Source organism: Vicia villosa, unplaced genomic scaffold (assembly GCF_029867415.1).
Source record: "Vicia villosa cultivar HV-30 ecotype Madison, WI unplaced genomic scaffold, Vvil1.0 ctg.001306F_1_1, whole genome shotgun sequence".
In the NCBI taxonomy this organism is placed as follows: Eukaryota; Viridiplantae; Streptophyta; class Magnoliopsida; order Fabales; family Fabaceae; genus Vicia; species Vicia villosa.
This window is the reverse complement of record NW_026705568.1, coordinates 224,048-296,136: the sequence shown is the minus strand read 5'-3', so window position 1 is coordinate 296,136 and position 72,089 is coordinate 224,048. Positions and strand designations below refer to the sequence as shown.

The 72,089-nt window shown below is 33.2% G+C and overlaps 1 protein-coding gene and 1 long non-coding RNA gene across 2 annotated transcripts; both read left to right on the top strand.

Annotated features, from left to right (window-relative positions):
• The first annotated feature begins 38,530 nt into the window (after positions 1–38,530).
• LOC131634492 (uncharacterized) lies at positions 38,531–39,236 on the top strand. Its single transcript, XR_009293553.1, has 2 exons — positions 38,531–38,899; positions 39,039–39,236. It is a non-coding gene; the product is annotated as an uncharacterized LOC131634492 (long non-coding RNA).
• Positions 39,237–53,655: 14,419 nt separating this feature from the next.
• Positions 53,656–58,713, top strand: LOC131634491 ((R,S)-reticuline 7-O-methyltransferase-like). The gene is made up of 3 exons (XM_058905160.1): positions 53,656–54,100; positions 57,289–58,053; positions 58,139–58,713. The coding sequence occupies exons 1-3, from the start codon at positions 54,053–54,055 to the stop codon at positions 58,436–58,438; spliced, it is 1,113 nt and encodes a 370-aa protein (XP_058761143.1). The 5' UTR covers positions 53,656–54,052; the 3' UTR covers positions 58,439–58,713.
• Positions 58,714–72,089: the final 13,376 nt, after the last annotated feature.

Sequence of the window (72,089 nt, the reverse complement as noted above, 5' to 3'; positions counted from 1 at the left end):
GTATCGGTGCTCCCTCACGAATTCAACCAGGAAACTGAAGTTGAAGATTGCGAGGAAGCTGATGCAGAAGAGATGGCAAGACACATACCTGTGTGTTATTATGTGCTAAACAATGGAGCTGTCGAAGAACATAATGCTTTCTTCGAGAGGCCTGACGAAGGTATGAGGAATCATCTAAAACCACTTTACATAAGGGCTAAGATTGAAAATGTTGGCATTAACAAAGTCCTAGTAGATGGGGGGCAGCAGTAAATCTAATGCCCCAAGACATGCTGAAAAGGATAGGTATGTTCGATACTGATATAGGCCACATAACATGGTTCTGTCCAACTACGAAGGGAAAATAGGTCAGACTTTGGGAGTTGTTCAAGTGAATCTAACTATGGGTTCAGTTACCAGGCCAACTATGTTCATGGTGATACCAGCAAAAGCAAATTATAATCTTTTGCTAGGTAGAGAATGGATCCACGGAGTTGCTGTAGTGCCTTCAACTATGCATCAGAGATTAACCATCTGGAGAGAGGATGGTATAGTTGAAAACATCGAAGGTGATCAAAGTTACTATATGGCTGAAGTTAATCAAGTCAATAAATCTAGTTTCGACAGAAACTTGGCTAACATAGGGCCATGCCATGCTGCGGAAGAAATATACTCCCCAAATAAGAATGCTTTATACTATCTATCCTTACACCCAAATGGATTCCAATGGAATAGAGAAATAATGGATGGCCCAGAAGATACGGCACCAATGGAGAATTTCCCAACAATACGGCCTACGGGCTGGGACGATGACGCTGATCATGTCTGAGTCATCTTTCTTCGAAAGGATTTCGGCTTACATAGCCGAGAACAAAAGAAAAGCGGCTCTCGAAGCCAAATTATCAAACATGATTGTCGATGCAACTCAAAGAGAGGCGGAGGCGACAGGCCCTGGGATACATTTTATCCCGCAACCTCCTGACGACACAGTTCAAGGTGAAAAAGCCTCGGGCGAAGAGCTAAATCAAAGGTTGGACGTGATATATGATGAAGAACCCTTGAGATTCGAGAAAGACCCATTGGCATCAAATATAAAGATGTTAGCCCAAGACCCACTCGAAGAAGTAAATCTTGGAGACGAAAATCATAAGAGGATAACATACATCAGTGCAAAGTTGGAGTCGGCCTTGAAATCAAAAGTAATTGCGTTACTAAAAGAGAACAAAGATTGCTTTGCTTGGGACTATGATGAGATTCCTAGTTTAGGGAGAGATTTGGTCGAACTAAAGCTGCCTATAAAGGAAGGGAAGAAACCCATTAAGCAAACTCCTAGGAGGTTCGCACCAAAATTCTCTCGAAGATCAAAGCAGAAGTTGAAAGACTTCTCCGTTGCAAGTTCATCAGAACTACAAGGTATGTCGAATGGATTGCTAATATTGTACCTGTTATTAAAAAGAACGGTTCATTAAGAGTATGCATAGATTTTCGTGATCTAAATGCAACAACCCCCAAGGATGAATATCCCATGCCTGTGGCAGAAATGCTAGTAGACTCAGCCGCAGGCTTCGAATACCTAAGTATGTTGGATGGATATTCTGGATACAACCAGATCTTCATTGCAGAAGAAGATGTGTCCATAACAGCCTTTCATTGCCCAGGGGCAATAGGCACCTACGAATGGGTCGTAATGCCTTTTGGTTTGAAAAACGCTGGAGCAACCTATCAAAGAGCCATGAATTCTATATTCCATGATTTTATAGAAACATTCATGCAAGTATACATAGATGACATTGTTATAAAATTTGTTTCAGGTTTCAGTCATCTTGACCATCTAAGCCAATCATTCGAGAGAATGAGAAAACATGGTTTAAAGATGAACCCCCTTAAATGTGCTTTCTTTGTGCAGGCTGGGGATTTCCTGGGCTTTGTAATCCACAAAAAGGGAATAGAAATCAATCAGAATAAAACAAAGGCTATCATGGAAACAAAGCCTCCATCCACGAAGAAAGAACTGCAGTCTTTATTGGGAAAGATAAACTTCTTGAGAAGATTTATCTCTAACTTGAGTGGACGCACGCAAGCTTTTTCCCCCTTACTTCGACTGAAGCAAGGACGGTTCGAATGGCATGCTGAACATCAAGAAGCTTTTGAGAAAATCAAGAAATACTTGATGCATCCACCAATATTGTCTCCCCTAAATGGGAAGAAGCACATGCGCGTATATATCTCAGCTTCAGATAACACAATAGGTAGCATGTTAGCTCAAGAAGATGACAATGGCATCGAAAGAGCCATCTATTACTTAAGTAGAGTACTCAATGATGCAGAGACTAGGTATAGTGCAATAGAAAAACTCTGCCTTTGCTTATATTTCTTTTGTATTAAACTCAAATATTATATAAAGCCAGTTGACGTTTACGTTTCATCTCATTTTGATGTCATTAAACATATGCTATCTAAACCAATATTGCATAGTCGAATTGGCAAATGGGCGTTGGCCCTTACTGAGTACTCTCTAATCTTTCAACCTCTTAAGGCAATGAAAGGACAAGTTGTATCAGATTTCATTGTTGATCATGCAGTGGTTGAAAACCCTCAACAATATGTGGAGTTGAAGCCTTGGAAGTTATACTTCGATGGTTCAACACATAAAGAGGGAAGTGGCGTTGGGATACTAATAATTTCTCCTGGTGGAATTCAAACAAAGCTCAAGTACAAGATTGAAGGCCCCTTATGCTCTAACAACGAAGCTGAGTATGAAGCACTGATTGCTGGACTTGAAGCTTTGTTAGAATTGGGGGCAACCAGAGTCGAAATTAAAGGAGACTCAGAATTAGTGATTAAGCAGCTGACGAAGGAATATAAATGTATCAAAGAGAATTTGATCATGTATTTCGTCATAGCGAATAGACTGCTTAAAAAATTCGAGTATGTGGAGTTAAAGCACGTCTCAAGGATAAATAATCGGGAAGCAAATGACTTGGCACAACTAGCCTCAGGGTACAAAGTATCAAAAGAAAAATTAGAAGAATTAATCGAAGTAAGAGGCAAAGCAATGGCCACAAAGCTATCTCCAAGTGATCTGAAGGACTCACAATTAGGCTTCTCTAACAAAGAGGAATTTGAAGTTCTTAATATAGACTCCTTAGCAGATACAGACTGGAGGAGTCCAATTGTAAACTACTTGAGAGATCCTTCAACAGATACAGATAGAAAGATAAAGTATAGAGCTTTGTCATACTTCTTGATGGGAAATGAATTGTTTAAGAAAACTCCTGAAGGTGTTTTACTAAAGTGCCTGGGCGAAGCTGAAGCATACTTGGCTCTCTCGAACGTACACAGTGGGGCATGTGGTGCTCACCAAGAGGGGCACAAAATGAAATGGCTTTTGTTCCGTTATGGAATGTATTGGCCCACTATGTTAAAAGATTGCATAGAGTTTGCAAAAGGGTGTCAAGAATGTCAAGAACACGCAAGTATTCAACATGCACCTGCAAACGAATTAAGTTTGATAATAAAACCATGGCCTTTCAGAGGTTGGGCATTAGATTTAATTGGTGAAATTCGTCCCACATCTTCCAAAGGTCAAAGATATATTTTAGTAGGAATAGACTACTTCACAAAATGGGTCGAAGCGATACCATTGGCAAATGTGGATCACGAGGCCGTGATTGAGTTTATCCAAAGACACATTATATACAGATTTGGAATCCCATAAAGTATAACCACTGATCAAGGATCAGTGTTTACTGGACGAAAGATGCAAGAGTTCGCCAAAGAAGTGGGGTTCAAGTTGTTTACCTCTACACCTTATTATGCCCAAGCAAATGGACAAGTCGAAGCAGCTAATAAGGTAATAATTGGTCTCATAAAGAAACATGTAGGGAAAAAACCTAAGAATTGGCATAAAACTTTGGACCAAGCACTTTGGGCTTGTCGAACGTCACCAAAAGAAGCTACAAACACTACACATTTCCAGTTGACGTTCGGACATGACGCAGTACTCCCAGTTGAGATATACTTGCAATCAGTCCAGATCCAAAGACAAGCAGAAATTCCCCCAAAGATGTATTGGGAAATGATGATGAACGAACTAGTTGATCTGGACGAAGACAGGATTCGAGCGTTGGAAATGATAAAAAGATAAAAGGAAAGGGTGTCAAGAGCATACAACAAAAAGTTGAAAGGTAAAACATTTATTAATAATGACTTAGTTTGGAAAGTTATTTTGCCTATAGATCGAAAGAACCAAGCTTTAGGCAAATGGTCCCCACACTGGGAAGGACCTTTTTGGATCTTAAAAGTGTTCTCAAATAACGCTTATGAGATAGAAGAGTTGGCAGAAGATCGTAGGATTTTGAGAGTAAATGGGAAGTACCTGAAAAGATACAAGCCGCTCATGCATGAAGTAAAAATTGCAAAAACCTGGACATTAAAGGTGTGCGCTGTAGGCCAAAATGGTAAACAAGCACCAAAATGGCTTCGTATCTAAGAGAGGTATCCATAAACTAAAAGACAGAATAAGGTCAAAATATACTCCATTATAATTGAAAGAGTACATTAGATAGAGAAGATTATGCATGCATGCATAACCAAAGTTACAAAATAGAGGCACACTAGAAATTGTCAAAGAAGCATTCAAAAGTGTAGACAATAAAACTAAAGCCTACAACGCCTCCAACAAATCCTCGAACAATGCACCCCTTAGTCAATCCTCTGCTCCAAGCCTTCCAAGGATAGCACAGGCAAGCTCTCTGCTTCGAAAAGATCTAGAGATCCTTCCATGCGCATCCTTCTTACTAGGCCCAGTTTAATAAACATATAGGACAGCAACCTTCCATAAGGAAGGCATGTTGCTATGCCTTGACGAGAGGCAGCAATAGAAACAGCTTCGACAAGTTGTTTGAAGATCATTAAGTGGAAGTTGATTTTTCGTCCTCAGAGGGCACAGAGTATGAACTCCAGATCTTCCACCATTATGCTTTCTTAATCCTGGTTTCGTGGGTGAAAGTTACCCACTAAAAGCTGATGCAAAATCCTGATGATTTTGGCACTAAAAGGATCATTAGCCATGAGGGCCCTCAAGACATCAGAGGTAGTTATGCTGATAGTGTTATCATCAAACACTTCTCCGAAGTTATCGCATCTTAACAGTTCAGAGATAGTCGAGGGAGTGATGGTGATACGGGCTCTCTGAACCTGAGACACAATGGTGGTTCTTCCTTCTGGATCTATGCGGAGAGACGCAAACATCCAAAAGTCTGCTAACATGTTTGGATAAACGGATCCCTCCAGGATTCCCTGGTAAACCCGTAGTTGTTGGTTGGCAAAGAGTGCGTCAACATTGATTTCGTGATCATCAAACTCTTCCACAGAAAGTTTGAATTCCTTCTTGATAGAAGACCTGATAGTATTGTAAGTCAAAGGTGTCATTGTGAACAAGGGGGTACAAAAAGAAATTCTTCAAACTCTGTATTCAAAGAAGCGCAAGAAGAGGAGAGAAAACTCTGAGGAAAATATGGAAAGAGGATGAAGAAATGAGCATAATTCTAAGGCTTATATAGGGGACGTTGGCCATAAAAGAGTGGTTACTCTTTAAACTTTGATTAGACTGCGTTTGGTATCCCCAAGAGAAGTTATGGCCTCCGCCGTTTCCCACCTTGGAAGTTGGAGTGTAATCATTTTAGAAACTGATACACGCACGTCTCAAATAGACGTTTTGAAAAAGTGATGTCATCATTTAATGATGGTTGCAGCTAGAGAAGTGGAAACGTCAAATCTAGGCTTGAGAGGATGCGAAGAGCAATCATGTCACGTGGATACACTATTTAAGTCATTATGATAGTGGGAAATAAATTTTGACAATTTGAGGAATTGTTAAAATGCTACTTGTGACAATCACATAATATAATGTATGGAGAATTGGAAGATAAATTGCATATATATTCCTTGGATAGTTTGATTACAAAATAGAGACTAAGTACGAAACGCAAAAAATGGTACAAGTTTCAAATTATTTAATCAAAGTCCTTAGGAAGATTATTTTTCATCTTGGAATATTGGGATTCCCATAGAGACAGACAGCGTTCGATTAATGCCTGTTGTTTCTTCAACTCTTTGATTTCTGGCACTAATTTTTGTGCCGTTTCGAGGTGTCGAATCCCTAATTGTGCCACTTCAATCAATTCTTTCTGTTGGGATTGTTTGATTGTTTCCTGGCGAGACCTGGCATTCTTTATCTTCTCTTCGAGGCGTTTGATTTCCTGTTCCCAGGATGCGATATCCGCCTCACATGTCTCGTATTCCTCTTGGTTTTCGTACGCTCAAGCTCAAGGGCGTTAGCCTTGTTTGTTGCGTCACTGGCAGCTTTCCACGTAGAACCGTGAGAGGTCACTTTTTCTTTGAGTTGTTCGTCAACATTTCGCCTGCGAAGAATATCAGATTGAAGTTGATCGATCAGAGGACTCAGCGAAACAACCACTTGTGAAACTTCCTCTGAAACCAAGAGTAAATCCACCTTCTTCAAAAGATTGTTTAAACTAAAACAGCTGGTGGAATCCTGGCTCAGGACTTCGATGAGGTTGGTTTCGAAGAACTTTTCCTTTATTTGACGAAGGAGGTTAGGAATATCATCCTTCTTACCACTCTCCGCCAATACATTAGAAGAAGTTTCAAGCCTGATGGGCGAAACGTTATCAACACTCATCATAGTCTTGAGGAAGCTTACAGGGTCATTATTCTTAAGTTGCTCTAGTTCAGCAGGAGTAAGCACTGTAGGGATCTGCTTCGATGAAGCCACAGGAGTGATGATAGTCCCAAAAGTCGAAGTTTCATTATTACCAGGTGTAGGCAAATTAGAAGTTTCATCCGTAGCCTCATGTTCAGAGATAGTGTCTTCGCTTCCAGCTGACTGTTCGACTATATTGTCACTGTTGGAACATTGAGGATTTTCTCCCATGTTTTCATCTTGATGAGTAGGTGGAGAATCGTCATTCGAATGACTTTCTTCAGCATGCACAATTGGAACAATAGTTGCAGGAGGTTGGGCGTATTCGACAACCGGAGAAAGCACAGGAGATTTGTTAGTCTTTACATTTTTGTCTATTTAATTCTTATATCGAAGACCAAATAATCAACCAATATGAACCAATTCATCATAAATAACAACCTTTTTGACTATGTCCTAGGATCAATCTAGTCGATCCTGCGAGTAACCAAAGTATATTTTATAGTTTGGAAGACTAGCGGTTGTTTACCGGAAATCACCGTAAACAATCGCACATTTAAAAAAGTCAGTTCTCCCACCGTATTACAATTATGAATTCAATTAAATTAATAAATCAGAATTTATGGGGTGTTACAGTTACACTGGGTTAAAAGGGAAAAATTGCAAAACTTCAGAAATTCATAACTTTCGCCTCGGGTATCGGAATTGCGCAAAGTTTACATTGTTAGAAAGCTAGTTAGATGAACTATCTAATAAAATTGGTCCCAAAACCAGAATGTTTGATTTAATAATATTGGAACCCCTCTTAGTGAGCCTTGTCGGGTGAAGTTTTATGTTACTATTTCCCCCGAGAGCAATTTCGTTCCGTATAGGGAACCGAATGCTTGCTTAGTTGTGTGAGACTTGTTTATATTGTGTTTCAACATGTTATGTTATATATGATCATGGATGTTCTATTTCTCAATATGTGGAATATTGATGGATGCATTATGTTAAGTGATGTATTATGATCATATTATGCTTTCCATTATTCCGGTTGAACATTTGGAGGTTGTGTGCATGTGTGGCTAATGTATATGTATGTTGATATATATTGTTATGTTGATACAGGTATATAGTGCATTATGTTTTATGCTATATTTATATACCTTGTTTTCTGATTGTATTGTGTGTGAGGTACTGACAGGGCAAACCTGGCATGACATCCAGTATAGGCGAATCCTGTGTACTAGTGAGAGTATTGACAGGGAAAACCTGGCATGGTCATCCAGTTTAGGTGAATCATGTGTACGTCAGAGGAGCACTGACAGGGAAAACCTGGCATGACACCAATTTAGGCAAATCCTGTGTACTAGTTAGAGTACTGACAGGGCAAACCAGGCATGTCCCCCAGTTTAGGCGAATCCTGTGTGCTACTTATTGTATGCTTGAATCGGAGCAAGCCTAGCTACTAAGCATACACCTGAGCTACCATTGTGATGTCCTGGCGAGGGTCCGAAAGGGCGTATCCGTGCTGGCGTTATAAAAGCATTCGCGTGCTTGGTATGGTGGGGTTGCGATGCCACTTAGGCAATATCGTAGCGGATTAACTCACCTCTAGTGGTGCCACGTAGGCAATGCCACTAGGCTTTCGCCCGATGGGCCCATGTAGTCTTGATGGCGTATTTGCCACTGTGGTGATCACATCTGCGTATGGTGATTGACGGGGCCGTGACGCCATATAGGCAATGTCACTGCGGTAACTCGTCATAGATAGATTTCCATGTAGGACTTATTTGATTCACTTGCGGTGTGCGAGTGCAAGTCTCTTGACATTAGGCATGGGAGATAATTCATCGAGGGTGTGATCATATAACCGACATAGAGGCATTAACGTGCTCTTAGATTCCTCGTATACGGGTACGGGTCTGCATACTTGTGTGTTGTTTGTATGCTTGTTGCTATCTCATTGGTTAGTTACAAGACTACTAATGGTGATATTATCCTTGTTGTGTATTTTTACCAAGCCGTGAGGAAAACCCCGGATCCACGGCGGATCCGTTTTCTTGCATGCACCTTGTAGAACCGAGTGAACCCGTAAGATAGGGGGACTCATTGAGATTTAGTGATCTCACCCCAATGCTCTTATTATTTTTCAGGAACATGTTAGGAGTAGAAGAATTGCTAGATGGTTTGTATTGAAGACGGTGGACGAGCAGAAGGCAGGATGACCTCACTAGATCTTATTTTTCCGCTGTGTATCTTTTTTGACAAGCTAACTGTATACATGTTTTGTTGAAGAATGCAATTGTATCCGAGTTTAATTCTTGCCATTTTTTGCTTGCTTATGTATGTTTCTTGTACCATTTTAGCATCACTACATATTATTCTAGACGTATATGTACGGGGTGTTACAGTTGGTATCAGAGCAGGTTGATTCTTGTCCCTGCCATGAAACATAACTAGTAATTCTTATCTCCCTCAAAAGTGTGTGTTGCCAGCCTAATTTCTACTATCATAGTATTTAGTCATTGAGCCTGATCACCTCAGTGATTGCATACGTGATGAATAGGATCACGGTGGAGCCACCACAAGGATGCATAAGATTCGAAGCAAGTCGAGCTGAAGTGGTCGAAGTCGGTTAGGTTAGGAGAATGTTGGGGTTATCTGGCGTAAGAGGAGAATTTCTCACGGAACAGCTAACAACCCAACCATCGTGACAAGGTCTGAGACGATTACAAGTTCCAAGATTTCGATGGGACAGAGTGAACTTCCTCTGGATCCCGACAACAGTGAAGGAAATCCATGAAGCACCTGAGTGGGAATGGAGTAAGGGAATTGTGTGATAGAATTGAGCTTGGAGTCGTTAGGAATTTGTTACTCGATCATGGTGCCAGTAGCAGACATGGATAGGGAAATTGTTGGTTGGGATACTTTTGGGAATTTGGATAGGGATAATAGATCTTTCTAATCACTCTGGCCTGGGGGGTACTTGGATGGACAAGGTATTACGCTCTGACTCGTTCCGGTGTATCTTAAGATGTGTGTAGTTATATATTGAAGGACTGTAGAACGGGTAGGAGTGGTGATCTCCATTTGGGAAATATGGGATACCTAATTTAATGGAAGGAACTACTGCATCTCCTTTCTATTCTGACGTGCGTGAATCCTAGAACTACGCTAGGCAGCAGCTGATTGGATGGAAATGTAGAGTGCAATTATCCAAAATCCCTTCTATTTGCGATTTATCTAATCCTGAGTGAAGCCGTATAACTATGTTAGGTGTTGGGTACTTAGATGAATTGAACTAGTGGTTGTCGACAATATCAGCGGACTGACCGCAATAAGCGATTATTTTTGTGACCATGATATTCCTATTTGGTGGGAGTTATCTTAGGGAATCTCTTGTGTGTGTTCTGTGTGACTGCGTACACACCTGACATGGGAACTCGAACTGGATCCTTAACAAGTCAGATCTAACTTGTTGCATTTAGAGGGAGTAAATCTTAAACATGTGACGCTTTTAGGTTTTAGTATCCTAAGGGGTGTGATTGGAAGACCTTGAGGAGCGAGGACCTCAGTGGGAATCTGTCCTGTTATTGTCGGTCGTGACTATAGGATACGGGTGGAGATCGTTATGCGCTTTTGGGTAGGTTATTTGAGATCATGGCCTCGGATTTGGACCACCATGTTAGTACTACCAGACATATATAATGGCGCAGTATCGCTATCGTGCACGAGACGCATGTGCTGTTTTTCTCGACAGATGTGGGACAGTGTTGAACTGGAACTCAAGGTAGGATTCTAATTTGTATTCGTGAGACGTGAAATAAGGATCCATATGTCACGCTCCATGATTGAGGATTATGCGAGCGGGTAACAATGAGATGGATTAAATTCAAATGCTACGCTTATGAGGAGACCTTGGGTGATCGAGATCGCGTGATAATTTTAGATTTTGCAATCGTGGATTCTCCTTGTCCGTTGGAGTTAGCGAACCTTTGTGCGTAAGTGTCCAATGTATGTGCAATCATCATGTTCCGATCAACATTGTGTGACTATTCTTTAACATGGGTGATCTGTGTTAGAATAGATGAAGTACATCTTGAGTTAGCCTGATGTGAGGTACAACTAGAGAAGTATCTATAGATCCTCAGAAATGGAATAGTTGTCAGAGTAATTGTAGGAGTTGTACGATGTGAGAATCAGTAAATTAAGACGGAATCCTATTTGGTGAATATTCGACTTGAGACGTTCTGGAAGCGAAGTGTATGACAAGGTGACAAAGGTCATGTTCTACGGAGAATTTGCCAAGGATGATAACATATTTAGTGACCTGATTTTTGGAACTACTCGACCTCGAATAATAGTGTTGGTGAGTGTGTTTAAGGTTTTGGCACGTATCGTAATTGGACGAATGCTGAGAAGGAACCGTTGCTATTAAGAATTGGGCATGGTATAGTACTGGAATTAATTGGATTATGGATGTAGCGTGATTCAGAGGATTTCAAGAAGTGTGTGAACAGTTGAGATTAGAGTAATGCAACGAATATGAGAAAAACTCGATAAGCCTGTAGTAAGTGTGAATGGAATACTTGTACGATAGTGTTTGAATAGAGGAATATTCCTAAGAGGAACTCGAAAAGGCAATGATGTGTTCGTCTCAGTCTCTCAAGGATCCACCATAATCTTGAGAGATATCATTGATGAACCGATATATAAGAGACATCGTGATTGATGTGTAATCAGATGTTCCCAAGTCAACGGTTGAATTTGCGAGTATCGTGACCATTGGAAAGATGAAGTCAAGTAAAGGATGTTACTTGACGTACACTCATTGTGGCCATGTATTATGCACTTATGAGCATGCATGAAGATTTAGATAATGGTTCCAGGTTATTGTTAGAGTCCACCCTTTGTCGATAGAACTTTGTGTGAAGTTATTGGATATCAAGACTATCGTTGCAGAATTTCACACCTGCGGGTCGCAATGGCAGATACTTTGTCTAAGACTGAAAGAATGATGGAAGTAAGAGTTTTGTTATACGAAGACAGTAGACTTGGAGCAAGTCAATTTTAGTATCTGGGAATCAGCTCATGACCGAGGGATTTAACAAGCATTTGCATGACACCTTATGGATTCGTTTGGAAGTGAATCTAAAATGTCGTCATTAGAAAGAGACGACGTTGCAGGAATGTATGGACTTGAGATAATGAATGAAGCTAAGGGAAGGAAGTGGAAAGTTTGTGGCTTAAGTTGAGTAGGGTTGGGCTTAGCAGACATTTCAGATGAGAATTGTCCAACTAGAATAGATTTCTTGAAATGTTGAAGTTATGAAGACTCCGTGCGAAGAAGTAAGGTTGTGAACCTTGGAAGGATCCTTCTGAAGTATGTTGATGCGGAGTATCAGAAGAGATATGTTGTGTGTGGACTATGGTCCAAGTCAAGAGTATTTGGACATAGGTGTATATATGAGTTGTGTTTCTTGGATAGAACGACTTTCAATGGAAGTCGTAAGGTTTATCCAAGGAAGGAACGTAAGGAACATTCATCCCCTCATTGGAAGAAGATGTGAGAAGCTTGTTTCCTAGTTATTTGAAAGAATTCGAGGGTGAATTCTATTTAAGGGGGGGAGAATGTAATATCCCATATTTCCTAAGCATGTATATTTATATACTAAGAAGGATTAAAGAAAGGATTATTAGTGATATTAAGGATTTGGTTGGAATTGAACCAAATGGCATCTTGGTAAATACCATTTAGTTGGAGGGCAAATTGGTCCAAAGAAAAAGTATATCATTAAAAGGGTTTGTTTGGCTTAAAGGATCAGAATTGGAAAGAAGAGGAGAGAGCTTAGAAGCATGGGAGAGAAGAGAAAGACTCATGTTCATCATCTTTATCCTCCTTTTTCGCAACTATGGCACAACCCTCACTAATCAGGTAATAACTCTTCACTCGTAACTCCGATTGAGCTGACTTTGGTCTTGTTGAAAAGCTTACGAATTTCTCTACAATTTGCATATATGGATAGCCTCTTGCATGTTCTTTATCATGGAGAAAAACATGTTTGAACATGGAGCATTATTGCTGGAAGTGGATTAGGGTGTGCTACGGATTTGGTGATGATGGAAGAGGAGCTATGGCCATGATGGGAGTTCTAATGCAGCAAGTTTGCCTTCTAATCTCCATTTAAGTCAGGTGAGTTCCATTAGATAGGACTTGGGTAGGAAATTGAGAATGATTTTATGCTTGAAATTAGATTGTGGTTGAATCCTTGCATGTGGGACTAATTGTTAGAAATTGGGAGTTATATTATGAGATAGATTCTTTGCATGCTTGATCTAATTGATGGAATTATGTTTTATAATGAGTTTGTATGTATTGGATCATTGCTATGTGTTAGAATTTAGCCTAGAATGATATTGAGATGTAAGAGGTGTTTGGATTGGAGTTGGTTTAGAGTTAGAACCTTCAAAATGCAGAAAAATTACTTCTGCTACAGTGAAATCGGTTATGGGTTTTTGTGTAACCGGTTACACCGTTGAAAATGCATTTCTGGGCTATTTTTCGTGCTCGTAACCGGTTACGCATTTGGCGTAACCCGTTACACTGGGTTAAAAGGGAAAAATTGCAAAACTTCGGAAATTCATAACTTTCGCCTCGGGTATCGGAATTGCGCAAAGTTTATATCGTTGGAAAGCTAGTTAGATGAACTATCTAATAAAATTGGTACCTAAATCCGAATGTTTGATTTAATAATATTGGAACCCCTCTTAGTGAGCCTTGTCAGGTGAAGTTTTATGTGACTATTTCTCCCGAGAGCAATTTCGTTCCGTTTAGGGAACCGAATGCTTTCTTAGTCATGTGAGACTTGTTTATATAGTGTTTCAACATGTTATGTTATATATGATCATGGATGTACTATTTCTCAATATGTGGAATATTGATGGATGCATTATGTTAAGTGATGTATTATGATCATATTATGCTTTCCATTGTTCCGGTTGAACATTTGGAGATTGTGTGCCTGTGTGGCTAATGTATATGTATGTTGATATATATTGTTATGTTGATACATGTATATAGTGCATTATGTTTTATGCTATATTTATATACCTTTTTTTCTGATTGTATTGTGTGTGAGGTACTAACAGGGCAAACCTGGCATGACATGTAGTATAGGCGAATCCTGTGTACTAGTGAAAGTATTGACAGGGCAAACCTGGCATGGTCACCCAGTTTAGGCGAATCATGTGTACTTCAGAGGAGCACTGACAGGGCAAACCTGGCATGAAACCAGTTTAGGCAAATCATGTGTACTAATTAGAGTACTAACAAGGCAAACCTGGCATGTCCCCCAGTTTAGGCGAATCCTGTGTGCTACTCATTGTATGCTTGAATCGGAGTAGCCCTAGCTACTAGGCATACACCTGAGCTACCATTGCGATGTCCTGGCGAGGGTCCGAAAGGGCGTTTCCGTGCTGGCATTATGAAAGCATCATCGTGCTTGGTATGGTGGGGTTGCGATGCCACTTAGGCAACATCGTAGCGGATTAACTCACCTCTAGTGGTGCCACGTAGGCAATGCCACTAGGCTTTAGCCCGATGGACCCATGAAGTCTTGATGGCATATTTGCCACTGTGGTGATCACATCTGCGTATGGTGATTGACGGGGCCGTGACACCATATAGGCAATGTCACTGCGGTAACTCGTCATAGATAGATTTCCATGTAGGACTTATCTGATTCACTTGCGGTGTGCGTGTGCAATCCTCTTATTATTTTTCAGGAACAGGTTAGAAGTAGAAGAATTGCTAGATGGTTTGTATTGAAGACGGTGGACGAGCAGAAGGCGGGATGACCTCACCAGATCTTATTTTTCCGCTGTGTATCTTTTTTGACAAGCTAATTGTATACATGATTTGTTGAAGAATGCAATTGTATAAGAGTTTAATTCTTGCCATTTTTTTTGCTTACTTATGTATGTGTCTTGTACCATTTTAGCATCACTACATATTATTCTAGGTGTATATGTACGGGGTGTTACAATTATAAATTTGGGCAACAATGATTTGCAATTCGTAACAGCCCATAATAAAAGAATAATAACTTTGGGCAACATTGATTTGCAATTCGTAACAGCTCATGAATTCATAAGCGTAACCGCCCGTCAATAGGTAGGAAGATTGGAAACTGTAACCGCCCATCATCAGGAGAAAGATTGAAAAGTTAAGAATATGAATAATTTCCAATTCGTCACATGAATGTGGGAAGAGTAACAATCTGCCTTCTATTATGTTGTTAACTCAAGTATAAATAAACAATTTATAATATTGTTTTATTTAATTTTTTTTAATATTTGGGGGATTGTTATAATTATTTAAAAAATAATTATAATAAAAATGAAAGAAGCAACTAAATTTTAAAACATATTTAATTAAAATCAATTAGAAATTATTTTAATTTATTCTTCATTTACAAATAATAATTAAAATATTTTAATCCATATTTTAAATGTCATAATTGCTTATTATTTGTTTCCATGTGATTAATATTTTAAGTTGATGAGAATGACAGACAAAAGATCATAATATTTTCAAACTTAAATCGTGTGGTTTCATAAAAGTAACGAATAAATTAAAATATAAAACATTGTTGTACAATATTCTAAAATGTTGGATAAGTATATTGAATCCATTTAAATTCTTATAAACCAAGGTTAATATATTATGAAACGTTCCATTTAATTAAATGAGTTTTTTTATGGATGGTGGGAAATAGGAATGTGGGGTCCAAATAAAAAATTGGAATGAATGATAGAAATTGAAATACAAGTGGTATGGTTTTGGAATCCAACGTGGATGAGTGTATGAATAGTAGAATTAGTTTTCTTATAAATTTGGGCAACAATGATTTGCAATTCGTAACAGCCCATAGTCCATGAATAAGAGAATAATAACTTTGGGCAACAATGATTTGCAATTCGTAACGGCTCATGAATTCATAAGCGTAACTGCCCATCAATGGGTAGGATGATTGGAAACTGTAACCGTCCATCATCTCGAGGAAGATTGAAAAGTGAAGAATATGAATAATTTACAATTCGTAACATGAATGTGGGAAGAGTAACAATATGCCATCTATTATGTTGTTAACCCAAGTATAAATAAATAATTTATATTATTGTTTTATTTAATTTTTTTAATATTCGGGGGATTGTTGTAATTATTTAAAAAATAATAGTAATAACAATAAATGAAGCAACTAAATTTTAAAACATATTTTATTAAAATCAATTAGAAATTATTTTAATTTAAGCTTCATTTACAAATAATAATTAAAATATTTTAATCCATATTTTTAAATGTCATAATTAATTATTATTTGTTTCCACGTGATTAATATTTTGAGTTGATGATAATGACAAATAAAAGGCCATAATATTTTCAAATATAAATCGTGTGGTTTCATAAAAGTAATGAATAAATTAAAATACTTTGGAATATTTTTATTGAAAATTTTAATGACAATCAAGAGTGGTGAATGAGTTGATTTGCTTTTAATATTAATTTAATTCAACGAAACATTGTTGTACAATATTCTAAAATGTTGGATAAGTATATTGAATCCATTTAAATTCCTATAAACCAAAGTTAATATATTATGAAACGTTTCATTTAATTAAATGAGTTTTTTATGGATGATGGGAAATAGGAAGGTGGGGACCAAATAAGAAATTTGAATAAATGATAGAAATTGAAATATAGGTGGCATGGTTTTGGAATCCAACCTGGATGAATGTATGAATAGTTGAATTAGTTTTCTTATAAATTTGGGCAACAATAATTTGCAATTCGTTACAGCCCATAACCCATGAATAAGAGAATAATAACTTTGGGCAACAATGATTTGCAATTCGTAACAGCTCATGAATTCATAAGCGTAACTGCCCACCAATGGGTAGGAAGATTGGAAACTGTAACCGCTCATCATCTGGAGGAAGATTGAAAAGTGAAGAATATGAATAATTTGCAATTCGTAACATGAATGTGGGAAGAGTAACAATCTGCCATCTATTATGTTGTTAACCCAAATATAAATAAATAATTTATATTATTGTTTTATTTAATTTTTTTAATATTTGGGGGATTGCTGTAATTATTTAAAAAATAATAGTAATAACAATAAAAGAAGCAACTAAATTTTAAAACATATTTTATTAACATCAATTAGAAATTATTTCAATTTAACCTTCATTTACAAATAATAATTAAAATATTTTAATCCATATTTTTAAATGTCATAATTAATTATTATTTGTTTCCATGTGATTAATATTTTAAGTTGATGATAATGACAAATAAAAGGCCATAATATTTTCAAATATAAATCGTGTGGTTCCATAAAAGTAATGAATAAATTAAAACACTTTGGAATATTTTTATTTAATGACAATCAAGAGTGGTGAATGAGTTGATTTGCTTTTAATATTAATTTAATTCAACGAAATATTGTTGTACAATATTCTAAAATGTTGGATAAGTATATTGAATCCATTTAAATTCTTATAAACCAAAGTTAATATATTATGAAACGTTTCATTTAATTAAATGAGTTTTTTATGGATGATGGGAAATAGGAAGGTGGGGATCAAATAAGAAATTGGAATAAATGATAGAAATTGAAATACAGGTGGTATGGTTTTGGAATCCAACGTGGATGAATGTATGAATAGTAGAATTAATTTTCTTATAAATTTGGGCAACAATAATTTGCAATTCGTAACAGCCCATAACCCATGAATAAGAGAATAATAACTATGGGCAACAATGATTTGCAATTCGTAACAGCTCATGAATTCATAAGCGTAACTGCCCACCAATGGGTAGGAAGATTGGAAACTGTAACTGAAGGATAGAAAAACACTTAGAAATGGGGGGTTTGAATAAGTGTAGCTTTAAAACTAGTAAGATAAAAACAATTTGCACAATGATTTTTATCCAGGTTCGTTGTTAACTAAACTACTCCAGTCCACCCCCTTGGAGTGATTTACCTCACCTGAGGATTTAATCCACTAATCACACTTGATTACAATGGTTTTCCACTTAGCCAACTGCTAAGTCTTCTAGAGTATCCTGATCACAACCTAATCACTCTAGGAACAAACTGCTTAGACAACTTCTAAGACTTGCTAGAGTATACTGATCAACAACCTGATCACTCTAGAACTTACAAATTAATGTAAACAAATTCTTTTAAGAGTTACAATGCTTCTTATAAAGCTATTATCACAACTGTGATTTTCTCTTAAGTTTAAGCTTAAATCTCACTAAGATATTATAACAGCAATGTAGTGAGCTTGATGATGAAGTTTGAGAGCTTTTGATTTGAACAGCGTTTGTGCAAGATTGGTTCAGAGATTGTAATTCGTTAACCTTTGCTTCTCATCAGAACTTCATATTTATAGGCGTTTGAGAAGATGACCGTTGGGAGCATTTAATGCTTTGCGTATTCCGTACAGCATTGCATTTAATGTTTCACTCTTTTGTCAACTACCTCGAGCCTTGTTTCCGCTGTGTCTACTGACGTTGCCTTTAATAGCTTCTAACTTTCCTTTTGTCAGTCAGCGTAGCCTGCCAGTCTAGTACTTGCTTCTGATCTGATGTTTGTGTAAACAACGTTTGAATGTCATCAGAGTCAAACAGCTTGGTGCAGAGCATCTTCTTGTCTTCTGACCTTGAAGAGCTTCTGAGCGTGATACCATGAGAACTTCAGTGCTTTTGCTTCTGATCTCAAGTTCTTCTGATGCTTCCATAGACCCATGTCCTGATTCTGCTTGACAATCTTCTGATGTCTTGCCAGACCATGTTTTGATATTGCATGCTGAACCTTCTGAGTCAGTTGCTTCTTGCGCTGATTTTGTGCATACTCTTTATATAATTCCTGAAATGGAAATTGCATAGTATTAGAGTACCACATTATCTCATACAAAATTCATATGCTTGTTATCATCAAAACTAAGAATATTGATCAGAACAAATCTTGTTCTAACAATCTCCCCCTTTTGATGATGACAAAAACATACATAAATGATATGAATTTGCGATCAGAATATCAGACGGCTAAAGACAATTACACAGCTATAGCACAAGCATATAGACAATGTGTGAATATGTCTCCTCCTGAGATTAACAATCTCCCCCTGAGATAAATAATCTCCCCCTGAAATAAATACTAGAAGAATTTTTATAAATAAAATACTTCCCTGAGTATTTCAGTAGAGACTTTCACATATGCTTAGATCTTCAGAACATTCGCAGCTTCTGATTCTTGCTTCCATAGGACAGCTTCAGAACTTGAATTTCCTAGATCTTCAGAATATTCATAGCTTCTGATTCTTGCTTCCATTGGACAGCTTCAGAGCTTGAATTTCTTCTTGAGTCATTGCATGCTAGATTGTATCAGAACATTGTTGAATGTACCAGAGCATTATCAGAGCATCTCTACATCCTGAAATGTTACAGAACAAACTAAACGACAAAAGTCAGCATGAATGAATCAGAACAGAGAATATGTTTCAGAACATATAATTATGTATCAGAGCACACAAACATAAGATGTTTCAGAGCATATTTTGTAACTAAAACATGCATCAGAACATATAAAGAATAAGAATGAAAGTATATTCTATCATCAGAATATCAGAACATTCTTTCTTCTTGCTTTTGATTCTTGAAGCTTTATAGCACTCAGCTTGCTTCAATTTCCATGAGCTTGATTCTTTATAGAATTGCTTTTCCTCATCATGTTGTGTTGAGCTTTAAAAGAGGATCTTTAATTCCTGCAAGACAACACTCAAAAATATAGAACTTTGCAAGTTCTGTTAGAAATGTGGAGCCTTTCTCCCAGCAAATGATAAAATAAATCAGATCATTTATCACATTTTTCTCCCCCTTTTTGTCATAACATCAAAAACATAAAAGATTCAGATGAAAAACAAGACAAACACATTGAAGAAAAAGGATAATTTTCATTAAGCACGGAGAAAAGGTTCAGAAGTACAAGAGGAAGGGCAAGGGAAGATGCAAAGAAAAACAAAACAGATGCAGCAAAACAAAAGAAAACAATCAAAGACTCAATGACTAAGATGACCCTAGCTTTGACATGATCTTGGCCAACATATCATGAATCCCATTGTTGCTCTCATTCTGCCTTTCCATGAAAGCACGAAACTCAGCGTTGATAGATCTTTGCTCATCCTGGTTCTTCTGAATGACTTCCAAAGTCCTTGCAAGACGAGAAGGTTCATCAGAAGAAGCTTCACAACTTCTTTCTAGAGGGATGGCATTCTGATCCGTAGCTTCCAAAGTCAGATCATTTGCAGGATTTTCCTCAACAGGAATTGTTTCAGCAACATGATCTTCAGCATCAGCTTCTTCCATAGAAGCATCTCCATATTCTGCAGCAGGAACCTCAGAATCTCCATTCTCAAGTGCCTGAAGAATGGCAGCAAGATTCCTAGGAGCAGAAGGACCTTCAACTTCTGGTGGGTCAACAACTTCTGGAATGACCAAGCTTGGGTCTTTCTCATAAGGGTTTTCCCTCAGAAATTCAAAGAGAGTCCTGAAGTCTCCGAGCAGAACAGGATATTGAGGTCTCCAGACCACAATCTCTCTGCAAGGGTTAGCTTCCATTGCAGCAGCAATTCTTGCTTCTTCCAGCTCATCCACAAATCTCTTCTCCTCAACAGCACGCATGCTTGTCCAAAAATAGTGAACACGTGTTCATTTTCTGGAAAGACTGGTGACAGCTGTTTTGCTTTAAAAGAGCTTCTGAATCAACTTAGATAATGAAGCGTTAGTAATAACAGAATCAGAACTTCTAATTGATTAGTATCAAAACTTCTTATAGCTGCCTAGTCCTAACACATTTCAGAAGATATTCATACAAAGATCTTCTCATCTCTTCATTCTGGGCATAAGACCATACTGATATTCTTCAAAATGTACTTAAACCTATCTTCAGCAAGGGGTTTTGTAAAGATATCAGCCCATTGATGGTCTGTATCCACAAAGTTCAAAGAAAGAACACCCTTCTAAACATAGTCCCTCATAAAATGATGTTTAATCTCAATATGTTTAGCTTTGGAATGTAAGATAGGATTCTTAGATAAACATATAGTAGAAGTATTATCACAGAAAATAGGAATGTTACTCTCATATATCTGATAATCTTCTAGCTGACTCTTCATCCATAGCATTTGTGTGCTACATCCAGCAGCAGCAGCAACATATTCTGCTTCTGTAGTTGAGAGAGCTATGGTAGCTTGCTTCTTGCTGTACCAGGAGATCAAATGACTTCCAAGGAATTGACAACTTCCAGAAGTACTCTTTCTTTCAATTCTATCTCCAGCATAGTCAGCATCACAGAATCCTACTAAGTTGTATTCTTTAGATCTTCTGTAGACTAAACCAACGTTAGTAGTACCTTTCAGATACCTCAGAATTCTCTTAACAGCAGTTAAGTGAGATTCTCTAGGATCTGATTGGAATCTAGCACACAAACAAACACTAAATAGAATTTCAGGTCTAGAAGCAGTTAAGTATAGAAGAGATCCAATCATACCTCTGTATAACTTCTGATCTACCTTCTTACTTACCTCATCCTTACCTAGAACACATGTTGGATGCATAGGAGTTTTGGCTTCTTTGCTTTCAGAAAGATTAAACTTCTTCAGAAGTTCTTTCACATACTTCGTTTGATGAACATAGGTTCCATCAGAAGTTTGATTGATTTGAATCCCAAGGAAATACTTGAGTTCACCCATCATACTCATTTCGAATTCAGCATGCATAGACTTAGCAAACTCCTTTCCAAGTGAAGCATTAGATGTTCCAAAGATAATATCATCAACATAAATTTGACAAATTAAAATATCCTTCTTATATGTTTTACAGAAAAGAGTTGTGTCCACTTGACCTCTAGTGAAACCATTATCCAGAAGGAAAGAACTTAATCTTTCATACCAAGCTCTGGGAGCTTGCTTCAATCCATACAATGATTTCTTAAGTTTGAAAACGTATTCTGGAGACTTAGAGTCTTCAAAACCAGGAGGTTGATGGACATAAACTTCTTCATCTATATAACCATTTAAGAAGGCACTCTTAACATCCATCTGATACAGAGTGATGTTATGTTGAGTGGCAAAAGAAATCAATAAGCGAATAGATTCTAACCTGGCCACTGGTGCAAAGGTTTCTGTATAGTCAATCCCTTCTTGCTGACTATATTCCTGAGCCACCAGTCTGGCTTTGTTTCTTACCACTTCTCCCTTTTCGCTAAGCTTGTTTCTGAACACCCACTTTGTACCAATGATGTTGAATCCTTTTGGTCTAGGAACCAAATCCCATAAGTCATTCCTTGTAAACTGATTTAGTTCTTCTTGCATAGCAATTATCCAGTCTGGATCTTCTAGAGCTTGATTAACAGAAGTTGGCTCGATCAAAGACACAAGACCTAATTGACATTCTGCATTGTTCTTAAGGAATGCTCTTGTTCTGATGGGATCATCTTTCTTTCCAAGGATCACATCTTCTGAGTGAGCAGAGGTGAGTCTAGAAGATCTTCTGACTGTTGGCTCTTCAGAAATTCTGAGATTCTATAAAGATGCAGCAACTTGATCTTCTGATTCTTTGCTTCTTAGACTTTCAGCTTCTGGAGCTTTGCTTCTTGGTTCTACAGCTTCTGATATGTCAATATCTATATCTGCAAAATTCTCAAACTGCTTTGGTTTTTCAAGACCAAGCTTATCATCAAACCTGATATTGATTGATTCTTCTACAACCAATGTTTCAGTATTGTATACTCTGTAGCCTTTAGAGCGTTCAGAATATCCAAGAAGAAAACATTTTTGTGCCTTAGAATCAAACTTACCAAGATGATCTTTAGTATTCAGAATAAAACACACACATCCAAAAGGATGAAAATATGAAATGTTGGGCTTTCTGTTCTTCCACAATTCATAAGGAGTCTTATTTAGAATAGGTCTTATAGAGATTCTATTCTAAATATAACATGCAGTGTTTATTGCTTCTGCCCAGAAGTGCTTAGCCATATTGGTCTCATTGATCGTGGTTCTGGCCATTTCTTGCAGAGTCCTATTCTTTCGCTCTACAACTCCATTTTGCTGTGGAGTTCTAGGGCAAGAGAAATCATGGGCAATACCATTTTCTTTGAAGAACTCCTCAAAGAATCTGTTCTCAAATTCGCCACCATGATCACTTCTGACCTTTATGATTTTGCACTCCTTCTCAAATTGGATCTGAGTGCAGAATTCAAAGAACACTGAATGAGACTCATCCTTGTGTTTTAAGAACTTTACCCATGTCCAGCGGCTATAATCATTTACGATGACTAATCCATATTTCTTCCCTCTGACAAATGCTGTTTTGACTGGTCCAAACAGATCAATGTGCAGAAGTTCTAATGACCTTGAGGAAGAGACAACATTCTTAGATTTGAATGCAGGTTTGGAGAACTTGCCCTTCTGACATGCTTCACAAAGAGCATCTGATTTATATTTCAGATTTGGGAGTCCTCTGACCAGATTTAGTTTGTTAATCTGAGAAATCTTTCTCAAACTAGCATGTCTTAATCTTCTGTGACAGACCCATTGCTCTTCAGAAATAGACATAAGGCAAGTCACCTTCTGCTTCTCAAGATCTGAAAGATCAATCTTATAGATGTTGTTCTTTCTCTTGCCTGTAAATAGGATTGAGCCATCCTTCTGACTTACAGCCTTGCAGGACTTTTGATTGAAGATTATATCATAACCATTGTCACTTAATTGACTTATGGACAATAAGTTATGCGTTAATCCTTCTACAAGAAGTACATTAGTTATGAAAGGAGAGTTACCAATACTTATGGTTCCAGAGCCAATAATTTTGCCCTTCTGATCTCCTCCAAACTTGACTTCTCCACCAGATTTAAGCACTAGGTCTTGGAACATAGACCTTCTTCCCGTCATGTATTGCGAGCACCCAGAGTCCAGGTACCATGATATTTTGTGCTTTGTCCTCTTTGCAGCTAAGGATATTTGCAACAGAAATTATCTTCTCCTTAGGTACCCACAATTTCTTGGGTCCTTTCTTGTTAGTCTTTCTCAAGTTCTGATTGAACTTGGCTTTAGCATAATAGTTAACAGGAGGAACAACATGATATTCTTTAGGTTTGACAGCATGATATTTCTTAGGTTGTGTCACATGCTTCTTGGTGTGTACAGTGTTAAAACTTTGTGCATGTGAAGTGAGCCTAATATCATGTGCATGGCCATATTTGAACTGATCATACAATGGCTTGTATGTGATTTTCAAATCATCAACAGGTTCAAATTTATGTGAGGTATCACCCTCATAGCCAAAACCAAACCTTTTGTTTCCAGATACACCATATATCATAGAAGCAAGATGACTTCTGCCAATACTTCTAGATAGGAACTTTCTGAAGCTCGAGTCATATTCTTTCAGAATATGATTGAGACTAGGAATGGATTTTTCTGATTCAGAAGGAGATCCATTATCTTTGGATAAATTTAAAACTTTTTCCTTCAGTTCAGAATTTTCCACTTCCAGCTTCTTAGTTTCAAATTCAAATTGCTTTTTCAGCTTTTTGTATTTGATACTAAGATGGGCCTTGAGTTCCAGAAGTTCAGTCAAACTAGAAACTAACTCATCTCTAGATAGTTCAGAAAATACCTCTTCAGAATCTGATTCTGATGTAGATTCTGATCCATCATCCACAGTGGCCATCAGTGCAAAGTTGGCTTGCTCTCCTTCAGAGTCTGGTTCTGATTCTGATTCAGAATCATCCCATGTTTCCATAAGACCTTTCTTCTTATGAAACTTCTTCTTGGGATTCTCCTTCTGAAGTTTTGGACATTCATTCTTGAAGTGTCCAGGCTCATTGCACTCATAGCAGACGACCTTCTTCTTGTCAGCTCTTCTGCCACCAGAAGATTCTCCTCGTTTAAATTTCTTTGAACTTCTGAAGCTTTTGAACTTCCTTTGTTTGCTCTTCCAGAGTTGGTTTACCCTTCTGGAGATCATGGACAGTTCATCTTCTTCTTCTGATTCTGATTCTTCAGAATCTACTTCTTCAGCCTGAAAAGCGTTAGTGCATTTTTTAAGATTAGATTTTAATGCAATAGACTTACCTTTCTTCTGAGGCTCATTTGCGTCCAACTCAATTTCATGGCTTCTCAAGGCACTGATTAGCTCTTCCAAAGAGACTTCATTCAGATTCTTTGCAATCTTGAATGCAGTCACCATTGGGCCCCATCTTCTGGGCAAGCTTCTGATGATTTTCTATACATGATTAGCCTTGGTGTAGCCTTTGTCCAGAACTCTCAATCCAGCAGTTAGCGTTTGAAATCTTGAGATCATCTTCTCAATATCTTCATCGTCCTCCATCTTGAAGGCTTCATATTTCTGGATTAGAGCAAGAGCTTTGGTCTCCTTGACTTGAGCATTTCCTCCATGGGTCATTTTCAATGACTCATATATATCATGGGCAGTTTCCCTGTTAGATATCTTCTCATACTCAGCATGAGAGATAGCATTCAGCAAAACAGTCCTACATTTATGATGATTTTTGAAAAGCTTCTTTTGATCATCATTCATTTCTTGTCTTGTAAGCCTTACGCCAGTAGCATTCACTGGATGTTTGTAACCATCCACCAGAAGATCCCATAAGTCACAATCTAGACCAAGGAAGTAACTTTCCAGTTTATCTTTCCAGTATTCAAAGTTTTCACCATCAAATACTGGTGGTCTAGTATAACCATTGTTACCATTTCCATTGTATTGCTCAGCAGAGCCAGATGTAGATGTAAGTGTGTTTGTTGGAATTTCACCAGCCATCTCTTACTGAAGCATTTTTCTCTTCCTGAATCTTTTCTAAACACGGTTAAGTGCTTGCACCTTAGAACCGGCGCTCTGATGCCAATTGAAGGATAGAAAAACACTTAGAAAGGAGGGGTTTGAATAAGTGTAGCTTTAAAACTAGTAAGATAAAAACAATTTGCACAATGATTTTTATCCTGGTTCGTTGTTAACTAAACTACTCCAGTCCACCCCCTTGGAGTAATTTACCTCACCTGAGGATTTAATCCACTAATCACACTTGATTACAATGGTTTTCCACTTAGCCAACTGCTAAGTCCTCTAGAGTATCCTGATCACAACCTGATCACTCTAGGAACAAACTGCTTAGACAACTTCTAAGACTTACTAGAGTATACTGATCAACAACCTGATCACTCTAGAACTTACAAATTAATGTAAACAAATTCTTTTAAGAGTTACAATGCTTCTTATAAAGCTATTATCACAACTGTGATTTTCTCTTAGGTTTAAGCTTAAATCTCACTAAGATATTACAACAGCAATGTAGTGAGCTTGATGATGAAGTTTTAGAGCTTTTGATTTGAACAGCGTTTGTGCAAGATTGGTTCAGAGATTGTAATTCGTTAACCTTTGCTTCTCATCAGAACTTCATATTTATAGGCGTTTGAGAAGATGACCGTTGGGAGCATTTAATGCTTTGCGTATTCCGTACAGCATTGCATTTAATGTTTCACTCTTTTGTCAACTACCTCGAGCCTTGTTTCCGCTGTGTCTACTGACGTTGCCTTTAATAGCTTCTAACGTTCCTTTTGTCAGTCAGCGTAGCCTGCCAGTCTAGTACTTGCTTCTGATCTGATGTTTGTGTAAACAACGTTTGAATGTCATCAGAGTCAAACAGCTTGGTGCAGAGCATCTTCTTGTCTTCTGACCTTGAAGAGCTTCTGAGCGTGATACCATGAGAACTTCAGTGCTTCTGCTTCTGATCTCAAGTTCTTCTGATGCTTCCATAGACCCATGTTCTGAATCTGCTTGACCATCTTCTAATGTCTTGCCAGACCATGTTCTGATATTGCATGTTGAACCTTATGAGTCAGTTGCTTCTTGCGCTGATTTTGTGCATACTCTTTATATAATTCCTGAAATGGAAATTGCATAGTATTAGAGTACCACATTATCTCATACAAAATTCATATACTTGTTATCATCAAAACTAAGAATATTGATCAAAACAAATCTTGTTCTAACAGTAACCGCCCATCATCTGGAGGAAGATTGAAAAGTGAAGAATGTGAATAATTTTCAATTCGTAACATGAATGTGGGAAGAGTAACAATCTGCCATCTATTATGTTGTTAACCCAAGCATAAATAAATAATTTATATTATTGTTTTATTTAATTTTAATAATATTCGGGGGATTGTTGTAATTATTTAAAAAATAATAGTAATAAAAATAAAAGAAGCAACTAAATTTTACAACATATTTTATTAACATCAACTAGAAATTACTTTAATTTAACCTTCATTTACAAATAATAATTAAAATATTTTAATCGATATTTTTAAATGTCATAATTAATTATTATTTGTTTCCATGTGATTAATATTTTAAGTTGATGATAATGACAAATAAAAGGCCATAATATTTTCAAATATAAATCGTGTGGTTCCATAAAAGTAATGAATAAATTAAAATACTTTGGAATTTTTTATTGAAAATTTTAATGACAATCAAGAGTGGTGAATGAGTTGATTTGCTTTTAATATTAATTTAATTCAACAAAACATCGTTGTACAATATTCTAAAATGTTGGATAAGTATATTGAATCCATTTAAATTCTTATAAACCAAAGTTAATATATTATGAAACGTTTCATTTAATTAAATGAGTTTTTTGAGGATGATGGGAAATAGGAAGGTGGGGACCAAATAAGAAATTGGAATAAATGATAGAAATTGAAATACAGGTGGCATAATTTTGGAATCCAACGTGGATGAATGTATGAATAGTAGAATAAGTTTTCTTATAAATTTGAGCAACAATAATTTGCAATTCGTAACAGCCCATAACCCATGAATAAGAGAATAATAACTTTGGGCAACATTGATTTGCAATTCGTAACAGCTCATGAATTCATAAGCGTAACTGCCCACCAATGGGTAGGAAGATTGGAAACTATAACCGCCCATCATATTGAAAAGTGAAGAATATGAATAATTTGCAATTCGTAACATGAATGTGGGAAGAGTAACAATCTGCCATCTATTATGTTGTTAACCCAAATATAAATAAATAATTTATATTATTGTTTTATTTAATTTTTTTAATATTTGGGGGATTGTTGTAATTATTTAAAAAATAATAGTAATAAAAATAAAAGAAGCAACTAAATTTTACAACATATTTTATTAACATCAACTAGAAATTACTTTAATTTAACCTTCATTTACAAATAATAATTAAAATATTTTAATCCATATTTTTAAATGTCATAATTAATTATTATTTGTTTCCATGTGATTAATATTTTAAGTTGATGATAATGACAAATAAAAGGCCATAATATTTTCAAATATAAATCATGTGGTTCCATAAAAGTAATGAATAAATTAAAATACTTTGGAATATTTCTATTGAAAATTTTAATGACAATCAAGAGTGGTGAATGAGTTGATTTGCTTTTAATATTAATTTAATTCAACGAAACATTGTTGTACAATATTCTAAAATGTTGGATAAGTATATTGAATCCATTTAAATTCTTATAAACCAAAGGTAATATATTATGAAACGTTTCATTTAATTAAACGAGTTTTTTGAGGATGATGGGAAATAGGAAGGTGGGGACCAAATAAGAAATTGGAATAAATGATAGAAACTGAAGTACAGGTGGCATGATTTTGGAATCCAACGTAGATGAATGTATGAATAGTAGAATAAGTTTTCTTATAAATTTGGGCAACAATAATTTACAATTCGTAACAACCCATAACCCATGAATAAGAGAATAATAACTTTGGGCAACAATGATTTGCAATTCGTAACAGTTCATGAATTCATAAGCGTAACTGCCCACCAATGGGTAGGAAGATTGGAAACTATAACTGCCCATCAGATTGAAAAGTGAAGAATATGAATAATTTGCATTTCGTAACATGAATGTGGGAAGAGTAACAATCTGCCATCTATTATGTTTTTAACCCAAATATAAATAAATAATTTATATTATTGTTTTATTTAATTTTTTTAATATTTGGGGGATTATTGTAATTATTTAAAAAATAATAGTAATAAAAATAAAAGAAGCAACTAAATTTTACAACATATTTTATTAACATCAACTAGAAATTACTTTAATTTAACCTTCATTTACAAATAATAATTAAAATATTTTAATCCATATTTTTAAATGTCATAATTAATTATTATTTGTTTCCATGTGATTAATATTTTAAGTTGATGATAATGACAAATAAAAGGCCATAATATTTTCAAATATAAATCGTGTGGTTCCATAAAAGTAATGAATAAATTAAAATACTTTGGAATATTTTTATTGAAAATTTTAATGACAATCAAGAGTGGTGAATGAGTTGATTTGCTTTTAATATTAATTAAATTCAACGAAACATTGTTGTACAATATTCTAAAATGTTGGATAAGTATATTGAATCCATTTACATTCTTATAAACCAAAGGTAATATATTATGAAACGTTTCATTTAATTAAATGAGTTTTTTGAGGATGATGGGAAATAGGAAGGTGGAGACCAAATAAGAAATTGGAATAAATGATAGAAATTGAAATACAGGTGGCATGATTTTGGAATCCAATGTGGATGAATGTATGAATAGTAGAATAAGTTTTCTTATAAATTTGGGCAACAATAATTTGCAATTCGTAACAGCCCATAACCCATAAATAAGAGAGTAATAACTTTGGGCAACAATGATTTGCAATTCGTAACAGCTCATGAATTCATAAGCGTAACTGCCCACCAATGGGTAGGAAGATTGGAAACTATAACCGACCATCATCTGGAGGAAGATTGAAAAGTGAAGAATATGAATAATTTTCAATTCGTAACATGAATGTGGGAAGAGTAACAATCTGCCATCTATTATGTTGTTAACCCAAATATAAATAAATAATTTATATTATTGTTTTATTTAATTTTTTTAATATTTGGGGGATTGTTGTAATTATTTAAAAAATAATAGTAATAACAATAAAAGAAGCAACTAAATTTTACAACATATTTTATTAACATCAACTAGAAATTATTTTAATTTGACCTTCATTTACAAATAATAATTAAAATATTTTAATCCATATTTTTAAATGTCATAATTAATTATTATTTGTTTCCATGTGATTAATATTTTAAGTTGATGATAATGACAAATAAAAGGCCATAATATTTTCAAATATAAATCGTGTGGTTCCATAAAAGTAATGAATAAATTAAAATACTTTGGAATAATTTTATTAAAAATTTTAATGACAATCAAGAGTGATGAATGAGTTGATTTGCTTTTAATATTAATTTAATTCAACGAAACATTGTACAATATTCTAAAATGTTGGATAAGTATATTGAATCCATTTAAATTCTTATAAACCAAAGTTAATATATTATGAAACGTTTCATTTAATTAAATGATTTTTTTTATGGATGATGGGAAATAGGAAGGTGGGGACCAAATAAGAAATTGGAATAGATGATAGAAATTGAAATACAGGTGACATGGTTTTGGAATCCAACGTGGATGAATGTATGAATAGTAGAATTAGTTTTCTTATAAATTTGGGCAACAATAATTTGCAATTCGTAACAGCCCATAACTGATGAATAAGAGAATAATAACTTTGGGCAACAATGATTTGCAATTCGTAACAGCTCATGCAGGGCCGGCCCTGTGGGGTGCAAAGAGTGCTACCGCACAGGGCCTCCGATATTTTAGGACCTCAATTTTCAAAAATGGGCTTAATATAAATTTAAATATATATAATATATACCTTTAATTTCATTTGTTATTATAAGTTGTTGTCCAGTATAGCGGTAACTACATAGATTTTGGAGTTGCTGATCCTTTGTTCAAATCTTAAGTTTTCATTTTATTTATATTTTTCTGTTTCTTTACAAAAAAACGCTACACCATAGTTTTTAAAACATAGTACAGTTTTTAAGTTTTGATATTGCAATTAATTTACTTAACTTTTTCTCTTTATTAATGTATTAAAGTAAATCTTATCTCTGTTATAAAAAAAAAAGAGTAAATCTTATCTCTTAGCCTACAACATAAATAAAATGAGTTTTATTTTATTTAAAATTTATTGGTATAATTAACTTAATCAATTTTTTCTTTTATTATTATATTTTATAGATGTGTGAAAAATTTTAAAATGTAAATTTGAAAATACTTATATTTTATATTATTCGGAATCGACATATTAATAAATTTGGAAATTGGAATAATAGCTCTGAGACTTAAAAATTTGTAATTTCACAATTAAATAAAACATTTCGTTATTAATATTGGAGAAATTATTTAAAGAATTATTTTCTTTCATTAAATAATATAAACTTTTTTATAAACCGAAGATGGTAAGAGTAGAAAAATACGAAAAATCAAAACTTCGATGAGTCAAATTTCTATAAAATATTTCTATATCATTTTTATCTATTTATCTTTATATATTTAATTTTATATACAATTTATACAAAATATGATTTTTTTTAATTTGTCGTGATTTATCTATAAAAGGGTTAATTTTAAAATAGAACGGGGCCTCTAAATTGTTTGGGCCGGCCCTGAGCTCATGAATTCATAAGCGTAACTGCCCACCAATGGGTAGGAAGATTGGAAACTGTAACCGACCATCATCTGGAGGAAGATTGAAAAGTGAAGAATATGAATAATTTTCAATTCGTAACATGAATGTGGGAAGAGTAACAATCTGCCATCTATTATGTTGTTAACCCAAATATAAATAAATAATTTATATTATTGTTTTATTTAATTTTTTTAATATTTGGGGGATTGTTGTAATTATTTAAAAAATAATAGTAATAACAATAAAAGAAGCAAGTAAATTTTACAACATATTTTATTAACATCAACTAGAAATTATTTTAATTTGACCTTCATTTACAAATAATAATTAAAATATTTTAATCCATATTTTTAAATGTCATAATTAATTATTATTTGTTTCCATGTGATTAATATTTTAAGTTGATGATAATGACAAATAAAAGGCCATAATATTTTCAAATATAAATCGTGTGGTTCCATAAAAGTAATGAATAAATTAAAATACTTTGGAATAATTTTATTAAAAATTTTAATGACAATCAAGAGTGATGAATGAGTTGATTTGCTTTTAATATTAATTTAATTCAACGAAACATTGTTGTACAATATTCTAAAATGTTGGATAAGTATATTGAATCCATTTAAATTCTTATAAACCAAAGTTAATATATTATGAAACGTTTCATTTAATTAAATGAGTTTTTTTATGGATGATGGGAAATAGGAAGGTGGGGACCAAATAAGAAATTGAAATAAATGATAGAAATTGAAATACAGGTGGCATGGTTTTGGAATCCAACGTGGATGAATGTATGAATAGTAGAATTAGTTTTCTTATAAATTTGGGCAACAATAATTTGCAATTCGTAACAGCCCATAACTGGTGAATAAGAGAATAATAACTTTGGGCAACAATGATTTGCAATTCGTAACAGCTCATGCAGGGCCGGCCCTTTGGGGTGCAAAGAGTGCTACCGCACAGGGCCTCCGATATTTTAGGGCCTCAATTTTCAAAAATGGGCTTAATATAAATTTAAATATATATAATATATACCTTTAATTCCATTTGTTATTATAAGTTGTTGTCCAGTATAGCGGTAACTACATAGATTTTGGAGTTGCTGATCCTTTGTTCAAATCTTAAGTTTTCATTTTATTTATATTTTTCTGTTTCTTTACAAAAAAAACGCTACACCATAGTTTTTAAAACATAGTACAGTTTTTAAGTTTTGATATTGCAATTAATTTACTTAACTTTTTCTCTTTATTAATGTATTAAAGTAAATCTTATCTCTGTTATAAAAAAAAAAAGAGTAAATCTTATCTCTTAGCCTACAACATAAATAAAATGAGTTTTATTTTATTTAAAATTTATTGGTATAATTAACTTAATCAATTTTTTCTTTTATTATTATATTTTATAGATGTGTGAAAAATTTTAAAATGTAAATTTGAAAATACTTATATTTTATATTATTCGGAATCGACATATTAATAAATTTGGAAATTGGAATAATAGCTCTGAGACTTAAAAATTTGTAATTTCACAATTAAATAAAACATTTCGTTATTAATATTGGAGAAATTATTTAAAGAATTATTTTCTTTCATTAAATAATATAAACTTTTTTATAAACCGAAGATGGTAAGAGTAGAAAAATACGAAAAATCAAAACTTCGATGAGTCAAATTTCTATAAAATATTTCTATATCATTTTTATCTATTTATCTTTATATATTTAATTTTATATACAATTTATACAAAATATGATTTTTTTTAATTTGTCGTGATTTATCTATTAAAGGGTTAATTTTAAAATAGAACGGGACCTCTAAATTGTTTGGGCCGGCCCTGAGTTCATGAATTCATAAGCGTAACTGCCCACCAATGGGTAGGAAGATTGGAAACTGTAACCGCCCATCATCTGGAGGAAGATTGAAAAGTGAAGAATATGAATAATTTGCAATTTGTAACATGAATGTGGGAAGAGTAACAATCTGCCATCTATTATGTTGTTAACCCAAATATAAATAAATAATTTATATTATTGTTTTATTTAATTTTTTTAATATTTGGGGGATTGTTGTAATTATTTAAAAAATAATAGTAATAACAATAAAAGAAGCAACTAAATTTTACAACATATTTTATTAACATCAACTAGAAATTATTTTAATTTGACCTTCATTTACAAATAATAATTAAAATATTTTAATCCATATTTTTAAATGTCATAATTAATTATTATTTGTTTCCATGTGATTAATATTTTAAGTTGATGATAATGACAAATAAAAGGCCATAATATTTTCAAATATAAATCGTGTGGTTCCATAAAAGTAATGAATAAATTAAAATACTTTGGAATATTTTTATTGAAAATTTTAATGACAATCAAGAGTGATGAATGAGTTGATTTGCTTTTAATATTAATTTAATTCAACGAAACATTGTTGTACAATATTCTAAAATGTTGGATAAGTATATTGAATCCATTTAAATTCTTATAAACCAAAGTTAATATATTATGAAACGTTTCATTTAATTAAATGAGTTTTTTTATGGATGATGGGAAATAGGAAGGTGGGGACCAAATAAGAAATTGGAATAAATGATAGAAATTGAAATACAGGTGGCATGGTTTTGGAATCCAACGTGGATGAATGTATGAATAGTAGAATTAGTTTTCTTATAAATTTGGGCAACAATAATTTGCAATTCGTAACAGTCCATAACTGATGAATAAGAGAATAATAACTTTGGGCAACAATGATTTGCAATTCGTAACAGCTCATGCAGGGCCGGCCCTTTGGGGTGCGAAGAGTGCTACCGCACAGGGCCTCCGATATTTTAGGGCCTCAATTTTCAAAAATGGGCTTAATATAAATTTAAATATATATAATATATACCTTTAATTCCATTTGTTATTATAAGTTGTTGTCCAGTATAGCGGTAACTACATAGATTTTGGAGTTGCTGATCCTTTGTTCGAATCTTAAGTTTTCATTTTATTTATATTTTTCTGTTTCTTTACAAAAAAAACGCTACACCATAGTTTTAAAACATAGTACAGTTTTTAAGTTTTGATATTGCAATTAATTTACTTAACTTTTTCTCTTTATTAATGTATTAAAGTAAATCTTATCTTTGTTATAAAAAAAAAAAAAGAGTAAATCTTATCTCTCAGCCTACAACATAAATTAAATGAGTTTTATTTTATTTAAAATTTATTGGTATAATTAACTTAATCAATTTTTTCTTTTATTATTATATTTTATAGATGTGTGAAAAATTTTAAAATGTAAATTTGAAAATACTTATATTTTATATTATTCGGAATCGACATATTAATAAATTTGGAATAATAGCTCTGAGACTTAAAAATTTGTAATTTCACAATTAAATAAAACATTTCGTTATTAATATTGGAGAAATTATTTAAAGAATTATTTTCTTTCATTAAATAATATAAACTTTTTTATAAACCGGAGATGGTAAGAGTAGAAAAATACGAAAAATCAAAACTTCGATGAGTCAAATTTCTATAAAATATTTCTATATCATTTTTATCTATTTATCTTTATATATTTAATTTTATATACAATTTAAACAAAATACTATGATTTTTTTTTAATTTGTCGTGATTTATCTATTAAAGAGTTAATTTTAAAATAGAACGGGGCCTCTAAATTGTTTGGGCCGGCCCTGAGCTCATGAATTCATAAGCGTAACTGCCCACCAATGGGTAGGAAGATTGGAAACTGTAACCGCCCATCATCTGGAGGAAGATTGAAAAGTGAAGAATATGAATAATTTGCAATTCGTAACATGAATGTGGGAAGAGTAACAATGTGCCATCTATTATGTTGTTAACCCAAATATAAATAAATAATTTATATTATTGTTTTATTTAATTTTTTTAATATTTGGGGGATTGTTGTAATTATTTAAAAAATAATAGTAATAACAATAAAAGAAGCAACTAAATTTTAAAACATATTTTATTAACATCAACTAGAAATTATTTTAATTTAACCTTCATTTACAAATAATAATTAAAATATTTTAATCCATATTTTTTAATGTCATAATTAATTATTATTTGTTTCCATGTTATTAATATTTTAAGTTGATGATAATGACAAATAAAAGGCCATAATATTTTCAAATATAAATAGTGTGGTTTCATAAAAGTAATGAATAAATTAAAATACTTTGGAATATTTTTATTGAAAATTTTAATGACAATCAAGAGTGGTGAATGAGTTGATTTGCTTTTAATAATAATGTAATTCAACGAAACATTGTTGTACAATATTCTAAAATGTTGGATAAGTATATTGAATCCATTTAAATTCTTATAAACCAAATTTAATATATTTTGAAACATTCCATTTAATTAAATGTGTTTTTTTATGGATGATGGGAAATAGTAATGAGAAATAGGAAGGTGTGTCCAAATAAGAAATTGAAACGAATGAGAAAAATTGAACCTTATTTAATTACTAAATTGATTAAATATAATTATTGATGTTGTGTGATTTATATTACTTTAGAGTGAGGCGTCTCATTTTATGAAGGTTTTGTGTAAATTAATTATACTTTAATTATGACAAAATAAAAAATATTAAATTTAATTATAATTTATCGATGGCAAATATTTTATGAGATTTTCTTTAAGATTTAAATATATTTTTGATCCTATAAGTTAGCGAGTTTTTATTTTTTTTTGTCTGAGTTCCTATATTTTACTTTTGCGTTTGTTTTAGTCCTAAAGTCGAAATTTGTAGAAAATTTCGCAGGAAACCTGCAGATTTTTCTGAGGATTTTAGCTTTAGTGACTAAACCTTAAACAAAAAGTAACATATAAAGACTAAAAAAAAAAACAAAAAATAAGATATAAGAACTCAAAAAAAAAATAATTTATAAAGATAAAAATAAAAAACTCACTGACCAGAAACTTTCTATTTTCTATTTGATTATTAACTGCGATAAATTTTAAATTTTATACGATAGTAGTGCTCTTGCACATCTTTTCAAAACAATTCTAACTTTAGGTGAATCATTGAATTATATATGGTGTGTGATTAAGTATGAATATATATATTTCTTCTTTAATTGTTGTTGATGACAATGAATCTTAGGTGATATCTTCGTTATCTTAGTAGATATTATATGTTATGTTACACGTCGTCTAAAGTACCAGACTGTTCTCGAGCTATCCAAGAACTGCTAATATTTTATTTTCCTTTTCCAAAAAGAAGACTATGATATTTCTGTCATATGTTTTGCTGAGTACTACTATATCCTAGAAACCAACCAAGTGGGCTAATTTGTTTGTCAACTATATATAATGAAATTAAAGAAATACTCTGTAGTTTTAAAATGAATTTTTTTATTTCAAAATAATTATTTTTTTATTTTTTAATATAGAAACGATTGCTATTTTATTAATTATCTATAATTATATTTTTTAATCTGTTGAGTGAAAAAACTTAAACGAAATTTATTTTAAAATAGAGTAATCAGTACGGACTTGACCATTATATATCTCTATATGTGGAGTAGCGATCCTCTCCATTTCTCAAAAGAAATGGAGAATATAATTACCAAAATATTGATGCATAAATGTATATACTTTTGAAATGTGTGACATAATTTATATAATTTAACTTATCTACTATCTATCTATTAATAAGAAATTGACCAAACTGTCAAAATTACCCTTCCCACTAAAAAACATTACAATACAAATTGGACAAAATAGTAACTAACAAAATCACCATACCACTTTTCTATTGTCCAATGAAAATCAACTTTTTTGCCAAGTGTCAATTGCATGTTTATGATTCAACTTTTTCTCCCAAACACACATCTTCTCTCTCTTACTTAAAATTTCAAATTTATTTTACATTTCATTTTCCCACACTTTCTTACTTTCATTTTAATTTTTCTTAATTTATTTATTATCACAAAAAATATTAATAATCTATTTTTAAATTTTAATCTTACTAAAAATTTCAAATTTCTTTCACATTTCATTTTTCCATACTTTCTTACTTTCATTTTAATTTTTCTACATTTATCTATTATCACAAAAAATATTAATAATCGATCATTTAATTATTATCCCTAAAAATATTTATTTATTTCACGGGTCACTATCAACTCAATATTTAATTTTTTTAATCGATCATTACACATTTTCTCTATCTTAATTAAAATTTAAAATTTCTCTCACATTTTTTTTTCACACTTTCTTACTTTCATTTTAATTTTTTTCTCTATTTATTTATTATCTCACGGGTCACTATCAACATAATGTCTATTTTATTTAATCAATCATTGTCTTTATTTGAGAGATAATATCTTTATTTTTTTTACTTTTTTCTCCATCTCACGAGTTTTTATTATTATTTAATACAATTAAATTTCCATGATTATTATTTATTTTATATTTGTTTTTAAATATATTTTATATCGCATCAAATAATTTTTTTATTTTACGGGTCATTATCAACATAGTAGCTATTTTATTTTAATCAACAATTACTATTAATTGAGAGATAATTTTTATTTTTAAATGTTAATATCTCATTTGTATTATCTCCATCTTATAGTATTTTTTTATATGATCATTTTTCATTTATAATTAAACCATTCATTTTTAATTTATACGCATCTAATTAAATTTTATACAATATTAAATAAATTTACCCGTGCGGAAGCACGGGTATCTTACTAGTATCTAATGAAAACATTAATAATGGTATTCTTCGTTTCTTTTGAAAAATGAAGAGGATCTAAACCCTGTATGTGGCGAGTTAAGATCCTCTCCATTTTTCTCTCTCTCCATTTACTCTTTTATTATATTTTTATGTATAAATAACACGCATATCGAAGATATGTGACATATATTTAATGATTATTTAATTTTATACACTTAAAACTATAGTAATGAAATTTTCCATTTTTTTTAAGAAATGGAGAGGATCCATACCCGAATGTGGCTCCCATCTTACTCAGTAATTTCAATCTCTAGGTGATCAGATAATACAGAAACTCATAATCTATCTCATGCTAGTAAAATTTTATTACCATCCGAGAAAAAGAGGCAGCACATTCCATCAAATCGAGAAATATATTCTGTTTAAAGATAGATAGATACTTATCCTGTACGCAAAAACAAGTTGACAACGCATGCTTGCGTGGATCCTAGGAAACTTTCAACTTCACAATGCAACTCAATTACAGCTGTCTCCTGCTTGTCTCGGATTCAAACCATCACACTTTTGTGCCATTTCGTGCAGTATTGGTATTATTACACGTGCCTCCAAAACTGGAAAAACTATCAATATTATAATGTGTGTCAAAATATATACTAGTATACGAAAACTCTTGGTACTTTCTGTGCTTCAATCAACCGCACAGAGGATATGTATTGTTCGCTGCCATGCTTGTTCTAAAACATGATAGCTTGCCAAGGTAAGAAAAATTAATTAACTTCACTTTTATTATTGAAATTGCACTTCATATACATATATCAGTTTTGAAAAATGAAATATGATATTTTGTATAAATTTTTTCTGATGATTTTTTTCATGTTTTAATTTTATTGTAATAGTGCTCAAGCTATTGTTGAATTAAGACACGAAGGAGCAGAGAGGAGTCTAATTTCCTCAACTAACAAATAGGTAAACATGAATTAAACTTAATTTCTTCAGTACTTGTTAGTGACAGTCAATTAGTTATTTCTTAGCTCTTCCTAGTTCTTCCTCTGTAATCATTTTCTCGGCCAAAAAAGTGTTAATTTGTCCTTCTAGTTCATCGTCTTATTTTATTTTCTTTACCACGTTTATTTATTTTAAAACACGTTAATAGATGTACTTTAAAACATGAAATAGTGGGTAAAAATTGAGAGCAAAAATATTAAACCCGTTTCTAATTTATTAATCATTAAATTAATGACAAATTTCCTTCACTTACTAGGAATGGGATTTTTGCTGTATCATCGCTGTGTGATAAGAAAGATGTATCAATTTGTTTTTTTAAGTGAAGGGAAGGGACCTAGCTAGGTTGTTTGTTTGAATAGTTTTTAAAGTAAAAACTCATTCGATAAAGATAAAATATAGTGCTTTGATTTGGTTTCGCACATATATATATATATATATATATATATATATATATATATATATATATATATATATATATATATATATATATATATATATATATATATACATATACATATATATATATACATATATATATATATATATATATACATATATATATATATATATATATATATATATATACATATATATATATATATATATATATATATATATATATATATATATATATATATATATATATATATATATATGGAAGAAAAAAATAGTTGGATGATGAAACTATATTTAGTATATCTATGGAAGAAAAAAATAGTTGGACTGCAGAGATCAATCAGCTTGTTTTTTAAGCACTGATGTATTTTTTTATTTTTTATTTTAAAATAAATATTGTTTTTTTTCTTCATATAAATTAAGAATTATACTAGTAAAATTATTAAAAGACTAACCAAGCACTTGAGTTCGAGTGGTAAAAAAGGTCCTGCTAAAGACGTAATCCCAAGAATATTGGGTTCTCTTTTTCCTAGAAACCAGAGTGCGAAAGTAAAAAAAAAAATTATTAAAAGACTATGCATTTTTATTAAATTAACATTGTTAATATTGTTTGGGTGTGAAACGATGTAGTGCTGAGATTCCGATACAGTGGAAATAGCTTCCAATATATATGACAAGGCGGAGAGAATTTGTAAAGTTAGACCTTCCTATTTTCTTTTCACTCGATCCTTCATATTTTTCAAAGTCCTTTCCTCCCTTTCCATCCAAACTCGCAAACAAAGCCTCAAAATCTTAAACTTTTAAGATTCAACAATCATTGGCTTGATCATAATGATTTACTTGAGGTAGTTAGGAATAGTTGGTAGAATTCCATCTCTTTTAGATGGAAAGTGTTTCACCCTGGTCATAAGGCCCAATTGGTTGTGATCTAGACCAATAAATAATCTTTCAAAATTAGTAACAAAGAAGCTTATGGACTGCCAAATAAGGTGATCATAGAGTGCCAACTTCATCATAGTGATATCAGGCTGATGATCTCCCCTTTTTAAGGTTGTAATCCACAAAAAATGTTCTAGAATCACAAAGTATAAGATGGATTTGTCTTATATGGACGCTTGACTAGAACAGACCATTGAAGCAGGACTGTCATATCCCATAACAAATTATCTTTTAACATTTGTTTCAACCCATCCCAAAAGGTTTTAGGTTCTCAAATCCTAGAACAAAACAAAGAGTCAAGTAAGATGTCACATAAAGGTACACACATTTTTAAATACCTCTCAATTTTGAATGTCAGTAACTTAGGCGTTATAGTGTGTGACCCTTACTATCTGACTGAAGCATCAAAGCACATTAAACACCATAGTTCATTATCAGATACGAGTTCACGCCCCTCCTTCTACTTATCCAGTGTACTAGAATTTCCTCCGATAGAGACCCTTGGTGGTGTCGTAATAGAAATAATGATGTACTTAGTTGCTTCAACTTACAATGTCATTCTTATTATAAGTCTTAGTGTGACCACCTTTATGACTAGAGTTAGTTTATGTGTATCCCTTATGTAGTATGATTAGGCATCCTTTAAGGTGATTATTTTATATTAGAAACCCCTTTCATGATAGAATTTCCACATAAGAGATCTTATTTAAGTGTATTGTCTCTCTCGATTCATATGGGGTCTTTCAAGCATTTTGCCTTAGTTTCTTGGAGTCAACTTATATTTTTGTTACATATAAGGTGATAACTAGTTTAAGATAAAATATTTGCATGGTTTTGTTGGTTATTGGTCCTTCTTATAGAATTTTCTATAGTGTTTAAGGTGTATTTCTTTTATCTTTAGGGGTCACAAATAGAACTAGAGTCTATTGGACTGTGATTCGACACTTTGCAACTTAGTCCATCTAAAAAAAAATAAATGATTTTATTTGATAGATAAAAACATTTTTTAATTTTGGAAGTGGTATCTTGGCAAATCTTTTAACTATGTTGTTTCTCACTATAGTGAAAAATCAAAATTACCTCTAAAATTCAGAAATTTGCTTTCATACGCACTTCATTTACACACAATTCATTCATTTTGAGTCAGACCTTAAATCTATGACAAAACATAGTTCAAAAATGCATCTCTGTATACCTTACGAAAGTGTATTTTAGGAATCTAGTGAACTAGGAACAAATGCAGAAATGAAACATATGTTAAAACAGAGATAAATTAACATCAATAATTGTTATGACATGCATAAATAATGAAATATTACATAGATAATCACTAACGTAAATCGAACAATACATTTCATCATCAAGTAGGATGTTTTAATATCTTCATAATATCTTTGGTCGATCTCGCAATCTTCACATCCAGCTCGATCAGACCTTTTGTTTTGTAACAGTGAAATGTACTTCACATAACCCTAAATCTTCATATGTCTTCAGCTCAAATTTGTTGAACTCAATCCTTTCTTTGTTGTCAATAGAGAGTGAACAGTGCTCAATTTTCACAATTGTTCAATTGTATGAGTATTGTAGGAGATCCTTCAGTATGGATTTCAAATCTATAAGAGAGGTGTATTATTTGACCCTAAATTCAAATGAGACCTTCGTGCCGTTGAAGTAGACAAATGCGACATGTCAATATAAGTTCATTTTGGTGTGATGTAATTTTGTTATAAAGATGAGATGAGAGACTCATATTTAAATAGTTTTTAGATCAATATGGACCTTAAAAATCCAATCTTGACTCAAGAGATGTTTTGGAGATGTATTTCTGGATACTCTATATTTTGTTTAGTGAAATTTATGAAAATATGGTGAATATGGAAATACATTTTCGAATAAATCCCTGTTCTTTTTTTTTTTTTTGTTAACATTTGGGATGTGTCCAAAAATGTATTTTCAGATTCACCCTGAATTGTTCACACATAACCTGTTTTAGAAACATAACCTGTCATAGAAAACAAAAAATGGAGAAAATTTTGGGAGATTCACCCTGAATTGTTCACACATAACCTGTTTTAGAAACATAACCTGTCATAGAAAACAAAAAATGGAGAAAATTTTGGGAAACTGAAACATATACTGAAATCTATGAAAATGTATATATTATACATTTGACATGATTGATATTAATCCAATATTACATACAAAACATGTCTAACTACACAAATACATCATTGAATAAAAACTAAGATAAATTGAAACACGTGTCACCATCTAAATCTATATCTATGGGTTATTTCGTTTTTGACTTTTGTTTATTTGATTCTCTTTCAATTTCGCTCAACTCAATTTCGCCACCATCTAAATGTATAGGGCATCTCAATTTCAAATTAATTTGAACAAAATACTGTGACAAAACATATTTTTTTTAGCTCAAACACCATATTAATGTGAGCAATGAAGAATGAAATACATGAACTTTATCTTAAATTCTTGATTTTTTGCTCCTTTTGATGTGACGAAGCACAAGAATGAATTTTTGGAGTGCAAAACTTGATTGAGAATGAAAAGATGTTTTTTTTAAGGATTTTTAGAGAAAATTGTATTTGATCATTAAGAAGAAGAACATGCATGGTCATGTTTTATTAAATTTTCTTCTTGATATTTTCGGAAATGCACTTTCTCAATTGTGATAGACATGCAAATGTGACATTTTTTTTAAATTTCTGATTCACAAATCTGAAAGTATACGTCCAAATTTGTTAATGAATTATTAATTAGCACAATTCTTAATACTCGAGTCCAGAGATATATTTCTGGGAAAAATGGAATGAGTCTCAGTTAGGATGTGTTTGGATGTAAAATTGCGTGTTCAAAAATGCACTTTTAAATTATAAGAGATATTTTTAAATTTTAGTAGACATTTCTCCACCATTTAGGATGAAAGAAGCAATTTTAAGACTCTTTTAGTAGCAAGCCCATGCCAACTCAAAACTGTTGTTCCAAATGGATTCTTGTATGGGCATAAGAAATGGGCTAGGTCTGATAGATTTTTTGGGCTTAGCCCGTCCATTCTATATGTTGTATAATATGTACTCTTCTTTTTATTGCAAACCATATTCTTCTTTCTTTGAGAAAAAAGAAAAAACAACATAATTACTACATATTCTAATATAGATTCAAAATATATTATTCGAGTTTTACCTATTTAACTTTATGATACTCGGTTTAAACAAGTCATTTATTTATTTATAAAATTTAGTATAAATATAATATTTAAATATAAGATGTTTTAAAAAATATTATAAATATTTTCAAATACATTATAAATTCAAAATAATATCAAAATATATTATAAATTAATAGAATTTGAAGAAATCGTAAAGCAAAACATGAAACAAATAAATATGATTTAATTATACCAATGTATAATATTTAATTTTAAATTCTTAAATCAAATAAAAGAGGAAAATGTTAATAAAATGTGCTAATTTAATATATTGTAATTAAATAAAATAAATTTAAATTTTGTTAAAAATAAAAGTGCAAATTTCACGACTGTTTAAGGTAGAGTTTTAAGCATTCAAATTTTAATTAAAAAAGACAAAAAAATAATTTACTTATTAATATATAATATCTAATATTTTTAACGATTATTCTTTAGCATAAGAGAAGGCCTCTCATTTTAATAGTCAAGAGTTCAACTTCTAACTACTAGAAAATCTTATTTATTTTTTATTTAAGAATATTTCTATTTACAAATTACTTTAGGTCTCTATTGAATCACCTCTGGCAGCTTTGAACTACTGACAATTTATTTACTCACTTGGTGAAATTTTAATCACAAACTACTAGATAAAATAAATAAATAATATATTTATTATTTTATAGTTTGTAAGTATGAAAGGCAGACCGGTCATCAATCAAACGAGTAGATTATTAGTTTATTGATTAAACTACGACTTAGAATTTAATTGAAATACATTGACGATGAAAAAAATTATACTATCGGTGAATCTCAATTATTGATTTGTTAAAATTACTTTATTTTTATTTTATTTTTTATTAAAATAATTTATTTTAATGGTAATAATGTATCGACGGTGTAAATTTTTTTTACAGTGACACTATATATCAATTAATCTCAATGACTTATTGAACTACATTGCTAAATTGAATTGAATAAGATAATTTAGTTAAATAAATCAATCTCAATAGTAATATTATAGAGTAATTACTAATTAGAATAAAATAAATCAATCTCTAAAGAAAATTAAAGACATTTAAATGTTTTTAAATATTATAATTTTATAAGTTTATTCTTTACATTTAAATTTCATACATAGTTTCCATATATAGTTATCACGCACAATACAAGAGAACAAAATACAAATTTAAATAAATTTTGAATAAAATTTTATTGTACAATTACAAAATAATTACACTATCTAATAAATTTAATTTAAAAAAAATTATTTCAATTTTAAAGAAAATTTATTTTATTTTATTTATTTTATTTTTTAAAATACTAAAACAACGCCATTTTAATAATTTATGTATGTTTGTTGAATTATTTATTTATTTATGTTTAAAAGATATGACTTTTTAAGTAGGCTAATATATTTATCAGACAGATTTAAGTAAAAAAAACTTAATAATAGATCAGTAACATACTTAAACGGGTGCAGTTGCCGTGAATAGATAAAAATCTATGCACCTATGGACCTTGGATCATTGAATCAAATTCTAGACATCAATTGTTATTACTCAATACTCACCACTCAATACTCAATACTAGATTAAAAACATGATTCAATGGCTTATGTAGGCTTATGTATGGTGCATAAGTAAAATCCTTATGCATATTAGCCAAAACCAACTTAAACTTTAAATTTTTCGATAAGTGTGTCTCAACCGCTATAAGTGATTAAATTATCATTCGTAGTCATTATAGAAAATTAAATACATCACCACAAAATAATCAACACTATAATACAACAGATTTGATTCCTTTATAATGCCGACATACCATTCACTATTTTGTATCTTATCTTAGTCATATAATGCCGACATACCATTCACTATTTCGAATTGCCATTATTGGAGTTATGACATACATTGCTACGCGTGTCGTTGGTTTGTAGCATCTTTAGACAAAGAAATGACACACATATGTTACGTGTCACTAATTAGAAGGTGAAAAAAAATTGAAGATGTGACAACTAAGTTTGTCACTACTTATTCACTTATTTTAATAACCATAAAGTTGTTAAACTCCAATTGTACATTTACCTCAAACTTACTCAATAATTTCTTTTCAAATTTATCCATATATTTTTTACCAATATGACACACTATTTGCACACTTTGAAAAAGTAGAATTCTAAAATGCCACTTTTTTTTCGTAGATTCGTCTATTAATTAGGTGAGTCAATACTAATTTTTTTTCATAGGTCATCCAAGCATTGGACAAATATTTAGAAAAATATAGAAAATTGTTAAGTCAGTTAAACAAGACTCATAATTTAACAACTGTAAATATTAGGTTGTGTACTCGTTAAATCAGGTATCCTGTTTAACCGATTTAACAAGTTTTCTGCAATTTATGGGCGAACTATGAAGGAAAAATGGCATTTTGGAATTTTTTTTTTTAAAGTGTGGTATTTTAGTATATTATTTTTAAGGGTGGCAAAACGGGTCTGGTCTGTTGGCCATGTCTGTTTTGTCCACACTTTAGGAAGAATCTACATGTCACCCCTAAAATTAAACATGTCACTCCCTCAGGGGTATGCTTTTATCATTATACTCTTGCCTAAAGTCACTAATTTTCAAAAAATATACGTTTCTACCGGAAATTTTAAAAAATAATCGAATTTTAAAAAATTTCCGTGAGTTTTTACCGGAAATTTGAAATATATACCGAAAATTTTGAAAGAATTCTTGGGTGATATGGGAAATTTTGAAATTTTCAGTACATTCTACCGGAAATTTTGAAATTTTCAGTACTTTTTACCGGAAATTTTGAAATTTTCTGTAATTTGTACTAGAAATTTCGAAATTTCTGGTACTTTTTGTAGGGGTGTACTAGAAATTTCGTCCGAAAATTGTTTGTATCTCATCAAGGGTAAATTTGGAATATTTAAATTTGGGGGGTGGCATGTTTAATTTAGGGGGTGGCATGTAGATTTCTCGCACTTTAGTGTAGGGCGGACCAAGAATGTTAGACCCTTACCCTCTAGTGTGACCGCCTTGTTTTTTATGTGGACTTTTACGGGCACATGCATTTAAATGAATTGTTGTATTTTTAGGCCTAAAAAGAGCGGTGTCCGCTGGCCTGCCATCATTTTTAGCGCGGGGTTGGTTAAAGTTTTAGGCCCACATCCTTAAGTAAGTCCGCTCTTTATATTCTTTTATGAGCTTTTGTGGAGCAGGCATGCTCGTTTGTCACCCCTAATTATTTTCAATAATGTGGTTTATTGGTAAAAAAAATCTCAATGTTATTTGTTACAAATGAATTAAGTTATTTTCTAAAATCTTTGCTTAATAAAATGAAGTCATGTTGAATGTTGTAGTGTAGTACTAAACTGTAGTAACAAGTAAAAAATATCATATATGGATGTTGATGCGGTTGAAAGTATTGCAATTGTGATTTTTATTGTTACTATGACATGCATTACGGCCGTTCGAATGTGAGCTTTAATGTAGGTGTGGTTATAAGTATTGCAATTACGATGTTTACAATTACTATGACGTATATTACGATCGTTTCAGTGTCAATATTAATTAAAATGTGTTTGAAATTTGAAATACATTAAAAGCTAAAAAATTTCATTATATTTTAGAATTTTAGAAATTAATCTTTGATAAAAATAATTAAACAAACATGAATAAAACTATTTTATGCACTTTTTATCATGATCGCTAACGTGTTATTATATAACACCACAATTGCAATATGATTCGATTATTGAAATTACCACATCAACAACATTGTTATCGAAATTATGGGTGTGATTATGATCGACATCGCAAACTTATTGATATTTTATAGTTTTGAAAATATGCCACAGAAAAAATTACTGAATCGGGTGGTGGACTAGATCGTTCTCTCTAAGGTTTTTCGTATAACTGTCTTAAATTGTATAAGACAGACAATCGACTACGACGTCTCTAGGGTAAAACATCATTGTTCTTAACGATATGATTACTACTATACAATAATTAATTGGTCTAGAAATACACCCTCAAATAATGGTCGTTTGACCATCTTAAATAATTTCTCGGACTAGGAGAAATCTGAATAATTCTTCAAAAAGAATAATTGTCGTTTGACCATCCTAAATTTGTCGAACGATGAGAAATTGAATAAAACTATTTTATGCACTTTTTATCACGATCGCTAACGTGTTATTATATAACACCACAATTGCAATATGATTCGATTGTTGAAATTACCACATCAACAACATTGTTACCAAAATTATGGGTGTGGTTATGATCGACATCGCAAACTTATTGATATTTTATAATTTTGAAAATATGCCACAGAAAAAATTACTGAATCGGGTGGTGGACTAGATTGTTCTCTCTAAGGCTTTTCATATAACTGTCTTAAATTGTATAAGACAGACAATCAACTACGACGTCTCTAGGGTAAAACATCATTGTTCTTAACGATATGATTACTACTATACAATAATTAATTGGTCTAGAAATACAACCTCAAATAATGGTCGTTTGGCCATCTTAAATAATTTCTCGGACTAGGAGAAATCTGAATAATTCTTCAAAAAGAATAATTGTCGTTTGACCATCCTAAATTTGTCGAACGATGAGAAATTCAAATTATTTTTCAAGGAAAATTCAATAATGGTCATTTGACCACCATAAACAATTTCTCGAACGAGGAATATTTAAATAATTCATCAAAGAAAATTCAATAAATACTCGGAAGATTCGACGAGTAGAAATAAAAAGAATAAGTTGACATTTCGACAATTCGAGAACGTAAAGTAAAGAAAGTGAGGAAAGAAAAACTCAAAAGTAATTTTTTGGTGTGTTTGATAATGAAACATGTGCATTACTTATATAATGAAATAATTTAACCAAGATATATAATCTAAACAACATGAAATTTAGAATTTTTCTTTTTTTTTAATACAATGTTTGTTTTAGCTTTTGTGTGTAAGTTGGACAATGTTGGACATAGAGTTTTATGAATTAACACACAAACACTCATAGATTTCTAACACTACAGAACTTAAGTAAAATCTTAAAATTCAACTCCATATTTGAATTTTAACATGTTACAAATCCTCCACTTAACTTTAAAAAAATTGTTTCAAAAGTAACATTAAATTTTTTAAATTGCGCATAAACAAAGTGTTTATGACTTGAACATTTGCAAAAACAAGTAGGATTTTGATTCAAAAAGAGTGACTCACTATCTTGAACTCAATCTCAAACATCAAATCCACACACGACCTTTTCATAGGGGAATTCTTATGCATGTGCTTTAATGACCTTGTACATCTATCCTAGCCTAGTGAAGGCTTTAGGAATTTTTACTATGCCAAATAAGGGCTTAGACTACACTTTTTAAACTTAAAACGTACTTTCAATTGTTGTCTATTCTTGTGTTGTTATGGGTATTAGACAACGCTTTCTAATAAAAGTGTTGGCACAAGGAATTGTTAAACAATGCTTTTTGTTAAAAGCGCATACGTAAGTCTCTTTAGACAATGTTTTCTAAGGCTTTTTAATAAAAGTGATGGCGTAAGGCATCATTAGGCAGCGTTTAATGATAAAAACACTAGCATAAGTCGTCATTAGAAAACGCTTTCTACTAATAGGCGTTATCTTATATATGATTTAGACATCGCTTTTATTCATAAGCGTTGGCTCAGACTATATTTAGGCAACACTTATTTTTTCTTATGTTAAAGCCTGAGGAAGATTCTCCTGAAATATATAATTATGAAATAATATAAAAGAATTGAGTAATGGAATATTCATAATATTTTTTCAACATCAAATTTTTGTGTTTAAATTCTTATAATCATAGACTAGTAATGTATTGTGATCAATAAAAACCATGTTACATACACCAAAATATAATGAGAATCATATTTAATCTAATTTAAATTTGCATAAAATTCATAATCACTCTTATATAAATTCAAAAGTACACATATCTATTCAAAATTACATTAACTATGTTACTTAAAAATGTTACATAAAAGTATAGTTTCTTCATTTTTGAAATAGCACCAAAGTAGAGCAATACAAAATTAGTTTCACAACATTTTATTTCAATAAACTTCAGCTAGCAAACTATTTAGAAATATATGAGAGCATCTTTGCAAGCCAATGTGCCTTTTCTGAAACCTGCCAACTAGAAAACATCTCTGTTACAATGCCAAACCAAAAAAAAAATCAACCATGAAGATCACATTATCATCAAAATAACAGACAAATTAACATCGACACACACAGACCAGAGAAATAGGAGTAAATGGGTGTTTATTCTCTAGCATTAATTTGATTATACTTCATGATGCTTGTAGCACATGAATAGTCATGCATATCGAAAGCTACCAAAATAACAACAATTAAAAATGACAAATATATTTTCTCGAGTCATTCTCATGCTAATGCAGCACATAAGCAGGGTAAAATAGTCATAAAAAAATCTAGAAACGAGTACTAGAAATGCAGAAAAAACAAATTTATCTATTTTGTACCTTAGTTCCTTTGATGACAAGCAAGGTTGCAGAAACTAGTTAATGAAGATGGTTTGCATGAATGCAACAAATGTTCGACTATTGTGACTTGAAACATTTCCTTTACCTATCAGTTCCCATATCACTATGAAACCTCTTAATTTTCTTACTAAATCTATTTGTTCATTTTCATTCTTACTAAATTGACTTTTATTTTAGAAATCCAGAAACAAGATTGTTTCTAACCTTAGAGACATGCATGACATCCTTCAAAATCAAAGTTTTGTTGGAGGTGAACTTAAACTCCACATCTCTAATACTAGCAACATTAGTGGTGTAGACATCTCATAACATCAATTTCTAGTCTTCATTATTCGCGTATGTTTTGAACATTTCATGATCATAACAGACATGATGAGAGGAACCAATATCTATCTACAAACCATCAAATCCACCAACCATGTTGATTTCAGTGTTCATAGAAATAAATAGTCAGGTAAACATGTACATTAACAACAACAACATGTTTAAGCCTGCTCCTACATCTCTTAGCGATATGATATAGTTTTCCACAATAGAAGCAAGATAAAATCCCAACATCATTTGTTTAAGGGGTGGTTGTTCCCTAGGAAGTGGTGTAGTTTAAGCCCTTCAAAGGTTTCAATTCATAATTCGATTCACAACATTGTGGTTCTTATTCATTAATAGTTTTTCAGTTGGCTCGAGAACCACGCCAAATTTCTTTTTATTGTTTGAAATAACTAAGACATTTTTATTTTTGATCTTTTTTGAGATCCTTCTTCAATTCAGAGGTGAGTAATCAGACTCTCGATTGAAAATTATTTTGTTTTGTGGCGAGAAAAATTTTAAAATCTTTCAAACCAATGGAAATTTTTCAATAATAAAAGCAATTTGAAATTGTTCATCCAAAGACATACCTTCAGTGATGATCTCATGAGAAATCTTCTAAATTTCACAACTCTGAGCCTCCACAGATCTTTCATCATCCATATGATATTTCAGGTAGCAACTTACATCATATTTATTTTCTCCAACCTATTTAGTATCATTGTTCTTTATCAGAGTTTCCCAAACTTATTTTGCAATATTACAACTACTATAATAATCATACAGATCATTTGTGAGTCCATTTAAAATATGATTTTTGCAAAGATAATCATTCTCATTTCAAAAAGCGATTTCTTTCCTCAACTATAAATCCCTTTCTATAATCTGTACAACAAATTCATATTCATCGGATTTAATTTTTTCATAGTGGATTTCTTTTTTAGTGTTATTTTGCTCTTTTGATCCAAAAGGAACAACATAAATGTCATCGGTCAAAAAACATTGGCAACCTTTTTTATGGTTAAGAAAATCACATTTTTTGCCAACATTTTAAATGACCTCCCTCAAACTTGAACGACTTGTGACAACAACAGAAGTACATATAATTTCTTCAGTATCCATGACAGTTTGAAACATCTTAAAATTATTATTTTATGATTTTGAAAATATGACACAGAAGAAATTATCGGGTTGAGTCGCAGACTAAACCGCTCTCTTTAAGATGTTTCGCGGTACTACTCAAAATTGTGCAAGGCAGACAATCAACCACGACGTCTCCAAGATAAAAACAACATAGTTCTTAACTTTACAATTACTACTGCACGATAGATACTCGTCTAGAGTGAGTAAAGATAGTGAGGGAAGAAAAAGTTAAAAGTAATTTTTTTTAGGGTTAATACCACTTTACTTCCTTGTAATATAGGAGAGATTCGGTTTACCTCCCTATAATTTTTTTTGTACCCCCTTGAAATGTGAAAATTCTATGTGTTTTGTCCCATAAGGGCACAAGTTACCCCCTGTAATTTTTTTTATTTACCCCCTCAATTCAGTGTTAAAATTGTACGCTTAAAGGGGGAATTTTTTTTAAAAAAATTACAGAGGGAAATCAAAAAAAATTTATAGGGGAAAAATCAAAACTCGCTACAATGACAAAGGATATCGTATATTTAAACTTTTTTTTAATATGTTTTAGAAAGAAACATATGTATTTTTCTAACTTATGCTCTTAGGATACAAGTTAAGATACTACAATTAGAAAATTTGATTTGAATAAAACAGTGTTTAAAGTTTCTAAAAATTAAATGAACGCTCGTAAAAAAATATTTCTTCAAATAGTTCATTAACTTATCCTCCTGGGACACATGCTAGCATTATATGAGACAAAAAAAACTCTAAATTAATACACAAACTCACATGATTTTTTTAACAATATGAGACGTAGTGATTTTTTTTCAAATTCATCCCCATATTGAAATTTTGACATATTGAGACAATTATTAATGACATTATTCACATTATGTCCATAAATCGATGAGTGAGTCTAAACTACAGGGTAGATAGATTCATTTTTGCGTTGCTTTGATGTTTGGCCTTGAAGAAGTTGTTGGGAAGGCTAAAAGTTCACAGGAACTTGAAACGAGCTCATGAGAAGCTAGATTGAAAGGAGGAAGAACATGAGAAGAAGTAACGAGAAGTAGAAGCTAGTTTTCACAGAATTGATTAGTCACTTGGATGAGAAGAAGATCGTTTGTTGCCGAAATGCGTGATGATGGTTTTTGTGGTGGAATAAGGAATATAAAACAACATAGAAATGAGATTTTCTTGTGTGGTGGTGGATGCTTCTAATACGGCGGAACAGAAGTGGACTTATAAGGTTAGCATTTCAATGTTTAAGTTAATGAAATTTTCAAAAATCAATTTAAAGTGGTGCGTGTGAAACTTATATAGAATGAACGGTCAAAATCACTCCCGTTTTACCTAATACATTGTGTGGTTTGTCGCTTAATTAAATCTGACCGTGAGAAATAGGTTGGAGGCTAGAATTCCATAGTTTGGCTTTGATGAAGTCTTGCATGTTCTCAGCTTCTTGCTTGCATCTTTTATGTTGGGCTCCATAATTAGGCCCATGTTCGGAGACTTTGCAAACATCCCGAAACAAGTCTATATTGCAATTATTAGAGGCTTATGACACACATGTGCTACGTATGTGCTACGTGTCAATATTCATACGGGGAAGAAATTTAAAGATGTGACCACAAGGTTTGTCATTATTTATTCACTTATGTTAATAATTGTAAAACTCCATCTGTGCAATTTCCTCAAATAATCTACATAATTTCTTTTGGACATAAATTTATCGACATCAATGTTGTTTGTTAGTTGGGTAAAACTCGATTAAGTCTTTTTTTTTTTTTTAAATCTTGACATAATCAAATGAAATAATGTGATTCAGTCATAATTGGATGAAATGATCAGAGATTTTTTAAAACTTAACCTAGAGTTTTTGAGCGCGAAGTCAATTCTAAATACATAATATTATTAAATTTTTTTGAAAGAAAAATTTATTATCTTTTGTAATCATCCTCAATTCAAAAAAATTAGTGTATGAAATGAAATTATCCGCACCGGATACCCAAATTTTAAACAAAAACGAAATAATACTGAATGCTGTAGTGGTGTACCAAACTGTTGTAGTGGTAAAGATGAACATATACTTTAATGATTATGATTACACCACCAAGCATTTTTATACCACACTTATTAATAACATGATTATTCACATTGTGACAAGAAATCCATGGCTGTGAAATCTAAACCACACAATAGATGCCACGTTTTCAAACTTTAGCTATCAACCATGTTACCTCATGGTCTTTATTAACCATCGATTTTGCAACTTAGAGATTCATTCCACACACACTGCAGTAAGTCATTGAAAGTCTTGCTGTAACCAAAGTAAAGGCTTTCTTCACTTGAAACATCTAATTCTTTCTATACACAACATGGAGACTGTTCTTTCCAAACACTCCCCACCTTCTTCTGCCTTCAAGGTGCGTAGATACAGATAACAGATCTATTTAACACACTTTTGTGATCAACATCACATAATTAATCTTACTATAATAACACTGAAAACAGACTATATCCTTTATTATTAATCATCCATGTCTTAATCATTTTAATATTTTATTTGATTTATATATATTTGAAAAATTACATTAATTACCCAAATTAGAGCCACTGCCAAATGATTATTTTACTATTTTCATTGTTTAGCAATTTTTTTAAAAAAAATTACCAGATGATGATCAACAGCTCTTAGTTCGGCTCTAGTATTTTGTTCATATATGATTAAAAAAAATAACAGCATACTTAAGACCTAAATATCTGATATTTTTCTAGTTTTTGATTGATTAGGAATATTGCAGTGTACTTTGGCAACTTGATTATGCTTTAAAATGATTGATTAATTTATTGGCATCTCATAAGTTATGTTTTTTGTGGCCACTGGATCGATACTAACCCTGCCTTTCCAGTTTGGATAGTGTTCAGTTCAGATTGGACTATGGAGTTTGTGAAACTCTTGAGGACATGGATTTATTTTTAGCTATGACTGTAATTTTTTGACTTTACTTTTCAGATTATGTACCACAGTAATTTCAGTATAATTTGTGTTTTCTGTAATTCATGTAAATAAGGTCTACCATCTGTCATTTTTAATAAGCAAAACTTAATTAAAAAGTCATTAAGGGTATTAAAGTCATTATAAATGCCTCTACTTATGTGGTGAGTGGTGACGCTGACGGATTATATGGATATGATACCAAACATGTCTCACATTTTTGAGTTAATTGACTTGTCAAGCTTCGGGAATCAAGAAATGGTGAATTCTATGCATCCTAAAATGGAAACGGAAAAAAAAAAATCGGTCATTAACATTTATAAAACATACTATAAAAATCATGATTTATCCTTAAATAAATCATGTCTCTCTCTCTTTTTTTTTTTTTAACAAAAGAATGAAGAAAAACAAAAAATCAACAAGAGGATATCTGGTTTATAAAAAAAAAAGACAAATATATTTTACTTTCACACGATTTTTTATTTTTTAAAAAAATTTTGTTAGTTCCTTTTTGTCATTGTTTATTTGTTATTTTTTATTTATGTCTTTCTTTTCTTTAGCTCTCACTCTCACACATATTTCTTCTTATTACTATTATAAATAAAATTTATATTTTTATTTATTAAATAAATAAATTAAAATAATTCTTTAAAAATTTAAAAAATTGCTTATAATAGTGATAGTTTTTTTAAAGTCAAGATAAGTTGATAGTTGTGAAAGGACATCAAATATGCGTGAGTTCGAATCCGTAATATTCCACATTCAATTAATTAAATAATTCAATTTGCTTTGACCTTTAAGTTAAGTTTAACTATTTTTTTTGGTTTTATATTTAAAAGTATTTAGTCCTTTATTTTAAAATAAAATTTTATACACGAATTTAAATTATTTTCAAATTTTCCACCAACCATGTCATTTTCAAGTTACTTTACCCTTCTATATTCGGAGTCTTATTTACTAAAATGTTATTAATAAAATTATTAGTAACATATTCAGTGCAGTCAGGTAAATGTTATTGCACCATTAATAAATAGATTAAGTCATAGAAATTATTCCCTAAATTATTCCCTAATAATGTGTGTGAAAAATTTCAAAACTAATTAAGGGCATGTTTGCTTTCGATTTAGGAAAGGTCAAAAGTAATTTTAAAGATGTAGCATTGATTTTGAATGATCTTAAGATGTTTCTTTAGAAAAAAGTAGAACTGATTATGTCTGTAGAATTGATTCTACTCGAAGTTAGAATCTGTAGTTTCTGCTTCAAGAATTAATTCTGAATGATTTTTACACTGTAATTTATTATTCAATTGACTTTTACATGACTGTAGCCAAACATAAATTAACATTACTACTCGATTCTGATAAAATTAATTCTAACAAACTCAATTCTACACTGCTCTCAATTCTGATGAAACTAATTTTTAAAATTTAGACCATATATAACTTTATTATTTTGAAAATGAATAGATCACATAGGTTTAGGAATTTTTTATTTTAAAAAATTAAGTAACTTGGTGGTTGATTAAGGTAATGATTAAAAATTAAAATTATTTTATTTTATAAAAGAAATAAGACTATCTATTAAAAATGAGATGAGAAAGATCTTTTCTAACTTAATTGTTACGACAAAATTAAATCTTTTGAAGAGAAATTTCTAGCCTATCATAGTGATATAGGTTTGATACAATAGTCTTAGTGGTTCTTCAAATTTTAAAGTGAAAGAGTTTTTTTTTTTTTTGTTTGACGGAACTGCTTTCATTAATCAGATAGCATGTAATACAAGTTAATTGTATACTATATATTTTAATTATTTTTTCTACAATTTTTTCTAAATACTCATATATAAATATTAAAACTTTGTTTCTATTAGGAATAAACTTAAAAATTTAATATTACAACTAATTTTATTAACTCCAATGATTTATTCTAAAAAAAATTGTATTTAGTGATGGAGGTAGGATGATTTAAGCAAATTTTTGCCTAACAAGAACCTCAAAAAAAAAAAAAAAAAAAAAAGTGAACTAATACTTGCAATTTTTTGTAAAAATAATAACTTTCATAACAATAAAAAAATGGAAAAATAGATACAATATTATGTTAAAATTTACATATAATAGTAAAGGTCACCGTTAAACTAGTTTCATAATATAATTTTTTTAAAGTAGTTTATAAATTTTGGTTATATTCTTAGTTTCTTGAAAAACCTTTGAAAATACTCCTAAAATGAAACAAACTATAACAATGAAATCTTACTAAATTAATGTTTCATTTTTGTAAATTTTGAATAGTAAGTAAATTGGTAATAAGTTACTCTGACAATGATTTATTTGAATCTTCAGCTTCTTTAATTTTTAATTTTGGCTGAATTTTTATCTCATACATTTAGTAATAGATTCGTTTGAAATAAAATTATATCTAATTTCATTTTGATCGCTTAATAATATTTGAACTGGGTTGAGTCCTTCAATATGTGACACAACATACACACAGCTTAGAGCACAATTTGAATCTTTTATGTTATGGTTGTATATCAGAATTTTAATGATTATTATGATTTTGTCTACTAACAAACAAGAGTTAGATATAAATTTGATATAGTACATTTTGTATTGATCAGGGTGTGAGCAAAGAAGAGGAAGAATCTCTGCTTGGACAAATTGAAATATGGAAATACATGACACAGTTCACCGACTCATTTGCTCTAAAAGCTGTTGTTGAGCTACGCATAGCTGACATAATAGATAGATATGGCAAACCAATATCCTTGTCACAAATTGTGCAAGAACTCGAAAATGCACCCTCCCCTGATTCCTCTCTTCTCTTAAGAGTAATGAGAGTCATGGTTCGTAGAAAAATTTTCAGTGCAGAAAAATCCGAATCCGGAGAGATTCTCTACGGTATAACACGTGCCTCAAAATGGATCCTACAAGACACAAAAATGACACTGGCGCCTATGTTGTTGCTAGAGAATCACCCTTTTCATTTGAACCCTGCTAATTACATTAGTGAAATTGTTAGAGAAGGAACCAAAAATGGCACTGCTTTCTTTAGGTGTCATGGTCATGAACAATTCGAAATGACCGGTTTGGACTCGAAATACAATGACTTGTTTAACCAAGGTATGGTTTGCACTGCTAGGATCGTGTCCAGGGCTGTTATTGCAGGGTACAAAGACGGGTTTAACCAGATTAAGTCTTTGGTTGATGTTGGTGGTGGTATTGGTGGATCTCTGTCTGAGATTGTTAGAGCTTATCCTCATATTCAAGCTATTAACTTTGATTTGCCTCATGTTGTTTCAACTGCTCCTAAATTTGATGGTATCACACATGTCGGAGGAGACATGTTTGTTTCTGTTCCTAGTGCTGATGCTATTTACATGAAGGTATAACTCTAAACATTTACAAATTTAACGCGTCTTTAAAATTAACGTTGAACTAGTATAATGAACATGTCTGAGTGAATGGCAGTGGATTCTTCATGACTGGAGCGACGACCATTGCATAAAGATTTTGAAGAATTGTAGGAAGGCGATACCGGAGAAAACAGGAAAGGTGATCATTGTGGATCATGTTTTGGATCCAGAAGGTGCTGAACCGTTTACCGACACTGGCATAGCATTTGACATGATGCTTCTTGCACATAATGCTGGTGGTAAGGAAAGGACTGAAGAGAACTGGCAATACTTATTCAAAGAGACGGGATTCCCTCGTTACAACATCATCAAAATCAATGCTCTTCCATCCATCATTGAGGCATTTCCAATCTAAATTCATGATTTGTGATGAGTTTGGTTTTATCATGATTTCGTATGTGTTGTTTTGTGTGGTTTTAATGGGAGTTTTATTATCTAAGGAAAATGCTCCTTTGTGTATCATAATTTGAATAAAAATGCTGCTCACCACCTAGAGATAGCTATGGTTCATGCATATGCAGGTCATGTAGCAGAGTGTTGTGTGAGTGTTTTAAGAATCTACTGTTGAATTGTTAATTAGTTTGATGAATTGTAATTCATGTGCAACAATTTCTTCCCTTTTTCATTTAACTTCTAGTGTCTCAATCAAGTAGTACTATATCACTAACTCATTGGAAATTTGAGCATGTTGTGAAAAACGATACCAATAACAAAGTATAATAGGGAATTAGAGAGGATAAGAAGAACACAAGAATTGGTTATAACTGTTATTCTTTTACTTTCTCTTAAAACAAGATTACAAGTTTACAAGAATAACAAATAACCTCTCTCACCCCAAATTAGGATTTGCAGCTTAGCAATGATGAGAGACTAGTATGCTATTTATAATAAAACCTAACATACTAACTAATGGGCTTTTTCAGCAAGGCCCATTACACAAGCCAACTTAATAAACAAGTTAACTTAACAAATTAGGGTTTAAACACTAAAACCTAATTTAACATGCTAACAACCCTAGCATCTTCGACATCTGCATGCTAGACCCATCTTCGACTACAGCATGCACACTTCGACACCAACATGTGAACAATCCTTCGACTTCATGCTTAACTCTGTCGAACTGTCGAACCAAGAAGCTACCCTTCGACAATACTAGAGTTCGATCCAATATCTCACAGAGCAAAATAGCAATTTTACCTTAAAGTTATAAAATGTAACTACAAACTTGTTTGTATCAAATTTTATGCGAATTCCAAACCACGTAGAAACCAACAAAAACAATAATTCAGCAAATAACAATCACTTCTAATAATTAAATAATTTCTAAGCAATAATAATAACTTTTGTTAAGAGCAAATGTTCTCTCGGAGTGTCGTCAAGAACAAATTAAAATTATGAGAAAAATTGAATTTTTTGAACAAACACAAGAAACTCTATTAGATTTTTATGAAAGAGAGAGAAAGGGGAAAAAGAAGAAAAATCAGGATTGATTATAATTGTTTTACTAATCACTTACTCAATAAAGATTCAAAGATTACAAGTGAATAACAACAACCAACATATCTCAACAACATAAGAGAACTAGTCTATTTATAAACTACTAAGCTAACTTAGACTACAAGCTAACTTAAACCATTCGGCTAAACAAACAGGCTCAATTCGACATGCTAACAAACCTAGCATTATTGATATTTGCATGCTAAAACACATTTCGACTGCAGCATGCAGGAATTCAAATAAGCATGTGAACAGACTTTGAAAATAACATGTGCACAAACTTCACAATATGCCTAAACTCTGTCGAACCAAGAAGCTATCCATGTCGAGATACTATACTTCGATCCAAAATCTTACAAATCACCACCTTAGAAAAAACTCTATAACATGAGAGAAACAAACTACCTTTCATCATGCAACTTTATCAACTACATACAGTATAAAAACTTACAATTTGGCAATGTCTTGGTAATCATTGATCGGAAAATAGCAAGTGTACTACTTTTGTTACCGATGTAGTTATTAAAATGGAGTTGAATCCAAGTATCGATCACAAGGACTGCGGATAAAATATAAGCCAGGACTAAATTTCAATTGAACAAAAAGCTATGATTGGTTTTTGTTTTGCTTGATAAAACTACTAACTGTTTATAATTAAAAACGATAAGTAAATGATGATTTGGTTCACAAATGAGAAGGCATGCTAAGGTTGATGTATAAATCTTATGTAACTCCTTGAGAACACCGTTTTCAAGAAAAGATGTGACTATAATTGAGTATCAATTCCATAAAATAGTTTTCCCTAATTCCTTAGTGAAAAACTTATTAACACTTAAAAGTCAATTTCAATTCCTCAATAATTGATTTTAGTATTAAGGCATTACGCATTGTAATCTAGAATGAATGATCACTATGGTGAAATCCTTATTCCTAAGTGATTTACCGGTAATGTTGTGATTCAAAACGCATTAGAGTGGTGTGCCACGCCTAACCCTAATCATAGATCAACAAAATATTTTCCAATATGATGAAGCATGAAAATCTTTGAATCATAAACTCAAATTATAAAAACATCAAATTCATCGCAACGGTTTTAACAAGTCATTACATGAAAAGATTTAGGGACATCACCCTAGCATAAAATAGTTTAGCTACTCATAGTGTTTAAGAAAATAACAAGAGTAATTGAAGTCATTACAAGAAATTATCGGTTGATATGATCTCCAATCGCGAGTGCTCTTGAAGATCTCTTCCAAAACCCTTGACTCTTCTTTCTCTGTAATTCTCTATGCTCAATGATCCAAGATGCCTGGTTCCTCTGGCCTGTTAGGTTTTAGTAGTGTTGGCAGTCATCCCTCGTATCCGAAAGGTCCAAAATACCCTTAATGAGCTCAAGGCTTTCAAAATATCAAAAGTTGGAAATCTGCCCGCGCCTACCAACACGGACCGTGTGCAGGAACACGGGTGCCCGTGTTGGTCAACTGCTTCTTAGCCCAAAAATCACTTTCTGCTCAGCTTTTCACACGAACCGTGTGCAGGAACACGGGTGCCCGTGTGAAACCTCTGCCTAGCTCTCAAAAACATCTTTCCAGCCCTCTTTTGACACGGCCCATGTGCAAGCACACTGGTGCCCGTGTGAACCTTCTATTTGGCTCTTTCAGCTTCTTTTTTCCGCCTCGGAGTGTCCTAAGTTCCTATCTCATTCCTGGTTCAACCTGGACAACAACAAACTAACAACCAACGCATAAAATGGCACTTTTATAAAACTTAAAACACACTTAGCATGCAAAACTTAAATAACCGACAAATTAAGAAACTAATAATAAAACCTATAACAATGCCCCTTAGTATTACCAAGATTATGACTTTTGGTCGGAAAAAGGTGCGGAAACTTACTAGAAATGGTGACCGATCACAACCCCACACTTATCTCATTGCTTGTCCTCAAGTGATGTATCGAGTCAAAACAAAGGTCACCGACGAAACTCTTTTCTCCACAACACAACCAGGTTTTTCGCAAGATTCCTACACTTAGCAATCGAGTGTAAGGTTTCCTTCTTCAGACTATCAACGGCATTCCCACTTTCGAACACGCTTTTCACCTGCAAGCTTTTCACACTCTCACAAAATCTCTCCGGGTTAAAGTGTCTACACTCATAGTATCAAGGCATGCATATTACTTTCAACTTTGAATAAATTCTCAAATCACTACACACAGAGATTACACACACTTTATGAGGTCTTAGGGATGTAACGTGGCTTTGGTTTGGTGGGTAAACAAAGAACGGGGTAACAAATGGTTTAGGTGCTCGGCATTACATATGATTCACTACTCTACTCATTTTGATCTGAATCATAAGAATGGGGTTTGAACCTTTTTCAGATTAAAAGTGGACCGGTGCAAATATCTTATTCTGCTTTGAAATTTAAACCTCTTTTTGTTGTTTTCACAAGATCATCTTCATCTTTTTCTCTCTTTTTTTTTAGATATTCTTTTTTTTTCTCTTCTTGCCTCCCTTTTCAATGGTTCACAACCCCACACTTAGATCTTTTTAGTGTCTTACAAGTGATTAATCATGAATGCCGAGCGATGACATGAACAATGAGATAACGGGTGATAAACAGACTAACACAATGAACAAAACAACTATTATGGCTCAAAGGGGGTTAACGATGGATAACATGCATACGGGATGGTTAGAAAGGCTCAGGGTTACGGAGAAAAAAACTTGCCTCAGTGTGTGCTTTCATAGTGTGCTTGTGTTATGAGAAAATACGCAAAATCAAAGTGAATAGTGTCATACCTGACTGAGCTCTCATAAGGATGTTATAAATTTTGTTCTGACATCTCAACGGGTAGGTTAAGCTTGCATGCTTCACAGTGCTCTAAGTGTTCTGCAATTTCCTTTCCTCCAAAGTTCACCATACTCTCTCTTGGTTCAGTGTTTTCCTCATTGCGTCCAACCTTCTTTTCTTTGATTGTGTCAACTTCCGTGGTGCCTGTAGAGATCAAGTGTGAGATGTGTTGTTCAACCACTATCTAGTCATTCGCCACCCTCCGACTTGTATCCAACCTGGTAACACAATGGCAGCACTGCAAACTCGAAATAAACATAAAAACAGGAAGACAAAAGAAAAAAATTTCAAATTAAACAAACTAAACTATGAATTCAAAAAAAAAAAAAACAGAAAGCAAAGCAAAATAGATCCTCCCCCACACTTGAACTAAACATTGTCTCAATGTTTTAATTCCAGTGTGACGGAGATTACCAATCTCACTGATAAGGCGGTGGAGGAGGAGGATCCTGAGGAAATTGCAACATGAGGCGTCGCATCATCTCCTGGACATCATCCACCACAGCTCCTTGCCTGAACAACTCAACACCCTGTCGTTTTTGCTCGGTGCGGAGAGCGCCAATCTCCGTTTGCACCCACCCCCATTGATCCTGAGTCATGGAAGATGATCCAACAGTGTGCTGGAAAAACTGTCTAGGGGGCGGGACAGGGCGATCCTGGGCGGGGAGGTCATCTTCCATGTCATCACCTGCAAAATTATGGTCATGTGGAGGGCATTCACCCATAAACTCACCTGTAGCTACATATAGCCAGTTAGCACGATTTGCAATAGAAACAGAATCAGGTGCAGGCAATGCCAAAACATGCTGTCCATGGACAGTTAGTGAGAAATACCCAGGCTTCACTATAATCATCCTCTGATTTACAAGAGTTTGCAAATCAATTTTCTTACCCGGTAAAGAAGGCTCATCATTCAACAAGTGGCCATAATCCAGGTGCTCAGCCAATTGAGAGATCATTCCCCCAACTGAAATCTCTCCACAAGAAGCATTACCAACTTGCTTCAGGTGGTTAGAAGCAAAAGCAGCGACATTCACCCGACTTACCTCAAGCATGTTATGCAACAAAAATAGCTCTCTTTTCGCACAGACCCCTGTACTATCCCCCCTCCCAAACAAGGTGAAAGCCAAACCTTTCTGAGCATAACGGAAACAAGGGTTATGAATCCCCGAGGCCTTAGCCTTGCTTGGATTGTACCCAGCTGCACCTTGCTTTGTGTTCAGGAAGTGCAAACGTAATGCCATGGGCATTCTCTTCTTGGTCCCCTCTACGAACGGTTGCACGACTTGGAGCGCGACGGACCCGCTGCCTCGGTTGGGAGGGTTCGGCAAAATCATCCCGAACATTACGGCGTGTGGTTGTCTTTCGGGGAGGCATTGTAATGGCTCTGCAAGAAAAAGTTAACAAAAACACACAAATAACACAAGGAAAAATTCGGAAAAATAAAATTGCACGAAATCAAAAATCTGAACCGATAGAAGTGAAAAGGATGGAGAGTAGAACAACTTTTGTGAAAGCACTATGGTGTTTTGATGGGTGGTTGATGGTGGTAGGATGAGTTTAGTGAAGGTGGAGGCTAGGGTTTAATGGAGGATGAGAAAGAAAAGTGGGAGAATGAATGGAAAGAAGAAGAAGATTGGTTATAATGGAGATGGGCCCCACATGGGGTTTTAAAAAAATTTGAAAAAATCTGTCCCGCACAGCTCACACGGTCCGTGTCTCTGCACACGGGCGGCCGTGTGAAAAAGCTGGCTTGGCAATTAGGGGCGTGCTAAGGGCAACACGGGCCGTGTTGCTGCACACGGGCGCCCGTGTTGCAAGTGCTGAAGCCACTTTTTAAATTTTTTATTTCTTCTTTTCAGTCAGTTTTCAACACGGGCCGTGTTACTGCACACGGGTGCCCGTGTTGATGGTTTTCAATGCACCAAAAATGGACACTCTCCGTGCCGTTTTACTCGAGTTGCGTCTACCGGTCCAAACTCTACCACCTACAAAAGAAACGAAATAAAACAAAGAAAATGAAAGTTAACGGAAACAAACGTGGGTTGCCTCCCACGGAGCGCTTCGTTTAATGTCGCATGGCTCGACGGTCCATCGTCCTACTAAGCAAGACGAATGACTGATAAGTGCCAAAATGTTGTTATTTTGAGTATATAATTGTGGCACTTATCGATTCTATTCATTCCGTTTTTGTAATAAAATCCCCACTTTTGTGTATATATTCACATTATTTAGTTTTCATATGTTTTATATACCGTTTAATAGTTTTTCCTTTGTTTTTATAGGTATTCATGCTTATTGGAGCCTCGAGGAATAAAGTGTCGAAGGCACGGCTCCGATTGCGCGATTTTGGATCAAATAAGCAAGTTTTGTGCAGAGAGCGCCGCTGAGCGGCGTGTAAGCGCGCTTTCCAGGGGCGAACCAAATTTCCCTGGCCGCTAAGCGGCAACTCTGGCCGCTAAGCGGAGGCCTGTTTACTGTTCTTGATATTTTTGTAATACGTGTAGTCCGCTAAGCGAGATTTGGCCGCTAAGCGGCCGTAGCAGAAATTGTCTTTATATTTCTTCATTTGGGACATTTCTAGGGGATGGTTTTGGAGAATTTTTGGTTCCAACTCCATCATTTTCATTCTTAGATTAGGATTAGCTTAGAAAACAACACCGGGTCATGCACTTGGAAGATCGGAGGTGGATTTCTCATCAACCGGAGCTGACAACCCGCGAGATGTTTGGTTTATCTCTTCTCTTCTTTGTGTATTTCTTTGTGTTGGGTTTGTTTGTATAGTTACTCGAATCTTATGTATATTTACCGATTATAATGTTATATTTAACTTGCTTTATAAATCTGTGTTGATATTGTTCTGGATTTTTGCTCTGTGCTGGAGATTTGAGTTGCTTTAGAGATAAACTGCTTGAATCTTTATCTAGGATGATATTCTGTTAGTTCTGAACTCTAGAGATAGATTTAGAGCTAGCATTCACTGTTTGTATCTGTTCTTAATGCTTTCGTGTTTGAGCGGCGCGCGAGAGATCGCCGACGCGAGAATACGGATGTTCTCGCGACTTCGCGTTAGAGATAACCTTAGTTGTGAGATGATCTCGTTTGTGCTCCAGAGATGGACACTTATGTGAGAGATACGTGATGACATAGATGAGTATCGTAGGTTGAGTATAACGGGTTGGTAAGTGTATGTTTGTGAAGAGTGAATATATTTACATTCCTGATAAGTTATTTCTCTTCTAAGAATGTGTTTATTCTTTTCCTGTCTATATCTTTGTTTACTTTTTGCTCATTCAAACCCAAGCTCGAAACCGTAGAAACTGTTGAATGGCATCTCTCCATCTCTGAGGACGATAATTCCCGGATCAATATTTCCAAATCTCTTTTGTTGCTTGCCCTATACTGCATTCAACAAAATGGCGCCGTTGCCGGGGATGGTTGTGATTGCATCGCAATAGTTTTCGTGGTTTTGAGCTTTGTATATATCGTATATATTGTATAGTTTCACTTGTATATATACTTACTTGTACATGCTTACTTGTTTATGTTCACCATATAGTTTTACTTGTATATGTCACATACAAGTATACTTTTGTTGGTGAATGTTGGTGAAACATGTTGATCTCGGATGATCTCTTTAATAACAAATCTTCACTTTTCAACTTGTGAATCCAACATTCACCAACTTTACCTTTTTGTATGATAATAGTTGTTTGTGTTTCATACTTGTGCATATGTGTTTGTTTATGTATATGGTTGTATATTTTTGTTTTTATGTTCGTTTAATTGTTTTATATATTTGTACCCGTAACGTTTGTTGAGTGTTTGGTTAGGACACTTTCTTTAGGCTTGTGCGGTGAGATGTCACCATGGCATGACGAGAGGAGGCTACTTTCCAAACACCGAAACAATAAAGGCGTCGAGCTAACGACGTAAAACAAGCGCTTGTTGGGAGGCACCCCAACGGTTGTAAATTTTGTTTATTTTTATGTTTAAGAGGAATTTAGGTGAAGTGGAAGAAAATTTGAACAGCTGGTGCAGTTCTGATTTTTCTGGTTTTTCTGTCATCCGCTAAGCGAGCCTAGCTCCGCTAAGCGATGACAGTAAAATTTTGTTTTTCTTCTCTGTACCAGTGGGGTTCCCATTCCACTTGGTTCACTCCTTTTCCCACTTTCACCAAGGCTAAGTAGTTATAGATACTAGTTTTATTTTTTTAATTCTTTTGTTGGTTGTTTGTATTCAAAATTTTGTTCGGTAATTCGAAGATTTTTGAGGTGATTTTCCAAAGCTTGAGTGTTTCAACCTGCGGATGTATGGTAGGATATTGTTTTTGAAGTGTATCGTTCAAGGTACTCATTTATCGCTTTCTATAGCATAACATGTTTAGGAAACTTTTCATTTGTACAGTTACCATACCATTCATTCTTTTGCATTACTTGCTCGTTGATTGAATCACTTTAGTTCCCAAACCATAAATGTGAGGAAGCTTTCCATTGTTTACATATGCTGGAGGCCACAATCTTTGTTTTAACTGGATTTTATTATGCTTAATCTTTTGTTTATGTTGATTTTATGAAAGCATGAAAAGGATCAAGGCATTTTGTTTCATTTTGAGCACAACTACCAAAACCAAATAGTCAATTCACCTTGTGAGTGTGTGATCATTTGTTAACCCTTTTGAGCCTTTTTGTCAATGTCCATGTTGTTTTTGCTAAATGCTTATCTTTGAGTGTTTAGTTCTCATTTTTGCATGGATGATTGATTCTTTGTTTTCTTGAACCCTCAACCATGATTTTTTGTTTGAATTTTTACCTTGCCTTAGAAGTAGGGAGTATTCACATGATGATGTGGTTGAATTCAAGTTGGGGAGAAAATGGTTTCTACTTATTTGGTTGTTGCTATGAGGTTGAAAAGAAAGAAAAAGAAAAAAAAATGAAAAGGAAGGAAAAGAAAGAAAAAAAAAGAGAAAAAGTTTTGAAAAAGAAAAAGAAAAGAGAAGTGAATAATTGTGCTAAAAAGTATTGTGATTGGTTTGAGAAACTTGTGGTTATGGAAGAAGTTTAATCGAGGTTTTGTTGTTTGAATCTTTGGTGGATTGATCGCTCCCTTAGGTTTAGGCAAGTTTTTGTTTCGATTAGCCTTAGGACATATCCCTTGTTTGTTAACCAAGCCACATTACAACCTTGAAAAGTCCTTGTGATTCTTGCTTTTGTATTTTCAATGTGACTTTTGGATGAATGCATAATTTAATCTTTTGTTTGCAAGATTGTTGGATGAGTGTTAAAAGTCCTTCACCTTTGTGTGTTCTTCATCCATTGATGAAATTTTGCTAGGTGTGATTCATGAGATAGCATGTATTGTGTTAGAATGTTTTGTATGCTTTTTGTACTTAGGATTAGTTTCATTTACATGTTGTCGTTGTAGGATAGTGGTAAGTATTTACTTTGTTTATACGTTTTTGTATTGAGCCATACATTTGTTTTTGGTTTTCAAAACTTGTTGATTCACGATTCTTTGGTTTATTACTTTTGATTCTTTGATTTATTTGACATTGTTTGAGGACAAACAAAGTTTTAAGTTGGGGAGAGTTTGATAAGTGCCAAAATGTTGTTATTTTGAGTATATAATTGTGGCACTTATCGATTCTATTCATTCAATTTTTGTAATAAAATCCCCACTTTTGTGTATATATTCACATTATTTAGTTTTCATATGTTTTATATACCGTTTAATAGTTTTTCCTTTGTTTTTATAGGTATTCATGCTTATTGGAGCCTCGAGGAATAAAGTGTCGAAGGCACGGCTCCGATTGCGCGATTTTGGATCAAATAAGCAAGTTTTGTGCAGAGAGCGCCGCTGAGCGGCGTGTAAGCGCGCTTTCCAGGGGCGAACCAAATTTCCCTGGCCGCTAAGCGGCAACTCTGGCCGCTAAGCGGAGGCCTGTTTACTGTTCTTGATATTTTTGTAATACGTGTAGTCCGCTAAGCGAGATTTGGCCGCTAAGCGGCCGTAGCAGAAATTGTCTTTATATTTCTTCATTTGGGACATTTCTAGGGGATGGTTTTGGAGAATTTTTGGTTCCAACTCCATCATTTTCATTCTTAGATTAGGATTAGCTTAGAAAACAACACCGGGTCATGCACTTGGAAGATCGGAGGTGGATTTCTCATCAACCGGAGCTGACAACCCGCGAGATGTTTGGTTTATCTCTTCTCTTCTTTGTGTATTTCTTTGTGTTGGGTTTGTTTGTATAGTTACTCGAATCTTATGTATATTTACCGATTATAATGTTATATTTAACTTGCTTTATAAATCTGTGTTGATATTGTTCTGGATTTTTGCTCTGTGCTGGAGATTTGAGTTGCTTTAGAGATAAACTGCTTGAATCTTTATCTAGGATGATATTCTGTTAGTTCTGAACTCTAGAGATAGATTTAGAGCTAGCATTCACTGTTTGTATCTGTTCTTAATGCTTTCGTGTTTGAGCGGCGCGCGAGAGATCGCCGACGCGAGAATACGGATGTTCTCGCGACTTCGCGTTAGAGATAACCTTAGTTGTGAGATGATCTCGTTTGTGCTCCAGAGATGGACACTTATGTGAGAGATACGTGATGACATAGATGAGTATCGTAGGTTGAGTATAACGGGTTGGTAAGTGTATGTTTGTGAAGAGTGAATATATTTACATTCCTGATAAGTTATTTCTCTTCTAAGAATGTGTTTATTCTTTTCCTGTCTATATCTTTGTTTACTTTTTGCTCATTCAAACCCAAGCTCGAAACCGTAGAAACTGTTGAATGGCATCTCTCCATCTCTGAGGACGATAATTCCCGGATCAATATTTCCAAATCTCTTTTGTTGCTTGCCCTATACTGCATTCAACAATGACATCAACCTGTCCAACTGGTTGACCTTGGAAATATGGCTTTAATCTCTGCCCATTAACTTTAAAGATGTCTCCATTAGCTTGATTTTTTATTTCAACTGCACCGTAAGGGAACACCTTATGAACCATAAATGGTCCCGACCATTTGGATCTCAATTTTCCCGGAAAAAGCTTCAAACGTGAATTGTACAGAAGGACCAGCTGTCCTTCCCAAAACTCTTTTTTCTGAATCCTCCTATCGTGCCACTTCTTGGTCTGTTCCTTGTAAACCTTGGCATTTTCGTACGCACGATTCCGGAACTCTTCTAATTCATGCAACTGTAAGATTCTAGAATTTCCTGCTAGAGACAAATCCATGTTCAAAAATTTAGTTGCCCAAAATGCCTTGTGTTCAAGCTCTAAAGGTAAGTGACATGCTTTTCCGTAGACAAGTTGGTATGGTGACATCCCGATGGGTGTTTTGAACGCCGTTCGGTAAGCCCATAACGCATCATCTAGCTTTGTTGCCCAATCCTTTCTCGACGAACTCACTGTCTTCTCGAGAATTTGTTTGAGCTGTCTATTAGACACCTCTACCTGACCACTTTTTTGAGGGTGATAAGGGGTGGCTATCCGATGCTTCACATTGTATTTCTGCAGGAGTTTCTCCATGAGGTGATTTAGGAAGTGCGTTCCTTCATCACTAATAAGTGCTCTCGGTACTCCAAACCTAGCAAATATGTTCTCCCTCAAGAACTTGACTACTACCTTTGCATCATTAGTTGGTAAAGCTACCGCCTCCACCCATTTTGAGACATAGTCCACTGCAACTAAGATGTAATTCTTCCCGAATGATGGTGGAAACGGACCCATGAAGTCAATTCCCCAAACATCGAATAACTCCACCTCTAACATGAAATTCTGGGGCATTTGATTTCTTTTTGAAATGTTCCCAGTACGCTGACACTTATGTCATACGGTGAACTGACTTTTTAATAATCGAAATGTCGCGGTAAGCAAGAGTCGCCACCGACTTTTATTTTATCCAAACTAAATCAGAAAGGCAAAAAGAAACAGAAAAAAACCTTTTTTAAAGAAATCTAAGTTCGGGGGGTAATTTATGCAAAGGGAAGGTGTAAGGCACCCTTTGCATCCATGGTTTTCCATGGGCTCTTAATTGCTTTGCTTGCTCGTTTGTTTTTTAGAAGAAGTAGATGAAAGAAAAAAGTGGACTTTAGCTCGTAAATGAGCGTAGCCCTTTCGAAAAATTATGAGAAAGAATATAAAAAGGTTTGAGCATTGCAAGGCAATTAGGGGCAATTACCTTAAACTTAGATGATAGGTCTCTTTTTAGCCTTTCAGAATGAAAGGGTCTATCCTTGCCATAAGAGGGCAGGAAGCCTTTCGTTTGGAGGTTGAAGGGTCATCGAAGCATCCTTTGCCATAAGACTGTCCCATGCCATAGAGGGGCAGGTAGTCTAAGGCAAGGATCAGAATAAGCCATTTTTCGTTAGGCAACCAGAAGATACCTCAGCCTTTTTCCGTAGGCAACTTCCGAGGGTCGAGGTCATTTTTGTGTATCGAAGGCAGCATCATTTAGGGTCGTATGACCTTTTAATTATCGAGGCAACAGGCTGAGGTATCCTCGTATTCGAGGGACATGGCTTATTCTGCAAAAAACACGAGGCAACAGGCAACAAGGCAACAAGGCAACAGAGAGGGTTATCCCAAAAGAGTGCGTGTGTGCAACAATCACGTGATTATGTTCAGATATTTATCTTTTAATTAGTTATTCTAATTCAGTTTAAGGCTTGCACTCCCTAAGATTACTAACCATGCAATAATATAAAGCAATAAAGGGGAAGGGGACAATGAAACCAGCGGATCCCCAATGGGGTTTGACATAAGTAATAATAGAACAGAAAGAATAAAAGATTAGAGTTTAGGGATACCAAACTCGTAGCTTTGGCAATCAACGAACCCTGAAAAGGCAAACAAACCAAAAATAGGGTGAGTGTATGGCTAATTCAGAGGCGAACGTTTCTAACCCTAAAATAAGAAGGTCGAGACAATAGTTTGAAATAAGTAATTAAATGAAGGGCACTTAGCTTTTTGCATTTGATCTGACGTAATTGATAGTCGGAGGATGCCTTAAGGTTAACCCTGAAAAGAGCAAGGCAGAAAAAGAAAAATTGAATGTAGGCAATATTCATTTAAAAGAAGCAAACCCTAATAAAAGAAAATAAAATAGATTTTGAATTTCAGAATCGAACACTTAGCTTCGGGTTTTTGAAGGTTGATAATTGGAGGTAGCATGAAGCACTGACTCTGACCATTGAAACATTGACAATAGAAAAAGAAGTAAGTGTAGGAGGAGTTCCATTGACGAGGAAACTAAACCCTAATCACATAAAATAAATAATAATAATAAAAGAAAGGTTTAGAACTTAGCTTCGTTCTTTTGACGTGGCGCGTCGTCGGAAGGCATCTGAAAATAAACCCTGAAAAAGGAAATACACCAAGAAACATTTTTCAGTGTATGCCTAATTCTCGCAAACCCTAACAAGTTAACCATGATCAATATCGAACTAATTAATTGTTGGTTTTCAACCTAATTAATTTAATCGGTAAAATACATTTTTTTGAGTTAATTATCTAACCCTAATAACTTAATCAATAATAATAAAAAAAATAATAATTAAACAATTAGATTTAAATAAAATTACTAGTAATAATAAACATTTTTATATTTTATGTTTTGTAAGAAAAAGGGAAAAAAGAAATAGAA

Bases quoted from the DNA above. Each gene is read 5' to 3' on its own strand.
- LOC131634491 (XM_058905160.1), top strand. From the start codon at position 54,053: ATGGAGACTGTTCTTTCCAAACACTCCCCACCTTCTTCTGCCTTCAAG. The intron at 54,101-57,288 runs GTGCGTAGATAC...TGTATTGATCAG, and splicing joins CACCTTCTTCTGCCTTCAAG to GGTGTGAGCAAAGAAGAGGA. The intron at 58,054-58,138 runs GTATAACTCTAA...AGTGAATGGCAG, and splicing joins CTGATGCTATTTACATGAAG to TGGATTCTTCATGACTGGAG.